The 72,089-nt window shown below is 34.1% G+C and overlaps 5 protein-coding genes, 1 long non-coding RNA gene and 1 pseudogene across 7 annotated transcripts; 2 read left to right on the plus strand and 5 right to left on the minus strand.

The window, feature by feature from the left end:
- Positions 1 to 18,091: 18,091 nt before the first annotated feature.
- LOC145094988 (uncharacterized) lies at positions 18,092 to 18,853 on the minus strand. Its single transcript, XM_079032936.1, has one exon. It carries the CDS (start codon positions 18,851 to 18,853, stop codon positions 18,092 to 18,094), a length of 762 nt encoding a protein of 253 aa, XP_078889062.1.
- A 5,106-nt stretch (positions 18,854 to 23,959) lies between these two features.
- LOC145094246 (uncharacterized) lies at positions 23,960 to 24,915 on the minus strand. Its single transcript, XR_013703239.1, has 3 exons — positions 24,748 to 24,915; positions 24,572 to 24,630; positions 23,960 to 24,498 (listed from the first exon to the last, which is right to left on the minus strand). It is a non-coding gene; the product is annotated as an uncharacterized LOC145094246 (long non-coding RNA).
- A 7,583-nt stretch (positions 24,916 to 32,498) lies between these two features.
- Positions 32,499 to 34,626, plus strand: LOC145094247 (uncharacterized). The gene is made up of 3 exons (XM_079032536.1): positions 32,499 to 32,964; positions 34,025 to 34,232; positions 34,338 to 34,626. Exons 1-3 carry the CDS (start codon positions 32,638 to 32,640, stop codon positions 34,583 to 34,585), a joined length of 783 nt encoding a protein of 260 aa, XP_078888662.1. The 5' UTR covers positions 32,499 to 32,637; the 3' UTR covers positions 34,586 to 34,626.
- Positions 34,627 to 36,988: 2,362 nt separating this feature from the next.
- On the minus strand, positions 36,989 to 38,001 carry LOC145091372 (Ribosomal L18p/L5e family protein). 2 transcript variants are annotated; one of them, XM_079029070.1, is made up of 3 exons: positions 37,940 to 38,001; positions 37,636 to 37,853; positions 36,989 to 37,562 (listed from the first exon to the last, which is right to left on the minus strand). In XM_079029070.1, the coding sequence occupies exons 2-3, from the start codon at positions 37,729 to 37,731 to the stop codon at positions 37,110 to 37,112; spliced, it is 549 nt and encodes a 182-aa protein (XP_078885196.1). In that variant the 5' UTR covers positions 37,732 to 37,853; positions 37,940 to 38,001; the 3' UTR covers positions 36,989 to 37,109. The 2 variants fall into 2 exon arrangements, with proteins under 2 accessions (XP_078885196.1, XP_078885197.1); XM_079029071.1 differs by having other exon boundaries at positions 37,636 to 37,767; positions 37,940 to 37,997.
- Positions 38,002 to 38,091: 90 nt separating this feature from the next.
- CLP2 (CLP protease proteolytic subunit 2) lies at positions 38,092 to 40,065 on the plus strand. Its single transcript, XM_079029068.1, has 8 exons — positions 38,092 to 38,242; positions 38,331 to 38,374; positions 38,471 to 38,543; positions 38,829 to 38,946; positions 39,038 to 39,175; positions 39,262 to 39,378; positions 39,482 to 39,646; positions 39,724 to 40,065. The coding sequence occupies exons 1-8, from the start codon at positions 38,178 to 38,180 to the stop codon at positions 39,859 to 39,861; spliced, it is 858 nt and encodes a 285-aa protein (XP_078885194.1). The 5' UTR covers positions 38,092 to 38,177; the 3' UTR covers positions 39,862 to 40,065.
- On the minus strand, positions 40,042 to 40,841 carry LOC145091371 (miraculin pseudogene; annotated as a pseudogene).
- A 17,760-nt stretch (positions 40,842 to 58,601) lies between these two features.
- LOC145091373 (AT-hook motif nuclear-localized protein 1-like) lies at positions 58,602 to 61,297 on the minus strand. Its single transcript, XM_079029072.1, has 5 exons — positions 60,443 to 61,297; positions 59,819 to 59,886; positions 59,516 to 59,647; positions 59,277 to 59,438; positions 58,602 to 59,188 (listed from the first exon to the last, which is right to left on the minus strand). The coding sequence occupies exons 1-5, from the start codon at positions 60,840 to 60,842 to the stop codon at positions 58,916 to 58,918; spliced, it is 1,035 nt and encodes a 344-aa protein (XP_078885198.1). The 5' UTR covers positions 60,843 to 61,297; the 3' UTR covers positions 58,602 to 58,915.
- Between the last annotated feature and the right edge of the window lie 10,792 nt (positions 61,298 to 72,089).

The raw sequence follows: 72,089 nt of genomic DNA on the forward strand, positions 1-72,089 counted from the left end.
TGACTCACACATCCATGTGAACAAGTAATTAGTCTTAATTTTCCAAAACTTGAAAGTTCTCATTCATCATGATATACAACTTGCATGATTCCAAGTTTCTATCCAACTGAAACTTGGGTGATGAGAACCTTTCCTTATTTGGTAAATTTAGACATTACCACAAATGAAAGAATCAATTTCATATTTCCACCCATGCTATTAATGGAATCATATAAGCAACAACTTTTCCTCAAATGCCATTGTAAGGATATTTTAAAATAAATAAAATCAAAACCTTTTTCTTTTATTTTAAAACTTTGCGTAAAAAATTATCCTTACAATCCATATGAAAACTTGTTGTTATCCATTCCTAAGCAATATCTCATAACTCCTAAGAAGTAGCTCAAGAATCCGATCTTAAAACTATGCGATAGAAATCCATCTATGCGATCAGATTCATCATATTCTTTCTTTAAGTTTCTTCACTTTTCTTTGATTCTCAAAACATCACCATGTGACCTAGTCACATCATGTATCAAGAATCTCAGAATAGAAACTTAACAGAGTTAGATAGTGGACTTTACCTGAAGTAGAGTCAAACTTATTGACTTTAACATCCTTAGGTAAATTTGGCAGCTTCGCAACCAATGCCCCTTCCTTTGGCAATATAAACATATGAAACCTTTGATAATTGTACACGGTACTATCACAAACCTAGCTTTTCTCTTTACCATTTGGTCAACTGAGTTGACTATGGCCGATCCCTTTCCACTGGGAAGAGAGAGCTTTACTAGATATCATTGTCAATGTCCATGAAGTTTAGGAAGTTGATCTTAGCAAATAGATAAGATCATTAAGGGTCTTGTCATAGTCTGTTTCATAGGTGTCCCAAAGGAACTCACTATGTGACTTAGAAAGTGATTGAACCACCAACTTTCTCAAGACTTGGACACCCAATTCTCCCGGCTTGTCAATATGTGACTACATCTCCAAGATGTGATCACACCTAGACCTTGCCTTGCCAATAGGGCTTGAGTGACCTTAAACTTTTCAAGAACTTGTGGGTTAGGGAGAATAGTTGGAGGAGGAGAAAGAAGTATGATATCCATGGGACATCATCTTCATTAGGAAACCTTGTTTCAAGAGATTTGGGAAGATCATAGGTGTCTAAACCAGACATCTTTTGGGAGATATTCAAGATAGTTGATTTTAAGTCCTTAATATGACACCCAATATGAAATATTAAGGCTAGGACCCAACAAACTATTTTATAACTTAGAAGAGGTATGCCGTAATCCAAGCTATAAAATATTTGAAGGTAGGTGAATGACGATTCACCAATTTCCACCAAGATAAACGAAATGTATTATTAGGTTTTAATTGGTTTTGAAACTCCTAGATCTTTGAGATTCATTGAACTGTTCAAAAGCATGTTTCAATCTCGAGTGTGCCCTTCAGGTTTTGTGACTGGGATGCCGAGGATCACAAAACAAGGTGTGAAGTAACCATGCAAATTACTTGGTACCCTTAAGTGTTTACCCCTTAATCGATGTGCCGGTTAACCACACACGCTCCATCGATACTATGATAAACATTAAGTTACCCTTTGCCTACCTTGTTAAATACGCGTTAGTGTGCCGGTTAACCACACACGCTCCACTAACCGACTTAAACAAAGTGCAAAGTGTAATTTCATGGATTAGCACCTTATTCACATTTTTCCTAAGTAACTAAGATTGGGTATTATTGAGAGTTTAATTACTTAGTATTATCATTAATACTTTTAATGAAGGGAGAATTAGAGTCCTGTCAAACCCGTTCGGCTAACGACCCTCCACTGGTCAAGCAAGCGGTGGGTGAGAGTGGACACCCATTAAGTTGCCATTTTATAGGCAACAACCTTATACCCACCTTATAGAACGACTTCGTGAATGAGGCGTACTAGCGGTAAGACTGACTTTACTCTTATACATACATATATATATATATATATATATATATATATATATATTATTAACTTATAATATTATAAAGTATAAGGGTTGAATTTTAACTTTTAAAATTCTAAGGGCTAACTTGGAATTAAAGTATTCATAAGTGAAAACTTTTCAAATTCCAAAACTTGAGGGCAAGTTTTGAAACTATTCAAAACTAATTAATTCCATAACTTATGTGTTTAAAGTAGTTTTAATCCAAAAACTCTTCAAGTTCCATAACTTGAGGACAAGTTATGGAAGACTTTAAACTAATAAAAGAACTAACTTTTCTTTATTTTATAACTTATGGATTTAATTATGGTTACATATTTTTCTTTAATGAAGTGACTCTTGAACTTCCATAACTTGAGGACAAGTTATGGAGTCATAAAAAAAATTATTCAATAACACAAGACTCTTCATTTTGTAACCATTGCCAAATTTTATGAATTTTATGAGTCTTTAATGTGACTCTTCATGTAACTTGAGGACAAGTTACACAAACACATTTTATACTCAACTCTTAGATTAAAATGGATTGAAAACAACTATTTCAATTAACTTTTCTATTAATCTAAGCAACTCATAAGTACAAGATAATTCAAATCAAACTTTTTCATGTAATTAGTCTAAACCTTAAACTAATACAAAACATGAATCTATTGACAATTATCTTTGAAAATGGATTAGCATGAACATTACCACATCAAAAACAAGTTTATAAGTTCAAAAACAACTTAGGGTAATGTTCCTAGTCCATTTCTAGCCAAAAAACTCGAAAATATGCTGTCTGAGGGTCCAACTCGTCTAGTGCATGAACCAACTCGGCGAGTTGGATCGAATTGATCACAATTTAGGCATGGACTCGCCGAGTATGATGATCAGACAGCAACAAATTCATTTTTTCCAGCTTCTAATGCAGGTATAACAAGAAAACAAGCCTAGGCTCTGATACCACTGTTGGGTTTTGAGCATTCTAACACTCCTAAGTGTACATGAAACCCTAAATACCTTGGATCTATGTTTTCTCTATTATACATGCAAATAAGAACATCCAAGGTATTATCCTAATCTAGCATACAAAACAATGACTATAGCAAGATAGAATACATACCTCTTTGGTGTAGAAAGTCTTCATGAAGCTTGAGTGCCTAGCCCCAATAGTGTGGAAGCCTCAAATGGAATCACAATCACCAAAACACTTAGAATAACTTGAGAGAATTCTACAACTCATGAAATCGGCTAGCCCTTTTTTCTTCACACACTAGTGGCCGATTTTGGTCAAGAATAAGATGCTTATATAGTTAGGGTTACACCATGTAAACCCTAATTGACATGGCCTTTCATTTCCATGATCCATGGGTACAAATACACCATGGAGCATCCATGGACCATCCTATGGGTTTTGGCCCAACTTGATTATCCATGGAGCATTAGCCCACTATACAAGTATGGATGATTTACACAATCAACCCATATATTTAATTAGTCTTCTTTTGATCACTTAATTAATCCTAGATTAATTCTTGATCAATACTAATTAAATAATCTTATTATTCTTATTATTAATATACTAGAACTTATAATATATTAATAACCATAAGTGTCTTATTTCTCTCATTATAGTCTATCCAAGTGCATGATGGTATGCAACCCAAATGGACCATGCCGGGTCGGGTCAAGTCTTACCAATTATAGTTATGGACTTAGACATTAATCCAACATGTCTAACTCTGACCTAGTCAATGACGTGTCCTTTAGATAAGGGATCATATAAACTAGTAACAATTTCATGATTTGAAAATTTATCTTTTAATTGGATGGGGTAATCATTACCATATTAGAGAAAACGAATTTTAACAGTCCAAAACACTTTGTGGTAATGATTCTAATCTAAAACATGGCCAAAAAACTGAAAAAATCGTCCACTGAACAGTCACCACGTCGTGGTAACTTTGACCATGTCGTGGTGATCATGCAGATTCCAAACAAATGATTTTTCTTGCTTTGAACAATTAACCAAGCATCCACATAACAAAAAACTACACATGGCTCTGATACCATTATTGGGTTTTATGTACTACAACATCCTATGATGCATATACAACCCTAAATGCTTTGGATCTAAGTTTTTTCTAGTTATAAATGCAATAAAATTTTCCAAAGCATGAAGCCTACAACTAGCATATAATTTGGCATATGAATCATAAAGTAAGTTAGAAGATTACCTCTTGTTGTATCTTGTTGAATTTTAGCCTTTAAGAACTTAGCACCTCAAGTGTGATGCCTCTAATAAGTCACAAACACCACCAACAATTGGAGGATGATGAGAAAGAGCTTCTAGGCACTAAAATCCGGCTATAGTATCTCCAAGATTACTAGTGTCACCAATTTAGGCTAAGGGGTGTCATATATATAGTGTAGGAATCCAAGAGTCATGGGTAAACCCTATTCCATACACTTAGGTTATGATATATATCTCATGTGAGCTAACTCTTCATGAATACTTACATAAACTTAGCCTATCATGGATCAATAGCCCAAACTATATATATATATATATATATATATATATATATATATATATATATATATATATATATATATATATATATATATATGATTTACATAATCAGTCCCCGTTAATTTAATTAGTCTCTTTTGACCACTAAATTAATTCTTGATCAATACTAATTAAATATGATTTCATATTAGTATATTATACTTATAATATATTAACAAATCACAAGTAACCTTTTTCTCAAATATCCATTCTATCAGATTGTTCTGGTGAAGGCAACCCAAAAGGACCATGCTACTCTCGGGTCAAGTACATACCGATTATAGTTATGGGCTTAGACACCTTATCCAACAACAACTTAGTATCAGAGCTTGGGTTTGAGAGAATTAGATGAGCATTTGTGTGAATCCAGACTCAAACTAAGGATCTGTAAAGTTTTCAAAAAAAAAATTCAAATTTTTTTTTCAAAATTGTTTTCAAAAATGGTTTTCAAGGGTAACCAAAGAAATATGAGATGTTTATGATCAGCCGAAGCAAGAAAGGATACCCCACGTTACCCACACTATTATTTTCTTATGATGATTATGAAAGAACTGCATGCTAGTTGTAGGCTAGGGATCTTCAGTAATTTCATGATAGAATTGTCTGATGTATGATGTATGGTATCCTAAGAGAATTTCATGTATGCTAGATGGAATTGACATCATTACTGTAGTTGTTTAGTGTGTGCATCACAGTTGTACATAACTAAGATTTTATAGTCTGGGATTGTTTGATTTAGCCTTATTTCTTGTTCCTCGTCTACTTGTGAGCTTATGGTAGAATCAAGTATTCAATTGTCTACGGAATCCAGTGTGAGGAATAATTAGCCACTCTTGAAAGAGTAGATATTGTAACAACCCATTTGTTTCATTTTTAAATAACCAAAACATTTCCGTAAGATATAAAATTCTAAACACATTTTTTTTCAAAATCCATAACATCAGATAAACTATTCTTAAAATCAGAGTGTCCCAAATAAAAAGCCAGAGAGTGCATGCCACACCATCACATCGGGCTCTTGCCCTTAGATCCTGAAGAACCTGAAACAACCAACAAACTGTAAGCTAATGCTTAGTGATTTCCCCCAGAGCATACCTCGCATAATCCACATAATCATATAATCCATATTAATCACATAAGCCATGCATATAACACATAAGGAGGTCGTAGGCTCCCCCAGGGTCTTACACCTATGTGTCATGGGCTCCCCCGATGGTCTTTACCTGGAAAGCCATGGGATCCCCCACATGGTTTGATATCCAAGTGACATGGGCTCCCCCATGGTGTTTACCTAGAATGCCATGGGATCCCCCACATGGTCTGATATCCAAGTGTCATGGGCTCCCCAATGGCCGTTCATGCAAATATCATAGAGACAACTAGCATACCACATAACACACAACCAACTAGTATACTACATATCACTAAATCAACTAGTGTACCACATATCACAAAATGGGCCGACCTTGGTGCCTTCGACCCATTGGTATGGCGAGGAGACTCACCTCTCAAGAAATGCTGAATTGGTAAGATCCAATCCCAACTCATAACTCCAAACTTAACCGCCTACAACCACCCTAATGTTTGATTAGATGTCTAAACCCATACCTATTATCAGTATGTACTCGACCCGAGAGTAGCATGGTCTATTTGGGTTGCACTTCACTATAACAATTTGTATGGATAGTCTTTTGAGAATAGTATGTCTATGGTTTATCAATATATTATAAGTTGTAATATATTAATATGAAATCATATTATTTAATTAGTATTATCAAGAATTAATTTATAATTAATTTAGTGATCAAAAAGAACTAATTAAATATGGACTCTTATATATACGATGGGCCAAGTTCATTTAGGTTGGGCTAAGCTTGCATGGATAGTCCATGGAGTTTTTAACCCATGGATCCTATGGAAATGAAAGGTCATGGGTATTAGGGTTTACATGAATGTAACCCTAATCCTCCATATGATATAAAGAGGTCTTTGGCACATGAAATGGACTAGTGTATGAGTAAACAAGAGTGGGTTGATTTCTAGTGTGCATTCTATTCTCTCAAGTTTTCCAAGGTGTTTTGGTGATTTGTGATTCCACTTGAGGCATCCACATTATTGGTGCTAGGCTCTTGAAGCTCCAAGGAATCAACCACGAGGAAAAAAAAGGTATGTCATTATATTAGATTCTTGTGTTGTATATACTTCATATTATGCTAGTTAGGATGAAACCTTGGAATATTGAATATTTGCATGTATAATAGAGAAAACATAGATCCAAGGTTTATAGGGTTGCATATACACCATAGGAGTGTTAGAATGCTCAAAACCCTTTAGTGGTATCAGAGTCTAGGCTTGGTTTTCAAATATACTTGATGCAGTGGCTTAAAAAATCGAATTTTATGTTGTCTGTACTGGGAACTCGACAAGTCCAAGCACAAATTCATCCAACTCGTCGAGTTGGTTCATGCACTCGACTAGTTGGACCCCCTGACAGCATATCTTCGAGTTTTAAGGCTAGAATTGGACAAGAATCATTACACTAAGCTGTTATTGAACTTATAAATTTGTTTTTGATGTGGTAATGATCATTCTAATCCAATTCCAAAGATAATTGTCAATAGATTCATGTTTTGTATTTGTTTAATGATTAGGCTAATTACATGAAAATTATTTGATTTGAATTGTCTTGTTCATATGAGTTTAATCTAGATCATAGTTTTTCTTGACATATTTGTTTGTTTATTAGATTATCTAAATGGCCTTTAATGGATTCCATAACTAGTCCACAAGTTATGGAAAACCAAAAATACTTAAGAATGTTCTTTACTGCAGTCCAATGTTCTCTTCCAGGATTACCATGAAATCGACTAACCATGATCAAAGAATAAGACACATCAGGGTGAGTACATGTCATAGCATACATGATTGAGCCTATAGCCGAAGCATGTGGGACTCGCCTCTCGTCAACTATCTCTTCATCTGTTTTGTGGCTTTAGTTCTTACTCAACTTAACAATACTATGAATGGGTAGTTGCTCTTTCTTAGAATTTTCCATGCTAAACCGTTTTAGTACCATGTCCAATTATGTACTCTAAATAGGATCAATAAGTCTTTTCTTTGTATCCCTCAAAATCCTTATCCCAAGAATATAGGTCGCTTCCCCTAGATCCTTCATGGCGGAACACATTCCAAACCAAGATTTTACTTCTTGCAAGGTCGGAATGTCGTTTCCCATAAGGAGTATGTCATCAACATACAATACTAGGAAAGTCACTACACTCCTAATACTTTTAACATAAACACATTACTAATTCTCACTCCTAGAGAAACCAAACTCTTTAACTTTCTCTTAGAAGAAAAAATTCAAGCTGCAAGATGCTTGTTTCCATCCATAAATGGATTTCTTAAGCTTACACAATTTATTAGGAAACTTTGTATGTACAAAAGCCTCTAGCTGTCTCATGTAAACATCCTCAGCCAACTTCCCATTTAGGAAAGCAGTTTTGACATCCATATTCCATATTTCATAATCATAAAACGTAGCTATACCAAGTATTATCCTAATAGACTTTATCTTAGCCATCGGTGAGAAGGTCTCATCATAGTTAATCCTTTGGGTTTAAGTAAAGCCCTTCAAGACCAGTCGTGCCTTGAAAGTGTGTACCTTTCCATCCATGTTGGTCTTCTTCTTGAAGATCCATTTGCACCTAACTATCTTTGACGTGGTACATGATCAACCAAATTCCAAACTTGGTTATCATACATGGACTTGATCTCGATTTCCATTGCATATTTCCACTTGGCACCTTAGGGCTTTCCATCGTTTCCTTGTAGTTAACTGGCTCATCCAAATCTACCAGTGTACCATCACTGATAAGCATGTCACCATCCGACGTTATATGGAAACCAAAGAACAAAGGTGGCATGCTAACCTTACTGGGTCGATGAAGAGGTAATGAATTTTCAATGGGCTCAACAGGAGTCTCATCCTTTGGCTGAGAAATAGTGTCTTTTAAGGTTCTTTCACTATTTGACTCCTAAATCTCTTCAAAGTCAATTTCACTCCCACTGTCCTCTTTGAATATGAGTTCTCTCTTGCGAATGACTCCCCTTCGAGCTACAAACACCATGTTCCCACTAGGTCTGTAGAACAAGTATCCAAAAGACTTCTGTAGGTAACCAATGAAAATACACCTCTCACTTCTAGGTTCTAGCTTGTCATGAATCTATCGTCTAATGAAAGCTTCACAACCCAGACCTTGATATAGGCAAGCGATGGAACTTTCCCTATCAACATATCATGAGGTGTTTTGGCAACCTTCTTGGTAAGGACAAGATTAATGATATGTTTGGTTGTCTATAAGGCATACCACCAGAAAGAAATAGGAAGAGAAGCTTGACTCATCATGGAACGAACAATGTCTAAAAAGGTCTGATTACGCCTCTCAGCCACACCATTAAGTTGTGGTGTCCTAGGAGGAGTCAATTATGAAACTATTCAACATTCCTTAAGATAGTCATGGAACTCGATACTAAGATACTCTCCGCCTCTATTTGATCGGAGCATCTATATCTTCCTGCCTAGTTGATTCTCGACCTCATGTTTAAACTCTTTGAACTTTTCAAAGGTTTTTGATTTATGTTTAATTAAGTAGATATACACATATCTGCTATAATCATCCGTAAACGTCATGTAGAATCGATTAGCATTCCTTGTGGTAGATATGAAGGGTCCACACACATCGGTGTGTATGAGATCAAACAAACCTTCACCTCTTTCACAAGACCTAGTGAAAGGTGATTTTGTCATCTTACCCAAAATACAAGACTCACATTCATCATCCGGCCTTAAGTCAAATAATTCCAATACTCCGTCTTTTTGGAGTTTGGCGATGCGTTTCTTGTTAATGTGTCAAAGACGAAAATGCCACAAGCATGCCTTGTCTACAACATTAGACGAATCAATATGAAATACACTATCGCCCAAGTTATCAACACAAATCACTGTTTCATACACACCATTACAAGGTAAAGCTTTAAACATAAAAACACCATTTATATAAGCCAAAATCAATCCATTCAAATCATCAAAAGAATATCGACAACCTTATCTGAACAACGCATGAAAAGAAATAATGTTTCGCATCATTTATAACGAATAACAACAATTTAACAAATCAATTCTAACATCACTACTAAGCAGTAGACTATAAGTTCCAATCTTGGTAGCGGGTGAAGATCGCCTATTCCCCATGATCATACTTATTCTTCCATGCTTCACTTCCTCACTTTCTATTAGTCCCTACAAATTAGTGATGGGTTTTAGGTAAAACAAACAAACTAGAAAACAATTCCTAAGTTCACATGCAACCTACTTTGGATCTATGTTTTATCTATTGAACATACAACTTTGAATTGCAAAACAAGAACCCTAGAGGAGAGAGGCTATAATTGAAATTTACAAACTAGGGTTTAGTAATTACATACCTTTCAATTGTTATAGTAAACAATTGATGATTCCCTTGATCTTGATCTTGATCTTCTTGGAAGCTTAGCACCACAAGTGTAATGCCTCTAATGGAATCACACCCAAACTAGCAAGAAGGAAAGTAGAGGAGAGAGGGAAGAGGGAGTATGCAAAATTTCGGCCCTTAGGGTTTCTTCCAAAGAAAAGAGTGACCAAAACATGAACCAGGAGGCTCCTTATATAGCTGAGGGATCTAGGGTTTAGGGGAAACCCTAGTTATCCTTTGCTTAGGGCCTAAGCAAACCCAAGGGCCTTATCCAAGCCCCTATGGACGAAATTATTAGGGTTTCCCCTAAATATTTCGTCCACCCTTATCCAAGGGGGTTCTAGAGCCTTCCACTCAACTATTAGATAATTGCAAACTAGTCCCTGCACCTTATAATTAATTCTTTTAACCCCAAAATTAATTCTAATTAATTTCTGGCTAACAACTAATTAAATAAAATGATTTCTTATTAATATATTAATCTTTTAACATATTAATAAATTCATTTATATTAATTTATTAATCTTATAATAAATTAATATCTCTCCTTTCATAATTTCCTTGTCCGATTGCTAGGTTTGAGGGCAACCCAAAAGGACTGTGCTGCTATCAATTCAAGTACATACCAATTATAGTTATGGGCTTAGACACCTAATACAACAGTCTCCCACTTGGATAAGTCTGTAACTATAATTGCTAGTATGCCTTCTAAATTTGACCAGCAAATTGTAGCTTCCAAAAAGCTGTTGCCGAACTCTGACCCAGTCAGTTACGTGTCCTAAGATAAGTGATCATATAATACTTCGTTCTGCTAGATATCCCTAGACGAAAGACATGGAATGCAATCAACCTCTTTGTCTAGAATCTATGTTTCCCGATTCCTGATTAGTGATGATGTAGGACTTCTAATTGAACACATCAATTAATCCTGGCTGGGCCCAGCACATAAGTCAACACCAAGTCATCGAGGGGCCCACAGATATCGCTTTTTCCATTAAGGAAAAAGGAATGAACAAACATTGACTCATATGCTTGTATCTTTTACTCATCAAACCATACATGATAATACGTTTTATAACACCAAGTTACTGATGCGTTTTCGTATTACCAATGCATAGCTGACTTGCAAATTATAACTCATATATCTCTGTTTCAAGATTATAAGATATTATCGTCTCAGTATTACTCGTGATGAATTCCATGAAGTAATACTCTGAGCGAGGGTTTATCCAATACTCAAATCTCAATTTCTGAGTACTCATGAACGTTGCAGCAAAATCTATTGCCATGTCTATCCTTAGACAATCTATAATCCAGTTCATGACAGTCTTGATTCACTACTTACTTCCAAAAGTACGAGCGACTGTGGAGTTTGAATAATCTTATTATTCGGGAAGTAAAACATGCAAAAATGAAACACAATAATAAACAATTGACAAAAGGTAGAACCCAAACTTATAAATAATACTTTATTATTTAATCACCAAAAGTCAATTACATTTACTTTGTTACAAGTTTCAGAACAAAACTAATCTAACTACTAAAACTAATGTCATCTTTCAGTCCTATGCTCCGAGCATGCTGAATATGCTTAGCCCTACTCAGACCCTTTGTGAGGGGATCTGCTGGGTTATCTTCAGATGACACCCTCTTCACTATAAGATGGCCTTCTTCTACTCTATGTCTAATGAAATGGTACTTTCTGTCGATATGTCTGGTTTTACCATGATCTCTCGGTTCCTTTGTCAAGGCAACCGCTCCTTCATTATCGCAGAACAGTTCCATAGGCTCCTGGATGGTTGGAACAACTCCGAGATCCCCGATGAAGTTCCTCAACCAAGCTGCTTCTTTCGACGCTTCACTTGCTACTATGTACTCTGATTCACAAGTAGAATCAACCACCGTATCTTGCTTGGAACTCTTCCAAGTAACTGCTCCTCCATTTAATAAGAATACCTAGCCTGATTGAGAACGGAAGTTATCTCTATCCGTCTGAAAGCTGGCATCACTGTAACCATCTACTCTCAAGGTATCATTGCCACCAAGTACAAGGACCCAGTCCTTCGTTCTTTGCAAATACTTGAGTATATTCTTCACGGCTATCCAATGAGCTCTACCTGGGATTCCCTGATAGCGACTGACCATGCTCAAAGCAAATGCCACATCAGGGCGAGTACATGTCATAGCGTACATGATCGATCCGACAGCGGAAGCATAAGGTACACGACTCATGTCATCTATTTCCTCATCTGTACTCGGGCATTGAGTCTTACTCAATTTGGTATTGCTCTGCATAGGTAGCTCTCCCTTCTTGGAATTTTCCATACTAAACCTCTTTAGTACCTTATCCAAGTATGTGCTCTGACTAAGTCCAATTAGTCTCTTCTTTCTATCTCTCAATATTCTAATCCCAAGAATATAGGCGGCTTCTCCTAGGTCTTTCATGGCAAAACACTTTCCAAGCCAAGACTTAACCTCATTCAAGGTTGGAACGTCGTTACCAATGATTAATATGTCATCGACATATAACACTAGAAAAGTTACTATACTCCCACTAGCCTTGATATACACACAAAACTCATCTTCACTTCTAGAGAAACCAAACTCTTTGACTTTCTCATGGAAGCAAAGATTCCAGCTGCGAGATGCTTGTTTCAATCCATAGATGGATTTCACAAGCTTGCACACTCTATTGGGAAACTTTGCATCAACAAAACCCTCTGGCTGACACATGTAAACATCTTCAGCCAACTTCCCATTAAGGAAGGCAGTCTTGACATCCATCTGCCAGATTTCATAGTCATGAAAGGCAGCTATGGCGAGCAATATCCTAATAGATTTAATCTTAGCTACTGGTGAAAAGGTCTCATCATAGTCAACCCCTGGGGTTTGAGTGAAACCTTTTGCAACCAATCGAGCCTTGAATGTATGCACATTCCCATCCATGTCTGTCTTTTTCTTAAAGATCCATTTGCACCCAACTGTCTTACGACCTGGTGCACTATCAACCAAATTCCAAACTTGGTTGTCATACATGGACTTAATCTCGCTGTCCATTGCCTCTTTCCACTTGGAAGCCTCTGGGCCTGCCATTGCTTCCTTATAAGTGACTGGTTCATCTAAGTTTACCAATGTTCTGTCACTTATGAATGTGTCACCATCTGAAGTAATATGAAAACCATACAACTCAGGTGGCACACTCACCCTAGTGGATCTTCGAAGAGGTAATGATTTATCAACTGGTTCAACAGGAACTGTTTCCTCTGGTTGAGTGCTAGTGTCATCTAAGGTTCCTTCATTTGTTGACTCTTGAATCTCTTCAAGGTCAATGGTACTCCCACTGTCCTCTTTGAATATGAGCTCTCTTTCCAAAAAGACTCCTCTTCGAGCTACAAACACCACGTTTTCACTAGGTCTGTAGAACAAATATCCAAGAGACTGCTTTGGGTAACCAATGAAAACACATTTCTCACTTCTAGCTGCTAGCTTTTCGTGAGTCTCTCGTCTTACGAAAGCTTCACAACCCCAGACTTTAATATGTGCTAACGAGGGAACTTTCCCTGTCCATATTTCGTGAGGTGTTTTGGCAACCTTCTTTGTAGGGACAAGATTAAGGATGTGGGCGACTGTCTCTAAGGCATACCCCCAAAAGTGAATAGGAAACGAGGCACGACTCATCATGGAACGAACCATGTCTAACAAGGTTCGATTACGCCTCTCAGCTACACCATTTAACTGTGGTGTCCTAGGAGGAGTCAATTGTGAGACTATCCCATATTCTTTCAGATAGTCGTTGAACTCGGTACTAAGATACTCCCCGCCTCTATCGGATCTAAGTATCTTGATCTTTCTGCCCAATTGATTTTCGACTTCATGCTTAAACTCTTTGAACTTTTCAAAGGTTTCTGACTTATGTTTGATCAAGTAGATGTAACCATATCTGCTATAATCGTCAGTGAAAGTCACATAGAATCGATTAGCATCCCTTGTGGTTGATCTGAAGGGCCCACACACATCTGTGTGTATGAGATCCAACAGACCTTCACCTCTTTCACAAGACCCTGTGAATGGTGATTTTGTCATCTTTCCCAAAAGACAAGATTCACACATATCATCTGATTTTAGGTCAAATGATTCCAACACTCCATCCTTTTGGAGTTGGGCTATGCGTTTCTTGTTAATGTGTCCAAGACGAAAATGCCACAAGCATGCCTTGTCTACACTATTAGACAAGTCAATATTAAGTACACTATTTCCTAAGCTATCAACACAAGTCACTGTTTCATACACACCATCACAAGGTAAAGCTTCAAACACAAAAACACCATTCTTATAAACAGAAATTGAACCATTCAAATCATTAAAAGAATATTTAAAACCTTGTCTGAACAATGCATGAAATGAAATAATGTTTCTCGTCATCTCAGACGAATAGCAACAATTTATTAAGTCTAATCTAACATCATTACTAAGCAATAGTTGATAAACTCCGATCTTGGTCACTGGTGAAGACTTTCTGTTCCCCATGATCAAGTTTATCCTCCCATGCTCTATCTCCTCACTTTCCTTTAGCCCCTGCAAATCAGAACAGATATGAAAACCACATCCTGTATCAAGGACCCATGAACGAGAAGATAATGAGTTATTAACAGAAATAGTGTAAATACCTGCCGAGGATGGCTTCACTTTGCCATCCTTGATATCTTGCAGATATTGTGGGCAAGATCTCTTCCAATGCCCCTTTTGATTGCAGTAAAAACAAATGGCCTCTTTTGGATCAGAAACATGGGGAGTGGAACCATTGGGCTTAGCCTTCGAGCCATTACTAGATGACACAGCTTGAACCTTGCTCTTCCAGTTTTGCTTGGGAGGACCTTTCTTCTTCTTCCCCTTTCCCTGTCCAATGGCCAAGACAAGGGCACTTGCAGGTATGGAGGGTATACTTTTACCCTTCATCCCTGCCTCAACTGTTGCAACAAGTTGTGCAATTGGGCCAAAGTCTGCTCTGTGTTGTTCAAATGGTAAGTTAAGATAAACTGACCATAACAATCAGACAACGAGTTCAAGACCATGTCAATGGCCAATTCCTCATCGAAGTGAATGTTGAGCTTGACCAAACGCTCTATGTAACGTTGCATTCTTTGCACATGAGATACAACCGATTCCCCCTCTTTCATCTTGCAAGCCATGAGTGACTTGACTACCTCAAACTTTTCTTGACGAGCTCGCTTATGGTACTTTTCCATAAGGTCCTTATTCATCTCAAAAGGCCAGTAGTCCTCATAGTACCTCTGCAATTCTGGGGACATGGTTGCAACCATGATGCATGCCACTTTGGTAGCATCATCATAGTGTTTCTTGTAGGCAGCATACTCTTCGGGAGTGGTTTTTGACTCATCAAGTTCTTTAAGTTCCTTTTCAAGGACATACTCTTTGTCCTCGAATCTAAGCGCCATCTTGATGTTACGCATCCAATCGTTATAGTTGGAGCCATCCATAACGACTTTGGAGCAGATGTTTAGTAGAGAGAAGTTGTGGCTGGAGGATGATGAAGCAGAAGTGTTTCTAGGAGTAGACTTCTGAAAAGAAAGATAGTTTTAGTTAGATTCCAAGACACCTCAATATAATAACCCAAAGATATCATATCAAGGTTAGGACCCAACTATGACGATTTACAACTTAGAAATGGGATGCCGAGATCCAAGTTCAAATCTCATAAAGGTAGGTGAATGACGATTCACCAATTCCACCATTAGACAAAATAAACGAAGTGAAATTCCTAATTCTTTTGAGATACATTAAAACTATTTAATGGCATGTTTTAATCTCGGATTATGCTCTACTATTTGTGACTGGGATACCGAGGATCACAAACTAGATGTGAATAACCATGCAAATGTGCTTGGTAACCTTATTGTCTTTATCATTAACTATTGATGTGCCGGTAAACCACACACGCTCCATCAAAATGATAATTATAAGATACCCATTACTACTCTTTATTAGTGCCTTTTAGTGTGCCGGTTAACCACACACGCTCCACTAATGACCAATAAAGCATAATGTGCAATTTCATGGATTAGCATACTTTTCACATTTTTCCTAAAGTAACTAGAGTTGGGATTTTGAAAAATAGTGTTCTAGTACTTTCTTTAATAGCATTATACTTTTAATGGGAAGTAGTTGTCCTATCAAATCCGTTCTGCTAACGATCCTCCACTAATCAAGGAAGCGGTGGGTGAGAGTGGACACCCATTCAACTACCATTTTATAGGCAGTTTCCTTATACCCCCCCTTATAGACTAGCTTTGTGAATGAGGCATACTAGCGATTTGACTGACCATATTCTTATACATATATAATATTTAACTTTTAATTATAATATATATATATATATATATATATATATATATATATATATATATATATATATAAGGTGTGTTTTAAAACATTTTAAAACTCCAAGGGTTTATATAAATTTTTTCGAAATTTAAACTATTAAATTTTAAATTTAAATAAACCAATTAATTAGATTTAATATTTATCTATTAATTAACTTTTAATTAATTTATTAAATCTTGTAAGGATTATCTAATTAAATTAAACAATTAATTTAATCCTAATCCATATCTCTTCTAGATTTCGAAAATATGGGGATAGGATAATTTCCTTATTTTTCTCAATTATCCAATAAGGCAACTATTATCCAAAACAAAGAAACCCTAATCTTTATAGCATATTTCGAAATTTCCAAGGGAGGAGGCTAGGGTTTTCAAAACCCTAACCCTAATTTCGATTAGGGTTCTTTGGAGGCTAGGGTTTTCAAAAACCCTTTGATCCACAACCCTAAAAATCGAAAAAATGGCCTTTAGGGTTTAATAGCTATAAACCCTAATTTGTAATTCAACAATTATAACAAATTCAATTTAAAACAAACAAATGCTCTGATACCACTGATGGGTTTTAGGTAAAACAAACAAACTAGAAAACAATTCCTAAGTTCACATGCAACCTACTTTGGATCTATGTTTTATCTATTGAACATACAACTTTGAATTGCAAAACAAGAACCCTAGAGGAGAGAGGCTATAATTGAAATTTACAAACTAGGGTTTAGTAATTACATACCTTTCAATTGTTATAGTAAACAATTGATGATTCCCTTGATCTTGATCTTGATCTTCTTGGAAGCTTAGCACCACAAGTGTAATGCCTCTAATGGAATCACACCCAAACTAGCAAGAAGGAAAGTAGAGGAGAGAGGGAAGAGGGAGTATGCAAAATTTCAGCCCTTAGGGTTTCTTCCAAAGAAAAGAGTGACCAAAACATGAACCAGGAGGCTCCTTATATAGCTGAGGGATCTAGGATTTAGGGAAAACCCTAGTTATCCTTTGCTTAGGGCCTAAGCAAACCCAAGGGCCTTATCCAAGCCCCTATGGACGAAATTATTAGGGTTTCCCCTAAATATTTCGTCCACCCTTATCCAAGGGGGTTCTAGAGCCTTCCACTCAACTATTAGATAATTGCAAACTAGTCCCTGCACCTTATAATTAATTCTTTTAACCCCGAAATTAATTCTAATTAATTTCTGGCTAACAACTAATTAAATAAAATGATTTCTTATTAATATATTAATCTTTTAACATATTAATAAATTCATTTATATTAATTTATTAATCTTACAATAAATTAATATCCCTCCTTTCATAATTTCCTTGTCCGGTTGCTAGGTTTGAGGGCAACCCAAAAGGACTGTGCTGCTATCAATTCAAGTACATACCAATTATAGTTATGGGCTTAGACACCTAATCCAACAATTAGAACAAATGTGAAAACCACATACTGTATCAAGGACCCAAGAACGAGTAAGTTGTGAGTTATTGAATTGAATAGTGTATATACCTGTTGAAGATGGATTGACTTTTCTATCCTTTATGTCCTACAAGTACTTGGAAATACTTCGTTTCTAGTGGCCTTTATCGTTGCAGAAATAGCAAACAACCTCTTTGGGATCACTCACAACTAAAATATCAGAACTTGTCTTGGGCTTGGACCCACTGCTAGATGATCCAACATCGCCCTTTCCCTTCTAGTTTGGTTGATGATCTATCTTCCTTTTTATTTCCACTACTTTGTACAATGGCTAGGACTGTAGCACTTGTTACAGAAGGTACATGATTCTTTTTCATCCCTGATTCAGTTATCAGCAACAAGTTATGGAGTTGGGTTAACATAGTCTCTGTGTTGTCCAAATGATAAGTTAAGACAAACTGATCATAACGTGGAGGCAAAGAGTTAAGGACCATATCTATGGACAACTCTTTTTCAAAAGACACGTTGAGTTTTTCCAATCTCTCCACATATCTCTGCATTCTTTGCACATGATTGCAAACATATTCTCCATCATGCAGTTTGCAAGCCATTAATGCCTTGACGACATCATACCTCTCTTGATGTAGTTTCTTGTGAAACTTTTCCACAAGATCCAAGCACATCTCATAAGGATAATAGTCCTCATAGAACTTTTGCAACTCAGGTACCATGGTTGTAACCATTATGCAAATGACATTTGTTGCGTCATCATAGTGTTGTTTATAGGCAGGTTGTTCCCCTGGAGTAGCAGTTGACTTATCGATTTTGAGTAGAGATTTATCGAGAACATATTCTTTTCCCTCATATTGAAGAATTATTTTGAGATTTCGCATCCAGTCCATGTAGTTTGGACCAATTAATTTCTCTTTAGTGAGGATCGATAGTAAAGTGAAGTTCGAGTTGTTGTTGGTGGAGGTTTGATCAGCAACATCACCAGTAGAGGTAGACATATATAAAAGAAGAAAAGTTTTAGTTAGTTGATATGAATTCCTTAATATTTTAACCCATAATAAATATTCAAGGCTAGGATCCAATATAACAATTCATAACTAAGAAGAGGGATGTCGTAATCTTCTTGCGAATTTATTAAAATAGGTAAAACAATTTACCAATTTCAATCTATGAAATTCCTAGATCTTTTGAGATTCATTAAATCTATCAATGACATGTTTAATCTCATATTATGATCTTCTATTTGTGACTGGGATGCCAAGGATCACAAACAAGATGTGCATAACCATGCAAACACGCTTGACAACCTCGATGTCATTTATCATCTCTAAATAATGTGTCGGTTAACCACACATGCTACATTAACAATTATAATTTTCAAGATGCCCATCATTTCTCTTTAAAGTCCCTAATAGTGTGTCGGTTACCCACACACGATCCATATCAACATATAAAGCATGATGTGCATTTTCATGGATTAGCATACTTTTCACATTTTTCCTAAAATAACTAGAGTGAGATTTTTAAAGAAGGTTCTAGTACTTTTGTATCATTATGCTTTTAATGAGGTTATGTCCTATCGAACCCGTTCTGCTAACAACCCTCCACCAAACAAGGGAGCGGTGGGTGGGAGTGGACGCTCATTCAATGACCATTTTATAGGCTGCTTCCTTATACCCCCTTATAGTATGGCTTCATGAATGAGGTATACTAGCAATTCGACTAACTTATTCTGATACATATAGTAATTAACTTTTAATATATATATATATATATATATATATATATATATATATATATATATATATATATATATATATATATATAAGGTGTATTTTAAAACATTTCAAAATACAAGGTTTAAAGTTTTAATTATCTAAATTAAACTTTTTAATTAAGTTAAATTTAAACCAATTATGATTAATTTTCATCTTTTAATGAACTATTGAATAAATTAATTTAAATCATTTACGGATTAAATAATTATTTACTATTAAACAATTAATAAAATAATTCAAATTTAATCATAATCCAATACCCTGTCAAATTGTCGAAAATTAGGGTATAGTTTATCCAATTTTAATTAGGGTAAATGTCATTGTAGCCCTACAATGTTTTGGGTTTTTGTTGATTTGGTCCCTTAACTTAATTTCTTGCCTTTTAAGGGATTAAAGTTCATAACAACCTGTCTATTTTGCCACCCTAACCGATTGTAGCCGGTTTCACATGCCACATCAACTAAAATTGCCAAATCATCACTAACATGGACTCACTTAGTAAAATCAACGTCACTTAGAACAGCTGAAGATGGAGATGAATTTTGGTGTTTATGGAACTTACTTTGAAAATCAAAATCACCGAAAGCACTTGACATGTCGAGTATGGAAATAGTCAAATTGGTTCTGATGCATCATTGAGTTGGTTATCGAACAATTGAAGAACAGTCAATGTAAAATTCAAAATTGGTATTTATTGATGTTTCGGTAGTAATATGGATTGAAATCGTTTCGATAATCACATTCAAGATCGAAATTTTATGTGTGGTGATATCGAAGTTCAGATGAATGGTTAGTGAGTTACCAAATAATGGTCAAATCATAGAATTGAAAAGTCAAACTTGGAGTTCTTTTGGTTAAATAGAATCGAAGTGAACTCGGTGAATCAATTGTAGATTGAAGTGTGAATCGGAAGTAAAAGAAAAAAATGTTAGTCGAAGTGGTAATATTCAATCGATTGGTTAAGGCTTCAAGATTTCAAAGGTTTCCAACTTCAGAACTTAAACCACCGGTGAGATTGTTATTGCTTAGATCGAGAATACGAAGAGATTCAAGTTTGAAAAGCGATTGAACAATCATACCCTGGAAACGATTCACACTCACCTTTAATGTTCTCAAGTCCGAAGAGAAACCTGTTCAGGACCTAGTCCACCTTCAAGCGAATTCGTGCTTATATCCAAATAACGGAACTTTGTTAATCGGAAAAGTTGGTCGGGAATGGAGTCATTGAAGCTGTTCTGCATTATATCAAGATGAACAAGTCCGGTGAGGTTACCAAACACATCTTCAGGGATCTTACCTGCCAACGAATTCATGGAGATATTGAGGAATTTCAAGGATTGGGTTTTGAAAAGGGGATTCAAGATACTTGAATACACCGTAACCTGGTCAACAAACACAGGAGCGACGATGTCAAGGCGGAGCTGGGTGACGACTTTTGTTTTGTTTCTGGATTTGATTATTGAAATGAGTTGAAGATCGAAAACTTCATTTTTGGTTATGAGTTGATTCAAGCATGCTGCTTACATTCTATTCACAAGGAAATTTGGGGAAGATAAAAACACATGTTATATATTTAGCCCTAAAATTTTAGCATTTTGGCAATTTTAGTTGACATGGCATGTGAAACCGGCTACAATAGGTTAGGATGGCTAAATAGACAGGTTGCTATAGACTTTAATCCCTTAAAAATCAAGAAATTAAATTAAGGGACTGAATCGACTAAAACCCAAAACATTGTAGGGCTACAGTGACATATACCCTTTTAATTATTCTATTTTAAGAATTTTAAAACAATAATTAAGAAAACTAGATAAACCTTAACAAACCTAGCTATTTTCGATATTTAAGGGGTGGAGGATAGGGTTTCAGAACCGTAGCTATTTTCAAAATGTCAAGCCCTTAGGGTATAATTTCTATAAAGCCTAATTTAAATCTATTGAACATTATGCATAATCAATTGAAAGCTATGACTATGATACCACTGATAGGTTTATAGGTTATAATTAAGACATGTGACGAAATCAACTTAACCCTTAAGTTCGCATGCAACATACTCTAGGTCTAAGTTTTCTCTATTGAAAGCAATAAACAATTGAACATCGTAAAACCTAATGCAAGCCTAATATAATCGAAATTACAAGGATTAGGGTTTACACAACTCTTTGATTATTGTTGTAAATACTAAAGAATTCCTTTCTTCAATTTGCTTGGAAGCCAACACCAAAAGATTGATGTCGCTAATGGTTTGTACCCAAACCGTAGCAATGGAAGACTTGAGACGAGAGAGGAGAGAGGAATAGAAATTTGGCTCTTATGAGTGTTGGCTTAGACGAAAATGAGGAACCCAAGAGGTCTTATTTATAGTTGATAGGAAAACCCTATAAACCCTAATTTGAAATAAAATAATATTATTTCAAATTTGACTTATCTAGTTTTCTTATTATCTATATGGGACATTCTAGAAACTCTAGGTGGCTCCAAAATTTCATCCCCCCTAGGAAGGATCTAGAATCCTTCTATTGTTCTACTATTGAACAATTATAACTTTAGTCCTTGCACTTTTAATTAATCTCAAAATTAATTTAAATTAATTTCTGATTAATTATTAATTAAATAATATTATTTCTAATTAATATATTAATCTCATAATATATTAATAAATTATTTATTTCTATTTATTAATCATATAATAAATCAATAAATCAATCTATCTCCAAAAGTCATTCCGTCAATTACTAGTTTCGATGGGAACTTAAAAAGGATTTTGTTTTTAATTTAAGTATATATTAATTTAGTTATTGGCTTAGACACCTAATCCAACAACATCATCAAGACAATGACATGAAAAAAAATCCAAATTCATAGTGTAACGAACATATTCTACACCATATATAAGTGTTCGATCTTTTCAACGACAACACTAAAGCCACTGCCGTAATAAATGGAAGTGAAGTAGAGAAGATAAAAAGGTTCTTTGGTATAGGTTTTGTATCAGTAAAGCTCTAAATAAGTTATGTTCCTATAAAGTGTTGCTACTACAAAAATGTTGGCAACAATTAATTCCCATCATCCCAAACATTTTTTCACTTGACTTCAAACAAAACCCTACATTGAAAAGATAAATCCAAAAACTGAATTTTAAGAAAAACAACTTGATTGATAATTAAAGTATAAGCAGGAAATAGCTTGTGATTAAGCTTAAAGGCTATAAATGGCCAAACTTTCAATAGAAAGCCCACTTTATTCTAATCACCCCAAATTGGAACTTAGAAATCGTGAAAATAAAGTCTTTGAAATGAAGTCAAATTATCATATGTTTGGCTTCGGTTTCAATATAAACTAGTATTATACCCGCTCGGTGCACGGTGGACCGATGTAATAAAAAAATATTAATTTTACTTTCTTTTATATCATTATTCTATAAAATCGGTGGACCGGTGTAGTAAAAAAATATAGATTTTACTTTCTTTTGTATCATTATTCTGTAAAAGTATTTGAAGCTAAGCTATGTCATAATATATAGGAAATCTATGAATTTTCGCTAGAGTCGGCAAGGAGCATGAGAAGGAGCGTGTATCAATTTAGTTGTATTCATGATTCTTTGACTGATTTAGTTTCTTGCATTGCAAACTGTGTCATAAGGGTATGTACATAAGGCTATGTATTTTTATGTTGATGTATTTTAATTGCTTTAATTTTTTTTTTGAACGATGTCTTAATTGTTTTTATGTTTTGCTTTCAGGTCTAAAGGTGTTAAATAATATTTCTTTCGGGTGTAATAACCTCAAAGGCAATTGAGGCAAACATGTACAGATGTACCAAATCTTCATCAAGGATAAACTGGGAAAAAAACCCAAACTTTTATGTATTGAGATCTTGAGCATGAAACCAGATACAAAGAAATGGAGAATACATGGGCAATATTGTTATTTAGTGGTGGGTCTTAAGTTTAATACGTGGCTGGACAAAATTGAAAAACATTGGTTCTTACATATTTTCAAACAATATGTTAAATATTGTGAATTCTCTTGAAGTGCTTAAATATTTTCGACACAAACAAAAGAAAAAATGACTCCAAATTACTAAATAACATTTTCAAAAACAACTAAAATCTTATGTATATCTTTAGAAAACCAATGGAGAGGTTAATTATCTAATTAAGAAGTTAAAGAAACACATCTTAACAGAATCATATATATTTTCGGGGTGTATTAAACTATTATAAGAAAAGATATATAAGTACAATATTACAATAAGCAAAAAAAAGTAGAATGTTGCAATAAGCAAAAAGTGAACCAACAGATTATTTATTAGGAGGTAACTGGTTACCACTCTATTCCTTCAAAACTTACATGATTACAATTATCCACTTTACATCCCGATGAAATTACTTTCCTAATATATCTTCTCACATTTGTGATTACATGATACATTAAACCAAATTTCTTTTGTTGTCTTGGACTACCTATTTTTTCTAATTGAAATTTAAAAAAAAAAAATACTTGGTATATAAAAGTACCTGGGTAGCTATTTTTCCATCTTCTCGATTGTTTTTAAAACTTTACCATAGTTGCACTGGGCAATCAATAAACCAAATGGATTTAAAAGCCATAAGGAATATGCATTTAACATGGTGGTAGACTCATAAGCTCCAACTGAGGCATTTTCTTCAAATCAAGGTCTGTTAGTAATTTTATCTAGAGGAGATTCTACTGGATTAAATATATGATTATATCCACGACCTGAAAAGCATCATTATCTGGTCAAATGGTAGAGATCGAGCACTATATTGTGAAATTTGTAAACATTTGTGGAGGAGCATAAGCAACTTGTTCAACTTGTACTCCAAGATTAGGCTTCATAAACTGAAAAATAGGAAAAAATTCACAAATGCGGTATACTTACCAAATTACTGATGAAGAAAAAACATTCAAATACCTTAATGTAATCTTCAACAACTTTTTTTGTTGTTTAATAGGACTAATAAGATGGGCAAACTGCAAAAGAATATTGTGAATAAAAACGTTTACTGCAGAGCCAAAAGAAGATCAAGTGAAATATAGATTTATCAAAATGTATGTGCTCATATAAAGAGTGTAGGAGAAAGGTCAAACCTATTTCCTCAATAACATAGGGCCAACAATAATACCAAATATAGTCAGGTCCCATGCCAAAATTTGTAGCTACCTATAATGAGCATTTAAAGTCTTTAAATAACAGAGAAATATAACAAAAACGCACCCATATATGCAGTAATCTTTATATAAATATAAATAGTATAGAATAAAGAGAAAATGACAAAAATAGCCATTTACACTGCATTACAAAAATAGCCAAAAAAAAATCGAAATTACAAAATTGGCCACCCATTTCGCAGATGAGAAGGTCCCATCTGCGAAATGGGCTTCTCATCTGCGAAAGTACAAGTACCTAAAGCACAACTGTGCTTTAGGTACTTGTACTTTCGCAGATGAGATTTTTTTTTTTTTTAATTTTTTTCTGTATAAATAGGGTTAATTTCGCAGATGGAATAGGGCCATCTGCGAAATCCTCTGAGCCTATCTGCGAAATGGTGTATTTTTTTCTATTTTTTTTTTTTTAAGTTTGACTATGAAATGAATTGGTTTGACTACGAAATCACGTTGCTATATAAAAACTTTTGTAGAAAAAAAATATCATTTTGGTTGTTATTTGTTTAGGAAATACTCTCTACAATTTGCTCAAAAAATGATTGAATATTTGGTTTGTCTTGTAACCGGTGGGAGATGACAAGTTAATGGAACTAATCTGGAATACATATGTCCACACGGAGGTATTTCTGAACTCGCTTTGATATTTTCTGAGTATATTAGTTATAGTGATTTTGTATCTTTGGTAAGAAGCAAAATTGGTTTGTTAGACAAATATAGAATTAGTCTTCGTTTCCACCATCCTGAATTAAATTATTATATAGCTATAGTTGAAGACGTGGATGTTAGAATGTTGATAAACGTAATCAAATGTAGTGGAGGAAGGGCTGTGAAAGTGTTTGTGGTGGTTGATGAAGTTGAGGAGGTTAATGGGGGTGGTGAAATTGGAAACCAACTTGTTGGTAATTTATGCAGTTATAAAGGGAGCAACGATCCGATAGGTACTTTCAATACTCCTAGTGTACCTCAGTTTCACAGTGTTGCTAAAAATGTTAATGTTAGTTATTCACCTATTCACTATGTAGATCCCGAGAATTACAAGTCTGTTGGTGATGATGATGTTGGTACATATCTTAATCATGTGGGTGGTTGTTGTGATGATGTTGTTGAACAAGAAGTTAAACTTATGAATAGGCGTGTGGTAGATAAAACTAAAAAGAAAAAAAAATTCAACTCAAAAATATGAAAAAAATCATATTTACGGGCATTATGTTGATGTTGGTGATGTATGTTTAGATATAACCGAGCTACAAAGTAATTCCGATAGAGATGAGTTGGGTGATGAAGTTAAAGCTAAGTATCCCGATAACCTTTTTCACGGTATGCCCCCTGTACCAGCATGGCCAGTTGATCTTAATGAAGATATCCCAACACAGATGGTAGACATTAATCTTCAAAAGATTCAATGTGAGAGTATATTTAAAAACAAAGAACTTTTAAAGCGGTGTATTGGTAAAAAATGTCTTCGAGAAGGTTTCCAGACGAGGACAAGTAGATCCACCAAATCAAGGTATGAAGCTGTGTGTGTTTCGAAAAATTGTTCTTGGTTACTAAGAGCAAAAGCAATTAAAAATTCTGATGGACTTTTCCAAGTGAATAAATTTGTTGATGTACACACATGTTCTTCAACATTGTTGCAACCTAATCATCGACAAGCAAACAAATATGTTTTGGGTGAATATGTTGCTGATGTTTTGGCTGAAGACTATAGTAGAGTTTATCGGGGAAAAGAAATTGTTAATGATATGAATGCTCAATTGAATATCAATATCTCATACCATCAGGCATGGCGTGCGAAGCAATATACATTGTTGTCGTTAAGGGGTACGAAAGAGGATTCTTTTACCAAACTTCCGGCGTATTGTCACAACTTGGCCAAACATAATCCGGGTACTGTCACACATATTAAAACAGATGCTGATGATCGCTTTGAGTTTTTGTACGTCGCACTCGGTTGCTCGGTTAGTATTATCATGTCCTAATTTTTTTTAATATTTATTTTGGTGTCTTTGAATTGATATACAATGTATTGTAGGTACAAGCTTTTGTCAAGTTTTGTAAGCCGACCCTAGTAGTAGATGGAGCTCACCTAAAGGGCGAGTTCAAAGGTACCATGCTACTTGCAGTTACTAAGGACGGACAAAATCAAATATTACCGGTTGCATATGGTATATGCAAAAATGAGTGTACTGATTCTTGGACATGGTTTTTTCAAAAACTACGTGATTGCATAGGAAATATGCAGGAGCTTACAATTATATCTGATAGGTCTCCATCTATAGCAACATCCGTTGCCAACATTTTTCCTCACGCTCATCATGTTTTGTCTTGGTGGTAGCCCCTCCTAAAAAAATTAAACATATTAAAAATGCATATAAAAGTATAATAATCAACTTTATTAATAATAAACGAAATATTTTTAAACCTGCATCTTTGACCAAATCTTGTTCACGTCAACCCATTTCAATTTTTTTGTTCCACTCCATCTTTACATCCGAGGCAAGTCTTTATTTTTTCTCGATGCAAATCCACATGCACGAACAGCCGGAATCATCTCATATATCCATATCTATAATTTTTTACAATTACAGTAATAAAAGTTAAAATTAAAATAAAAAACATAACAATAAAACAATTTAAATATAAGAAAATTTTTATATCCTTATTGGAGCTGTAAATCCTGAGACGGAATACTTTAAAGTTTGACCACGCTCAGGAAGTGATAAATAATTATGTATCTTATTCCATGTATCCTCAAGGTCAACATAAGTAAAATCCCAGAGATAGCTACCCCAAGCGAAGCTAACAAAACAAAAAAAAATTTGATTATTATATAAATTATAACTTTAATAAAATAGAACTTTTAACGTAAAGAAAATATACCTATTCTAGAAATCCAAATTCTCAGTCAAATAAAACCAATCTTGTGGCACCCGATCGTTAACTTCTTTGCCCAAAAAACCTTCACACAAAATGTATATCAAACATACTCTAACTGCATCAAAGTCGTCAAGTGCTAGGAATGTTTGATTTAAAATTAAACTTTTCAGGTCGCCGATTTTCACCGAACTATTAGTATGGTCCGGAAATAGTCGTTCACGCAGTAAACATCTTTTTTTACTGCTTATTAATTTTTCCGACCCTTTTCTCCCAATGTTTTTTGGATACTCCCCAAAATTGAAGCCGGTAATCAAACAAAACTCTTCCGGCCCATAAACCATTTTGGTATTGCCTACTCGAAAATATAAACGTTTTATTCCATCTGGAGATAAAACAGGGTCCGGCCGGATCTGATGAAAGAACATTTTATGAAACAATAAAGCGTCCCCTTGTAAACGAGGGACATCAATAAAATAGCCAAAGACAGTATCTCTGAAAATAGCACGTCGGGCATCATCTAAAACTTCAAATACTTCCCATATGTTACCGTCAGAGCCTTTTAGGTTCGCAAAGGCTTTCGTATTCATTAAACTAAAATGATGCTGCAAAAAAAACACAAAAACAAATTAGATAACTAAATTTTTTTTTTAAATATATGATTACGAACTGCAAATACAATTTCTTAATTACTAATATATATATTTCCGATAAAAAACAATAACATACACATATATAAACAATTTTCCAAGTTATACAACAAATATATTTACGATAGAAAACAATATCATACATAATTATATAAATATTTTATTAAACATATTTTCAACTTAAACGACAAATATATCAACGACAAATTTTCAACTTAAACAAATTTTCAACTTAAACGACAAATATATAAACAATTTTTATCTTTCTAACATTTTATAACCATATAAACAAAAAAATTTAAAAATAAAACGACAACCAAACTAACAATTTTGCAAGTTATACGACAACTTTATACAAATTTTCAACTTACACGACAAATACAAACAATTTCTAACAATATATATACGACAAATTTTCAATTTATACAAATGTTATACTTATACGACAAACACAAACAATTTCTAACAATATATATACGACAAATTTTCAACTAATACAAATGTTATACTTATACGACAAATATATATACAAACGACTATTTTGCACTTTATATAAACAATTATACGATAAGAATATACAAAATTTCAGGTTATACAAGAACTAAAAAAACAACAAAAATAACACAACAAATAATACAACAAATGATAAAATAAAGAGATTGTTGACATTAAAAGAGTTAAAATCTAATCATATTTGCGGGATTGTTGACATAATCCTCCATTTTCTTCAAAAACTAGCAAAAATTCCGAGAGAAGCCCAAAGTTAGAGAGAGTTTTTGTGTAGAGAATGGTGAAAAATGAAAAAAAAAAAAAAAAAAAAAAACGTTTTTATAGTCAAAACGAGGGCATTTCGCATATGAGGAGGTAATTTCGCAGATGGGGCTTCTCATCTGCGAAAGTACAAGTACCTAAAGCACAACTGTGCTTTAGGTACTTGTACTTTCGCAGATGAGAAGCCCATTTCGCAGATGGGACCTTCTCATCTGCGAAATGGGTGGCCAATTTTGTAATTTCGATTTTTTTTGGCTATTTTTGTAATGCAATTAGTGTAAATGACTATTTTTGTCATTTTCTCTAAGAATAAAACAGACGCTAGTTAAGTAATTGCATCAACTTCAAAATATATTTCATCATCAATATTATAGGATTTTAATCATTTAATAAAGAAATAGAAACAAAAATTAATCAAATATTCATACATAATAATATAGTAGTTGAAATTAGTAATTATATGTTTAAACAAACTCATAAAGGTGTACCAATGGAGGCCACATTTCATAACCTAAAGTTTGCAAGAGTCCGCCTGTATCCAAAACCTGAAGAAAAACAATATTCTTTTTTGCAGTTTAAAACTTAAAGAAACATAAATATACACGTGAGGGTACCTTATTATTAGTGGATATGGTCTTCAATACATAAAGGCTCATCATGCAGAAGTAGAACTGGACTTGAACTGCATTTGCATCGTATGGGTATGGTTCCCAACTTGATCCAGACCACTCATACATCTCTACCAAATATTCCTGAAAATTAAATTAATTAAGGTTTTGTTACAAAACTTAGTGGAACTTTTCATGCATTTGGTTGTCAGGAAATGTAACAAAAATTAACTACATTCTTTGTAGTAACTAATTTAAAAGTAACAATATATATATATATATATATATATATATATATATATATATATATATATATATATATATATATATATATATGACATTATAAATATTTATCTAAAATGTTATTTGTCAAGAGGCCTACCATCACAGACAACTCCAGCAGCCCTATTTAAGGTTTACGTGTTTGGCATGTCTTCCTCATTAGAGTTTCATGTAAGTCCCTCTAATTGCAGCATAATTTTTGAGGAGTTACAATGAAATGAAACATGGAATCAGTTCTATATCCAAACCTCATACATGTCTCTTGATAGCTTCTTGTAGTGTCCCAATGAAAAAAGAACCCTTAGTAAAGATATAAGGAAATTAAACTTCAAAAAAAAAAAACCTAAATTTCTATAATAGAATAAGGATTCCCTTAAATTTTGATCCCTCTTAGGTGTTTTATCATACACATGTAAGACATAGTCAAACATCCGACTTGAAAACATCATCAAAGCATCAAAAACCCCAAAGACTAAATTTATCGAGAAGAAATTGAACCAAAATTAAACAATCGAGTAAGGAATTTAAAACAGATGCAAATTCAAATTCATTACCTTGACCAACAACTTGTAAAGACATTGAAAGTTGAAACAACTCCTTTGGCAATGATTCAAACGATGTTACTATCACCCTTCTCCATAATCTACCACTTGAATTTATATTCATCGAGAAAAAATATTGTGCCGGTGCGTGTTTTTGTTACCATATTTTTTTTATAAGAGGGAAGCATTAGAAGCGAGTAAGGGTTGACGTTGGTGGGAAAGCATATTTGTTAATCTTCAATTTGATCCTCTTGTCGTCTGGTAGTGGTCACCTGAGTATAAGTGCGTGCGAGAGAATGGAATACAATGAAATCGAACTCTTATATAATACTAACCTGACACCACCAAGCAAAACCCACAATAAGAATTTGGGGAAGAAGGCAACGTCAATAGAAACCTGCAACAATTAATGAAATCAAATTAGGAGTAGATTTCGAAGGGAAAGAAAAAAAAGGTATGCTTGGGATCTAGATGGTCACTCTTATATTCCTTATCAAATAATCCTTGACACACAATTGAGTCGTGACGTATGCAGTTAATCACCGGTTGTGGAGGTTGAACACGTACCGGGGACGTTGAAGACGTACTAGGGAGGGGAAGCTGTCGGTTCCAATGCGAGAAGAACCACCCTATAGTAACTGTAAATTATGGAGTTTAAGCGGCTGAGATTGAAAGTTAAGAGAGTTTGAACAGCTTAGATATGTTGGGCGGTTACAGACTCACCGTCAACAATAGTATAAAAAATGATAAAAAATCCAACTCAAAATTTAGATGGGTTTTCCAAATCCATCAATTCCTAGTAACTGCTTTTTTGAACAATTTCTTAAATACACAACGATTCACAGATAGTTACGTGTTCCTTAAAAAGTTACAAGCTTTTATAGCTAAAACGTTGTCACATATTGTGAAGCTTTACGCCTTATTCTCGAGTTTTTTTTTTATAAATTCAATAAAGGAAAATGAATGAAATATTGATAGAAAGAAAGTGAGGGGAAATTTTTTTTCCTTATCCCGTGCTTCTAAGTTCAAAGGAAATGAAAGAAAAATTTTAAACTTCTGTCGTCCTAATTTAGGAGGGAAAAAAAAGACTTCACTTTCTTCCAAAATTCGTCCAATTTGGGAGGAAAATTTTGAAAGGAAAAATATATGGCTCCAAAATCATTTCATTCCCGTCACTTTCCTTACATTAATTAAACTCGGGAACACGATTTTCCTTCGACATCCCTCACATTCCCTCTATATTCATCAATTAAGTAGAACTCAGGAACAAGGCGTTAGAGAACCTTGCCCTATTTCATAAATCCAACAAAAAAAATCTAATAATACACAAAATAATGAAACATCTTACCGTTGGTGAGAGACAAATAGAGGATAACTTTTGATTTGAACGATAACAATGGTCGTGGTAGGGGTCGATCATTCATGGTGGTCGCTTCTGGTTATCTATGCCCTAGTATACAAAAGCGGATAAGCAAACGACAAACCGAGGCTTCAATAAGACGGGAGCGACCTAATTCCATCTTCTTTCAACACTTGGAGGCAAACGATGGTGGCAACTGCTATGTATATGTACGTAGACAAAGAGAGGGGATGCGTTGATGTGTAGATTGATAGCGGAGAAGAAAAGGCGGATTGTGGAAGGCGGAAGAACAAAGAGATGGTAGAAAGAGAGGCAGACGGAAAATCAAGGCTTGCATAAACATAAAGGAATTCGAAAGGAGACACGTGTCAGGACGAAAAAGATGAGTCATCTTCTATAAGATGGCATCCGGCTAAAACAATGAAGTCTACCTAAAACCAATGGAAAATAAACACTATTCACCAGCCTTGTCCAAAATTAATATATTAATTAATAATATATATAATAATGGAACAAGGAGATAGAAATGTAAATGAAGAAAAAGGGAAATCAATAATTTAAATTTAAATGCAGACATGCTTTACGAGACCACCAAGGACCATTTACCTCTTCCTTAAGCAAACATATTCCTATCTCCCACTCTTAAAACTATACATTGATACATTCCACTCCACCACCCAATTTACACATCTTTCCACACGTTCGAAACAGCGTTCATCGAATACATGTCACAGATGCCTCTCCGCCGAAGAATTCCGGTCAGCCGGAGAATCAGACCACCTCATCCGTCACCTTCTACTCACCGGAAAGTAGCAATTCATCGATCGTCAAATTGGAAGAAGCAATATTCGAAATCAATCAACAGATGCAACTCCGAGCCTACTCTGTCGGTCACTGGTATCTCTCTCGCCGATGCTGCTGTTGATGTCGGAGATGATCATCGGTATATGACTCCGCCAGGTGACAGTTGCTCGATTTTTCGAACTCGGATCTCTACAGATGTATTCTCGTCGTCTCCTGAGTTATTGCCTAATTCGCCTGAAAAAAGTAAGGTAAACCAAATCAATTTCTTAATTTCTAATTGTTAGATGTCATGCATGTTGGTTTAGATTTATAAAAGACGCTCGCAATGATTTAATTCAGTATAATTTGATCCGAATTTGTTCTAAGCCTTAGGCTGTTGAATTAGTCGCAGATACAAATTTAACATGATGATCAACAGCGACTACTGTTTTTGATCGAGAAATTTAGACATGAAATCAGATACTGCCGATCATAATAATTATGTAGTTTGTCAAAATTGAAGAGAATTCAAAATATTAGACTCCATTAATTATCGAATATTTTCCTTAATTATATATCTAAACAAATATAGATAATTTTATTGGACAATGTAACATCATAATAACAATAACATATTATCTTAAACTACGTGTTTAAACAAATATTATAGTATATACTTTGTGAGACCGATTAATCCGGGAACATGTTAAACTAGTTACCCTTTTCCATACAAAGAATATATTAAATTCTTATTTTGGATTTACTTGATGATCTTAACCTAAATATGATATCATCAAATTCATTAGATGTTTCTGATTCAGCCTTATATATAATAATTTTCTACTAGACTAGTTGTGCTGATTCAGCTTTATGGTTGTAATTCTTAATAATAAGAATTATAATTAGAGGTCTTATATTCAGATTTATAAAAATAATTTGATTATTTCTTAAATATATTGATATAGACATGCATGATGTCAAGCATCATGATGATGAACGGTTAATACAAAATTTGTTAATTTCTTTTTACCGACCAAAAATGCGACTACATATCCGTCGATTCGGACATTCATGGCCGATTAAATAAATGAGATATTTAGTCAACGTCCATGAAAATGACATACCAAGAACCAATACTTTATTAAAGTTTCTGTTTCTAGCTTTAAATGTGCATTACATATCGCGCATATATATATTTTTTCTTTTTAAATCAACACTTTTTATAATGTAATGTTGAAAACTAGGAAGACAAAATATTAAATTTAATACTTTTGAATGATTTAAAATAGTTTCAATTTAGCTAAAAGAAAAAATCTTAGCGTAATGCAGAGTTACAACAAAGATGCAAAAGTTGTGGTTAAGGTAATGGTTGAGGGAAGCCCGGGACCCATTCGAGCTTTGGTGAAATTGGGTTCGAGTGTTGACGAGACAATAAGACTTGTTATGAACAAATATAATGCCGAAGGAAGGAGTCCTCGAATTCATCAAGATGTCACCTCTTCCTATGAGTTGCATCACTCGTATTTTAGTCTTAAACGTAAGTGTCTTTTTTTCTTTTTTTAATGGACTTAATAGGAAGATTACTCTTTTTAAATATAGTATAATAGTTATATTCTAATTAAAACTTATACTGTGAACATAGGTTTGGATAAATCAAACCTGATAGGAGAAATTGGGAGCAGAAGTTTCTATATGCGTAAGAGTGTGAATGACAAAGAAGATATGTCTTCTAACGGCTCTGTTGATTCAAAGATTGTTGAGTCTACTATAAACGATTCTCCAACTTCGAGTTTGAATATTTTCTTGAGAGAACTTGTATGTCAAGAATTCAAGAAAATAATAACAATGACGAATAAGATTTGTAGATTCTTGGGTTGTTTTGATGGTTGATTTTTGATCAAATAAATATATGTACATATTGTTACTAAAAATTTAGAAGACAAAAATTGTTTCTAGAGATGGTAATCTATGTAAACTAACAAGTGAAAGACATATAATGTCTAAGGTTTCGTATTATTATCAAAAAGAAAAAGAGAAGTACAAATACAATGAAAGGAAAAGACATAATATATAGACTAGCTAATTAGGGTTTCCAAGCTAAAAGACTCAATCATAAAACTCAATACAAAATAAAGCTCAAAATCTTCTTAGGCTAACATCCACTCTCAAACTCACAATGCAACAACAATAAGCATTGCGAGTTTGTCAGACAAAAAATGGAATCGTGGAGCAGTCAACGGCTTCATAAGAATATCAGCAATCTGCAAAGAGGAAGGAACATAAGGAAGGGAGATAGTGCCCTTCTGGAGATGATGACGGGTGAAATAACAGTCAATCTCAATTTGCTTTGTGCACTCATGAACCACTGAATTCTTGACAATCATTATCACACTATCGTTGTCACAATACAAAGGGGTAGGTTGAGAGATGTGAACGCCCATATCTGCAAGAAGTCATCTCAACCAAACAATCTCACAAAGTGGCGATAGCCATGACTCAGTGGCGATAACCATGACTCGATACTCAAATTATGTAGAAGATCGAGAAACAACATCTTGTTTCTTGTTTTTCCATGATATCAATTAATCTCCAAGAAAAACACAATACCCAGTAGTGGACTTACGATCATAAATATCACGATTTCAATTTGCATGACTTACGATCATAAATTTATATTTATTAGGGTATAAATTTATAACATTTATATCCTAATAAATATAACATTATTAGATTATTAATTCTTTTAGTTAACTTTTAACTCTTTTTTTGGATTAATTCTTTTTTATCGGAATATTATTTTTAATTTATTATTTTTTATATAATAAATATTATTTTATTGGATTATTAGTTTATTAGTTTGTTTTTTAGATTCTATTAATTTTTTTTTAATTTTATTAGTTCCACCGCAAAATCGCCAGAATACGCAAAAACATCGCCTCTCATCATCGAAAATCATCGGGATAACCACAAAACATCGTCATCAGATATTGGATAGAAACTCACCAACTTTTTCCAACCAATGATGACGGTAGTCACCTGTGATAACACCACTACAATCACCTGATCACCACCACCACTTTTAATGTTTGTAGGAGTTTATTAAGCATTGTATGAGATATGGAGGATTCTAGCAGATTGTGAAGAGGTTGTCGTAGGTGGCTATATGGGATGTTGGGTGGAAAAAGTTAGTACGGTTTACGTCAAACCTTCGATAAAGGTTTTTGGCATTGAATGCAACGATTTTCGTTGATGAGCAGGTAGTACTTTTGCGTATTCCGACAACTTTGTGGTGGAACTAATAAAAGTAAAAAGAATTAATAGTATACATTAAAAATAAACTAATAAACTAATAATCCAAAAAATAATATTTATTATATAAAAAATAATAAATTAAAAATCATATTTCAAGAAAAAAGAAATAATAATAAAAAAGAGTTTAAAAAATTAACTAAAAGAAATTAATAATCTGATAATATTAGATTTGTTAGAATATAAATATTATAAATTAAAAATAATATTTATTAATATATAATAATCCAATTAGAAGAATTACTCAAATAAACAAAATTAACTAAAATAAATTAATAATCCAATATGATAATATTTATTAATATATCAATATTATATATTAAAAATAATATTTATTAATATATAATGATCCAATTAAAATATCCGATAACAAATAAATAAAAAGTTTAATTAAAAGAAATTGATAATATAATTAAACAATATTTTTTTAATATATAAATGAGTATATAATAAAAATAACATTTATTAATATATAATAATTCAATAAAAAAAAACATGTGTAGAAATGGTCCTTATAGTTTGGCTTCTGAGGATAAAATAGCTATTTTAAAAAAGTTAACAGTTATGTTGTTAAAGTTAATGGAAAAGGGACCAAAACCACAACAAAACTTGTTGAAAATGACCAAATTTACAATTTTTTTATAGGTTTCGCCCTTAACCACATGTAAAATGAGAAACCTATTTGGATCATTTTTGCAGTTTTGTCTGTTTAGAAATATACCTAAATGATATAATACAATTCAACTGCCTTAATATGCAACAGTTGATGGTAAATAGCTTAACTGTTTTCAGAGATGAGATTTTATATTAGGGCGTGAGATGAGATGAGATTGCGTTCTGAGTAGTACACTAAGCTTTTAATCAATATCTCAATTACATGATGATTAATAACAAGTTAATGACTGCAACTTTGTAAAACATTTTTTTTGTAAACTTTTACACCACATACATGGATGGATGGATGGATGGATGGATGGATGATCATTAAATAATAATAATATCTAAATATTTACCAAAGAAACAATATTTTACATTACAGAGCTTAGTTCAGCATAAGCATAATAGTAATGGGAAATGAGGTGGATCATTGTTTGTTTTATTAATATCAATCAAGATAAATTTTAACATCAATACCATTATCAATAAGGGATTGAACAACAGCTCTAATTTTACCTTCAAACTTATCCCTTTCTCTGGGTGTATAAGAAGCTGTGTACACATCAGCTTCTCTAGCCCTTTCAGACAAAATCCTCCCAATCGCCAAACAAGCAGGAATATCTGATCGAGATTGAAGTGCTGCTTTTATGTCCTTTGAGTTTGTCCCTGCAACTGCCACTTGTCTGCTTGTTACCCTGTGTGTCAACGAGGCTGAAACAAATCGCTTTGAGATGAACACATCTAGAGTGAAGGGCTCCATGTAAGCTATTGTACGCTGTTTGAATGATATGTGCTTGTTTGGATTCTTGGATTTCTTTTCCTTCTGGTATGTGTATGGACGACTGTTGTCATCGTCTACAAAGTCCTCTACTCCAAAAAAGCTTCTTGCTGAACAACGAGCCTGCAACATCAAACCCAAATGTTTCAAGATTTCGATAACAATAACATTTTGATCTTGCAAATTCACCACGTACCTCACCACTGTGAATATGCCTCGTAATAGCCTGCAACAAGAATTTCGACTTCTCGCCTCCATTTGTATATGGCATACAACATATCCTTTTCAACATGATTCGCAGACAAATATAAGACAATTGATCGAACACCTGGTGTGCAACAAAACAATCCACAATCCTCAACAAATTCCAAGTAATGTTACACCATTCACAGATATATGTTTACGATTTGTACTCTGTCAATTAATCATGTAATAAAATAAATTTCAAATCAAGAAAACTTTTAAGTGAATTTGAAATTTCTGAAAACAAATGAACTTACGAAGCGACAACAAACCAAGAGCAAGCTAGGGTTTTGTTTTTTATGTCCGACAGATATAACGCTTTCCTTGATTAAAAGAAAAATGCAACTGGGCCTATGTTTTAATGGATTCGGGTTAGTGCTCCATTCCTATTCGGTTATAACAATAAGATCCGACCCGTATTTATCTTCCAAGTTCCTAACACAAAATGCGCCCCTTTTACATAATCTGTTTGGTTGCTGTGTGTAACTTGCAACAATGGCGGTCTCTCTCAATTCCATCACCTGTTCCTCGTATTTACACCCGCCTCAGCCTTCTCTCAGGTCAGTTCTCGCATCAACACTCGGTTTCCTTTCGCTAATCGAAACAACGACTTTCCATTAACTATATATTATGTTGTTTATTCGACAGCTTCGGAGACAAGGTTTTCGTGGGATTACGGCTTCAATCTCCAAGTTAGATTTTTTTTTTCGTCAATTACTTCCTCTTATCTTCAATTTTCTTATCGACTCATTCTCTAAATGTTTATATTCCTTTTCTGCGCTAAACAGATTCTTATGGAATTTCGAGACCTAATCTGAGTGCTGAACTGCACAAGAAAATTCATAAAAGTATTGAACCCAGGTATATACCAAATCCTATACTCTATTCTTAAGTTTGAATCAATGTTCTATCTTAATGTGTTCCGATTGTATAACATCATTGTAAGCCACATTCCTAACGAATTTGGTCCCAAAAGGTGCGCTGACACTTGGAATTCAACATCAAAATTTGTAGAAAAGGGCTAGATCTGCTAACTCTAGTATCAGTATTATGTATGAACAATTTCAAGCAAGTGTTATGACTTATGACCTACACATATAATACAATACACCTTCAATTTCCATAACAGTTTACCTCCATTTTCAGGATTGGCATAAAGCCAGCAAGGGGACGCATCACCATGATGCCAATTGGGACTCCAAGAGTGCCCTACAGGGTTCCTGGTGAAGGAACCTGGCAGTGGGTTGATTTGTGGAATGCTCTTGTAACTCCTTTAGCTTTTTTTTTTCTAAATTTTATTTTGTAAAAATCCCCAAAACTTAGCTGATAGATATTTTTATTCAATTTCTTTGCAGTATCGTGAACGAGTCATCTTTATAGGTCAAAACATAGATGAAGAGTTCAGTAACCAAATTCTTGCAACAATGTTGTACCTTGACAGTGTTGACAATTCCAAAAGAATGTATATGTACATCAATGGCCCTGGTGGAGACGTGAGTTTTTTTTCTGCATCATAAATGAGATTTATAAAATGTATACTTGTAATGTGCTTTGACCTTGACTTTCCATGTTTTTTCAGCTTACTCCAAGCATGGCCATTTATGACACAATGCAAAGCTTGCAAAGCCCAATTGGAACCCACTGTGTCGGATATGCCTATAATCTTGCTGGCTTTCTTCTTGCAGCTGGCGAAAAGGTGATTTTACATTTTTTAAAATTTTTTTTTTTGGTAAACGAATGCAAAAAAGCAATGAAGTAGTATGATATTTATCTTTTCCATTATTGTGATAACTGTAAAGGGTCAACGGTTTGCAATGCCCCTTTCGAGAATTGCTTTAGAGTCGCCAGCTGGCGCTGCTCGTGGTCAGGCTGATGATATTCAAAATGAGGCAAACGAGCTTCTAAGGATCAGAGATTATCTTTTCAAGGAGTTAGCTCAAAAGACAGGCCAACCTGTGGAACAGGTATAGTATCACATTCTTACTAGGGCAAAATGGTCATTTCACTGATAAACCATAATAATAAGTAATAACATGCACAGGTTCACAAGGACTTAAGTAGGATTAAGAGGTTCAATGCTCAAGAAGCTTTGGATTATGGGCTGATTGACCGAATCGTTAGGCCTCCACGTATAAAAGCAGATGCACCAAGGCAAGAAGCTGGTACAGGTCTCGGTTAGTCTAGTTAGTTGTCATTCAAATGAAAAAAACTCTATTATAGTCCTTTTTCCTTTTCCTTTTCCTTGTATTTTATTTATGTTTTATGATTAGGAGTGGATATAAAGCAAACTGATTGTTTCATACATCTTAGAATATGCTGTGATTACACATGATGACAAATGTGTTGGGTGTATAATATATGTTGGGTATACGTATGTCATTAATTTTATTTGAGTAAATAGTAATAATAAGATAGAACACAAAGTTAAATACAATGGAATCATACATGATTTTTTAATGCATGAAAATCACTGAAAAAGGAACATCACTGAGTGCCAATCGTCTCATTCCATTACCATCTAAAAATATTCCCACATCTCTGCAAATCACCTTACAGAAGTTACACACAGTGGGACAGAAAACAAACTTATAACCATCATCAGTTTTCTCAATCTTAAACCAGTTATCGAGTGTTTCGCGTCCCGGGTTTCCTTCTACACCTCCCACCATCACAAAATACTGCTTTATAGATTCATCGTATTTCAGCCTCCATACATTTGACTCATTGCAACGGGTGGGAGTGGGACCCATGAACTTGATGTTGACGTCTGTGGAAAGGCGGATTATGCCTTTCTTGGGGTTGACTGGAGAGAAAGTCAATGGCAATTCGTAGTTGTGGGTGTGGAATTGGGTAATGCCGGAAGGGCAGGTGTTGTTGGTAAGTGTGATTCCGCCGCCCTTTCCGTCTCTAGCTGCCGGCATGACATGGTAGTTGATTCCTGGTCGGAGGTTTTTTCCGGTGGTGTCGAGGACGGAATCGGGAGCGGAATTGGCTGATAAGAGAAACAGGATCAGGATGAATGGAAGTGGAATCAAGATGTTTGACTTCATTTCCAAGTGGATTATGGAATTGAGAATGTGAGTGTTATTATTGGTATTTATAGATGGAAAGTTTGCGACGTGGGTTTGGACTTTTGGAACCCAATTTGGATTTGGGTTTCTACATATAGCCTATCCTATAGAAAGAAGCAGATGCATTTATGTAAGATATATATAAATATGGTCAACGGTCAACAGCTCTCTCAACGAGATCTGAAGGAGTTGGGTGAGAAACGATTGGCTCTCCTTGCGCCCACATTATATTATTGCTCACAGAACAATTTATTAATTTATTAAATGATAAATAGTCTTCTTTTTATTATCTAAAAAAATGCATTTAACATATATTTTAAACAAAATGAAATATGCTAATATGCTATTTAGTATTTGCTTTACATATACCTTTACTTAGAGAAGTTCATTTCTATAGAATAATATCAGTTATTTTGATAAATTCCTTTCTTTTTGTAATATCATTAAACAAATGGGTATAAATAGTTTACAAGAGAAGAGGCCATAACTAATTGGGCCGTACGCCGTACCCTAGCCAACTATCAAATACAAGAATACAAATACATAATAAATATCGCTAACAGCCCCCCGTAGTGAGAACGGGAGGGGACTCCCGGACATTTAAGTTGGACCGAAAATCAAGAAATAACGATGAAGGTAGACTATTTGTGAATATGTCGGCATATTGAGAGGAAGAGGGTACATGAAGCACACGAACATGACCTGTAGCGACCTTGTCTTGAACAAAATGAAGATTAATTTCAACGTGTTTTGTCCGTTGATGTTGAACCGGATTCGCAGGCATGTATACGACGCTGACATTATCACAATAAACAATGGTGGCCTTGGGAGGAGAGTAACGAAGCTCAAGCAAAAGGTTACGTATCCAACATGTCTCAGCAACTGCATTAGCGACACCACGATATTCAGCTTCGGCACTTAAAGTGACGTCGTGTTCTGTCATTTAGAAGACCAAGACAGAAGATTGTGACCCAAGAAAACACAATAGCCAGACGTGGACCACCTGGTGACTGGACACCCTGCCCAGTCAGCATCAGAGTAGGCAATGAGATCATGATTTGGAGATGAGAACATTTGAAGACCATGATCAATAGTACCCCTGAGATAGCGCAAAATCCGCTTAAGAACGTAAAATGAGGCTCACAAGTCACGAGGATCATGCATGTATAAGCAAATTTGTTGAACAACATAAGTGATGTCAGGTTTGGTAAACGTGAGATACTGCAGAGCACCAGCTAAACTGCGATATAAAGTAGGATCCGCAACAAGAGGGCCCGACCCATCAAATTTGGTGGACAGATATGCCGGTGTGCTAGCTGGTTTACAATTAATCATAGAGGCACGATCAAGAATCTCGGTTGCATACTTTTGTTGAGAAAGAAACAGACCTGTAGTAGATCGAGTAGCCGAAATACCAAGAAAGTAGTGAAGGTCTCCAAGGTCTTTCATGGCAAACTCAGCACTTAATAATGAGGTGATATGAGACAACAGTGGAGTAGAAGTACCAATGAGAGTAATGTCATCCACGTATAAAAGAATATATGCCATATGAGAGACCTGACTGTAGATAAAAAGAGATGAGTCACACCTGCTATGAACAAAACCAATACGTGAGATAAATAAGGCAAATCACTAAAACCAGACACGAGGAGCTTGCTTGAGACCATAGAGAGATCTCTGAAGTAAGCAAACATGAGTAGGCCTGGATGAATCACGGAAACCAGGGGGTTGTTGGATATATATTGTCTCATGAAGATGCCCATGAAGAAAAGCATTCTTGACATCCAGTTGTCGAATAGGTCATTGATGAGTAATGGCAATACTAAGAACAATGCGAATAGTGGTTGGCTTAACAACAAGACTAAACGTCTCATCACAGTCTATAACGGGTCTCTGACTACGCCCATTAGCAACCAAACAGGCTTTGTATCTGGAAAGAGTGTCATCTGCATTAAGCTTTTTCTTAAAAAGCCAAATACAATTAATTATATTAACATGAGGTGGTCGTGGCACAAGTACCCAAGTTTTGTTTTTGATAAGACCAGTATATTCGTCTGTCATTGTGTTAAGCCAGTTAGGATCTTTAAATGCCTGTAAATAAGATTTAAGGACAGGAGAAGAGGAATCAACAAGAAGGTTAAGTTTTCGATTTGGTTTGAAAATACCAAGTTTCGAACGAGTAAGTATAGGGTGTTGCGACTAACTGTAAGTGACACTAGGAGAAATAGTGGAAGATTCGGGGGAAACATTCAGATGAATGTTGTTGAAGCTGTTTGGACTGATAGGAGATGATGAGGTAGGGGTCAAGGAGGATGTCTTGGATTGATTAGGAGTAGATGGAGTCGGGGAAGAGGTAGCGGGCGAAAGTTGTGAGGGAAAGATGATCTCGAGAGGAGATGAAATAGATAAAGGGTTGGCCGTCTCCATATTTTCTAGAAAAGAATAGGATGGAGCAATATTTGGTGTCATTGATCCAAAAAGAAAAACAGTTTCATCAAAGACCACATGGTGAGAGATAATGACTTGATTTGTGTCAAGATTGAGACAACGGTACCCTTTATGATTGGTGGGGTATCCTAGAAAAATGCAAGGTGTAGAACGGGGGGATAGTTTGTGAGGAGTAAGAAGGTTGGGAAAGCAAAGGTGTCGCCACTAGCATTTTTGGCTAGGAAATTCCATCCTCAGGTAAGCAAGGACTATTGTGAGACTTATGCTAACACATTTAAGTGTACAATATGAGCTCCTAATGAGCCATGTAGTGTTAGAATGAAATCTCTCCAAGTATATCGAATCTCTCCCAAATCTCTCCAAGTATATGAAATTTCTCCCAAATCTCCCCAAGTATGTGAAATCTCTCCCAAATCTCTCCAAGTATGTGAAATCTCTCCCAAATCTCTCCAAGTATGTGAAGTCTCTCCCAAATCTCTCCAAGTATATGAAATCTCTCCCAAATCTCTCCAAGTTTGTAAAATCTCTCCGAAATCTCCCCAAGTATGTGAAATCTCTCCCAAATCTCTAAAAGTATATGAAATCTCTCCAAGTATATCGAATCTCTCCCAAATCTCTCCAAGTATGTGAAATCTCTCCCAAATCTCTCCAAGTATGTGAAATCTCTCCTAAATCTCTCCAAGTATGTGAAATCTCTCCCAAATCACTCCAAGTATATGAAATCTCTCCAAGTATATCGAATCTCTCCCAAATCTCTCCAAGTATATGAAATCTCTCCCAAATCTCTCTAAGTATATCGAATCTCTCCCAAATCTCTCCAAGTATGTGAAATCTCTCCAAGAATGTGAAATCTCTCCCAAATCTCTCTAAGTACCTTCCTCAGTCGAACACAACTCAAAACCGAAAGAGAAAACCCAATAGGACCCTCTTGGTCCGAAACCCCCTTGGCCCGGACTCTTCTTGGTCCGAAACCCTCTTGGTCCTGAACCTCTTAGCCAGAACCCTCTTGGTTCGGAACCTTAAGTGATGATCTGTATGTCATAAAACAGAAAATGCGTGTCATAACCCGCAGTCATAAATTTACGCAAATTACAACTTGACCCTTTTTCTTTTAACTAATATGGGCCTGAGCCGATAAATTTATAGAAGGGAGGGACCATTTTTACCAACTCCGATAATTTTGGGTCATTTTGATAAATGTTCAAAATGGGTTATTTTTCAATAAACGATATGAAACAAAAACGATAAGGATGAACCAAAAGAACTATTCTCGAACACAGCTCGCCTTTACAAACTACACTACTTTTCAAAATCACTCCTTATAAGGATGAACCAAAGTAACGACATGCACACATATACCCATGATTTTCAAAACAAGACTTCAAATGATTTCATAGAAGATATCGAATCTTTTTAAAGTACAATGAGAACGATTCTAAACAAGTGTAAAACGATTTTATACAAAAACACTTATGAACTCACCAACTTTTTAGTTGACACTTTTCAAAATGATTTTATACAAGGGACGCGAATGCAAGACTATTTAGCTATAGTTTGGAATTTTTCTGCTTATGTCTCTTTTGTGTAACTCGAAGAAAAAAATACAATATGTAAACGATGTAAGTTTGTTATCTCAATGTATGATGTTTGGATTGCTCTTTTTCATTTATACTCAATTGTTATGATACTGCACAATGAAGTCACCCGCCTTTGGACGTTTCCGCCGTCTGGTCTGGGGGTGTAACAAAAGGCATCCAAAAACACGCAAATGATCATAGGTAGGATGTTTCGTATAAAGTTTATGAAAGGGTGTGTCATTTTCGATGGTGGTAGATGGGAGAATGTTCAAGAGGTGAGTAGCCATGTGGAAAGCTTCTACCCAATAAGTGGGTGGAATTCTTGCTTGAAAAAGAAGAGTGTGAATGATGTTATTAAGAGTGTGAAGCATACGTTTGGCTTTACCGTTTTGTAGAGAGGTATAAGGATAGGTAAACCTCATCAGAATACCATTTTGATTAAAGAGTTGATGAAATTTTTGGTTATTTCATTCACCCCCGTTGTCACAACAGAAGGTTTTGATGTCCGTTTGGAATTGATTTTTAACAAGAGCACGAAAAAGCACAAATTTTGCAAAGACATCAGATTTGGCACGTAAAGGATACACCCAAACATAATGAGTAAAATCATCAAGAAAAATGGCATAATACTTAATACCACTGATGCTTTCAATAGGTGCAGTCCAAACATCGGAATGCACAAGTTCAAAAGGAAACTTTGTAATAGAATTAGACAAACTAAAGGGTAACTTAACATGTTTACCCTTTTGACAAGCATGAGATAAAGTAGTCTCTTTATTAGAAGAGCTAGAAATAAAAAATTTATTGACCAAATGTGTGAACACATGTTGACCGGGATGACCAAGACGTTGATGCCAAATAGACGGAGCAATGGAAACAAGAGCTTGAGGAGTTGGAGTGGTGTCTGGATAGAGATCTCCGGTGCTGTCACATCGCATGAGAATTTGTTTGGTGTGGAAATCCTTCATAGAAAATCCAAAAGGGTCAAATTCAATAGTGCAAGTATTTTCACGAACAAATTGACGAACGAAAATAAGATTTTTAATAATGGAAGGAGTAATTAGGATGTTTTTAAGGATGAGAGTGTGATATGGATTAGGAAGCGGGAGAGTAGTGTGTCCCATTTTAGTTACAGGTATAGAAGTTTCGTCCCCAACTAAAACAGATGAATAACTATTATTATCAAAACAGTTTTGAGTATACCTACGTTTGAGTGGATATGTGAGGATGTGTCGGTATCCATATACCATTCCGATTTCCCCGGGTCATTCAATGTCATCGTATTAAACATTTGCGGGAGCGTAGTGGATTCGTTATTTTGATGTTGGGCCGGAATATAAGCATGAAAAGCTTGCTAATTCGTGAAAGGACTAGTGGGCTGTTGAAAAGCAAAATATTGATGTTGATGGGCAGCACCAGATTGGGTTGATTGTTGTCTGGGCCCAGTAATATTAGGTTGAAAGAGAAGGGCAGCATATGGGGGGCTTGGAATAAGTCCGACTAGTGGGCTTGGGAGAAGGTCGGCATGTTGATTAGGCTGATGGACTTGAAACCACCCATAAGCCCAAGTTGTAGAAGAGTGACAAGCGTCGTTTGCATGTTGTTGCTGTTGAAGATGCCCACCATTGAAATTCCCATTGTTGTTGCTATTAAAATTATGTCGACCACCATAACGACCACCATACCGACCCCCACCTCGTCCTCCTCGATTATTCCGGCCACCACGGCCTCCCCGGTATCATCCACGAAAATTAATGTTGGTGTTTGGAGCTTCTATAGTGAGGGCATTTTGGGAAGATGGATTATCTGAGTGAGTAAAGGAAGCTTTACGTTGGTCATCTTGCAACATTTGTTTCTCTTCACATATAAGAATCGATTTGGCATCCCAAAAAGAAGGAAGAGGGTCACGATGTCGTATGTTTATTGCGACATACCTGAATTTAGAGGATACACCATTCAACATATACACCACCAGTTTTGTTTCAGGTATTTTTGCATCCATATGTTCCAGCGATCAGCAAGTGACTTGATTTTGTTGCAATAATCAGTGATGTTGGAGTTTCCCAAAGTAATGTTACGAAGTTCACGATCAAGCTGAATGACTTTGGTTGATATGTTGTTCCGGAAGATTTTTTTAAGATTGGTCCAAATCTCATATGCAATAGTTTGCTTTTTGAATATCGTGTGAAGGAGAGAAGTGGAAAGAGTACCGTATATCCAATATTGGACAATAGAATCCATATGAGTCCAATTGACTTTCGCAGCAACCGACTTTGCTGTGGTTTTTTCTTTTTCTTTTTCTGTCTGAGGTTGAGTAGGAGGTTGTAGATGATGATCAACTCCATAGCCAATACAATGCAACTCAAATAACTGGCGCCAAACGTCATAGTTCATCTGGTCAAGATCAAGCACAAAGGGTATTGCATGTTTGATGTTGATAGTAGAAGATGGTTTGTCATTGAAGATAGTTCCAGACATGATGAGAATGAGAGAATAAGAAGGAGAGAATAAGAATCAGAGGGGAGAAGGCGATAGGAGGAGAAGAATAAGAATCAATCGGCTAGGGTTCTTAGAAATAAGAATATAGGAGGAAGGTTCGCAGCTCTGATACCAAGTTATTTTGATAAATTCCTTTCTTTTTGTAATATCATTAAACAAATAGGTATAAATAGTTTACAAGAGAAGAGGCCATAACTAATTGGGTCGTACGTCGTACCCTAGCCAACTATCAAATACAAGAATACAAATACATAATAAATATCGCTAACAATATCTTCTCTTTATTGATCAATCTATTTTATTTAGTTTCTATTCGTGCGTAAGAAAACAATATCACCAATTATATTATTTTGTTAATGTCATAATGTTATTAATTCTGTTTACTTATGTTTTCATTCCATTATATAAAAGAGACATGGGTGAACTGATGGAGTTTACACATAATTGGGGAAACTGTATGAAGCGGAAAAAATCACTGCTCGGCATCCTCTATGGCACGGTATAATGGATCTGGAAGGCGAGGTGCGACCGACTATTTAAGAGTTTACGTATTACTACAACTAAGGTGGCAGACAACATAAAATCCCTTGTTTTCTCATGGATCAAGTATAGGCGAGTTGGGTGCTCTCTTAAATGGATTGATTTGTGTGTTGACCCATTTTATGATTGTAAAACCTGAATGTTGTACTAAAAATCTATACGTTCTTCCTACTCCTCGGCTAGGTACTTGCTGGTCGGAGGTTTGCAGTATTTTAATAAAATCATTTGCCGGTTTAAAAAAAAAAACGTTAATCATTTACCTCTAGTTTTTAATTATTTCATTATTTTATATATTTTATTTATTTATGTATATACAACTACGTGGGTTTCCATTCATTCTCGAATCTACCACTTTTAGTTAAATTTAATAAGTTTAGTGTTAGAAATTAGGGATGAAAAGATTTCTTGGATTCTTTGAAAGCCATGGATTCACTATCAAATTGAAGTATTTCGATGGTACAGATCGAATACTCAATTGGATAAAATTCAAAGATTTTGAATTAAGAGATGGTGGAAAATGCTCTTAAAATATGTACCGAAAAATGACCAAAAACCGATATATAGTTTTATGTTTGAAAACTATCACCAAACCACCAAAAACGGGTGTATAGTTTTTTGTCTAAAAACCCAGCCAGGGGCTCTACCCTTTGGACCCCGCTCCCAGGGGCGCTGCCTTCGTACCTCTGGTCGTTTAGGGGCGAAATTGTGTATTTTGAATCTTGAAAACATAAACAAGTGTGCACTCCGCACCATCCTAACTTTTTCAATATTTATCAAGATTACTTTTTGTCAACAAATTTAATCATATTACACTTAAATAATATCGATGATCACCAACAATTAGAAATTAGAAATGATCATTGAAATCATCAAAGATTGAAGGTTTAAACGCGAAATAATCATTTTTCATAACTATGACAAAACAAATTTTAATTTTAGAAAATGAATTTTGTAAAAATTTGAAATTGCTTTTTGAATGATTTCATCACAAAATATACTAATTATTTTGCAAGAAAAAAAAACTATATATGTATTGTTGTGGGGCTTAAAATTTTTTTTCCAAAACTTGAATACATATTTTGCATCATATCAAAAATCTCGTAAAAGATAAATTTGTGAAATTCATGACAAAAATTTAATAATTTCGCAAGATTTATTGGTTTACATGACGTAATATAAATTTGAGTGATTATTTAGATTATTTTAGGTAAAAATAAGCTAGTTTATTCGTATAGTTTATTATTTGGTCAACCACATGATAATTTATTTTAGTTTATGAACTAGTTTATAAAAAAGGTATTTTGAGATAGCTTATGATAAGTTTATGAATTTTTTTTTTAATATTTCAAATATGTTTTTACTTATATCTATTCTTTTTTAGATATATATATCTAAATTTCCATTTATAGTATTATTTTACAATGCAATTTAGATCATAATTTTTTTTATCAAATAGTGTTAATTAAGAAACGAACTTATCAGTTAACAGTTAAATTTACAGCAACCAATTATATTTTCTGCTAAAAACTAATTTTCTAGTTAATAAGTCACACCAGACCTACTATGGCAAAAGTTGGCCATTTGGTATGCTAACATCTCCAATTTTGAGCGTTTTGGAGATTATCCAATAAATAAATACAAAATATAGCAAACAAAGTTGTATACTCATTTAAGGTTTAGTTTGAGTTATTCTTGCGATGGATTAATATTGAAAAAAGCTATTATATCTTTATAAAACATATTTAATCCGTAACCTTTTAATTGATAAATAATTTGTAGCAAACTAATAATATATTTAAATCTACGTGTAACATTAAAATTAGACTCTTAGAGTTTTAGACAAAAACAGAGAAGAAAAAAGGTCTAATCACTTTTCAATATAAATATAGATACGTTTAAAACACTAGAATCATAATTTAATTCCTAAATCTTATTGTTTCACTAAAAAAATCAGGAATCGTTACATTTCCAACGTTGAGAATTAGATAATAAAAAACAATATATCTTTATCCTTTTCACCTTTTGTCAAAATAATATTACATATTAAATTATGTTGCCGGAAGTAAACAAATATAGTTGGGGTATCTGATTGTTTTGTCACTTTGTGGGATTTTGAATACGTCAAGAAATTGGATTTTGATAAATTTGGATTTATATTTTTTTGAAACATCAATTCTAATCTACTTGTAACTACTTTTTAAATTCATCTATGTTTATGATAAGACTTGAACCCTCAATTTTAAAGAAGGAGGAAAACACCAGATACCGTTAGGCTATAAATGTTAAATCTTTTTTTTCGTTTGGCCGGTCAAATTCGAAAGAAATTTAATTGTCTAGTGTTAAATAACAAAAATCCCTTTTTTTCAAAGGGCTATCGAGGTTGGAATTTGAAAACTTTGTCTTCTTCGATGAGAGTTTGATTGATCGGAGTTGGTTTTCTGTTGGATTAATCTTCGGCACAATTAGTCTCTAAGAGTTGGTAATTCAATGTAGTTTTCCTAGATATGTTTTTATTTTTCCCCTTCTCCTAAATAATATATATTTTAAGCAATGTTATAATTTTTTTTTTGAGAAAGTAGATAGTCAATCAACTTGGGTGAATGGATTAATCATTACCCCATATATATATATATATATATATATATATATATATATATATATATATATATATATATATATATATATATATATATATATATATATATATATATATATATATATGCTCAGATACAACATCAAAGATTATACACTCATGTGAAAGTTAAATCAAATAACAATGTATGATTCATTTTATGCTCGGATACATAGAAACCGTGTCAAAATGAAAGTCAGTGTTTAACACGATGTGAGACAGAGAATCTTAGGTATATGCGTGATGAGAAACATGTGAAACTGAAATTATGACATTTCTATACCATTTCCATTTTTTTTTATTCTTTAATTTTGACTTTTTTTTCCAATTTGTTGATTTTTTTATTTTGATAATTTGACGTTTTGACTAATTTTGACCACTTATCCCGATTATGATTTTTATTGAGTCTGCCTAATATAACCAATTAGTATTATCCGCATGCAGATGGAGGCTGCCAACTAGGTTGATTTTTGCATCATTGATTTTATGTAATCGAGTTTCATTGAATCAATGCAACAAATTCAAATTACCAAAGAAATAATTCACAAATGAGTTAGATTAGGTTTATCTTAAATCATGTATCCACTTTTGACCATGCATCTTTTGGAAACAAAATTTGAATATGCCCACAAACGTTTCTATTCCATTTAGAACTCAAGAAGTAACTCTCTTACTGATTGCTTTGTTGATGTCCGTATATGTTTGTCTTCCATTTCATCTTTTACTTATATATTGAAAACAAACATCAAAATGTGTTTCGAGATACTTATGATTGAAGTGATGTCATGTTCTTGATCTATCTGCAACCTATCAAATCTCAGCTCAGGCCATTCTAGTTTACGCTGATCAAAACAATGTCTTTTGAACATTTAAGGATTCATATTGGTGTATAGTTATTCAATTTTGTTGGTTTTATTCGGTTGTTGGTGTTACCGTAAGTTTAGAAAGTTTTCACTTTATTATTGTTGTTGTAAATTATAGAAAAGATTGTAAACCATGACTTAAATACAAATTTTAGACAAAACTGCATAACTGGTCCTTGTGGTTATCCAAAAAGTGTGGATAAGGTCCAAAATGTTTTCAAGTTGTATGGTTGGTAAAAAACATGAAACTTCTTGTGGTTTTGGTCCTTGGACTTACTTAACTCTCGTCTATTTCTTTTCGTTTAGTGCAGCACGTGCCCTCCAAGTGAGGGTAATTTTGTCTTTTCACCTACTGGCTCTATGGTTTGAAAGCTCCTTTAAGACCCAACCCACAACGTCTCTCTTCTCATTCATCTTCATTCAGACAACATCTCTTTATCTCTTACTCTTTCTCGTTTAATCGATTTCTTGTTCACTCACAATGGTACAACAACTGTATTTTGTGGAAGAGATGTTGTGCAAACCTCCTGGACAGATTTAAACCCTGGTCGTCGTTTCTTTGCATGCCCTAGGGTTTAAATTAGGTCAATGGTTTTTATTTAATAATCCATCTACTTTTTTGTATAAATGTAGGATTTAAAATATGGTTTTATTGGTTGGGTTGAACCCCCCCCCCCCCCCCCCCTCTCTCCCATGCGTCCAAGATTGACAACTATTATACCAGGATTGTTGAGAACAATCAACAGGCATGAGTTGGATTTAGGGAATATGCAACGTGGATCAACAAAATTGAAGATGTATTTGAGTGTAAGTTGAGTTCTGCTTCTTTTGTTTATCTTCTTTAGGAATTAGGGATTACATGTTAGGGTGTAGTGTTTGGAAGATTGTTGTAATGTTGTGTTTTGGTGTTGGTTTTTGTAAGCTGATCTGGAAGGATTAATTTAAGAATGTATTAATGTTGTGGTTTAAGTTTATGATGTTGTTAATGGTAACTTGTCTTAATGAAAGTGTTAGTTTTTGTTATAAATTGTCTCAGTTGAAATGGTTATGTTAATGGTGTATGGTGTAATGGTAAAAATGTTAGCTGTTAACATTTGGTGTAATTGAAAACTATGATGTTAACCATAACACAATTCCAGAAAGTACACTACCAAAAGCCACTTTAACAAAAAGAAAAAACCCAACATTACCATTAAACATTACCAAAAGCACATAGCTATTGCATAACCAAGTTCAAAAGTGCATAAATATTACGTAACCAAGTTCAAAAGGGCATAAATATTACTTAATAATTAGAGTTTTAAAACATTACCGACTATTACAACCACAAATAAAACACAAAATCCAATAGTCTACCCCTGCAACACTTCAACACTTCAAACATCATTTGCTTGACTAGTACCTCCATTTCCCCCGGGCCCTTGCATGTCCTGGCATTATGGCCCTTGTTCTTACACTTACTACATGTCACACTCACAAATTTCCTAGTTAGCTTCGCACTTTCACATTGACCTTGTTGTAGGTTACCTTTTGACTTTGGCTAAAACTCTTCTCATTAGCACTATGTCTCCTTTTCTTTTTTAGTGTTCCTGGATGCTTGTGGTGTGGTGGAGGGGTAAGGGTTGTTAGACTATCACTCTTTGGCCACATGTTCCTTCTTTTTATAGGGTCGACTGTGAAAGAGTACATGGTTTTCCGTATTTCTAGCTAATATACCTTATGCACATAGGTGTACAACTCTCTTACTCTCTCACCATTGTTTGTCATTTCATTGATTGTCGTAATTGCATGCTTGCAAGGCATGCCTGTTAACTCCCATTTCTTGTAGCAGTAAGTCATATGCCCCATGTCCATAACATGTTGATCATGTCATGGCCCTTTGACCTGGTACTTAATCACTACATTCCATTTTGCAGTGTATTGTGAAACACTTGATATGTTTGCCTGTAATATCCTTTCACCAGTCAGTGTCACTCGACCTGTGCACTTGTTTATCACCTTCATCACATTACATAATCTTTTCATAAGATATTCCCGTATGAACTCCAAACAGGTTATTATTGGTCTTTCCCTCCCATTTACGAGCTTGCTATTGAAAACTTCACACAGATTATTCAACAACATATCTGATATTGCCCTACCTGTTATTATATAGTACCTATTGGTAAGTTAAAGCAATGGGAAATCATGTAAATATATAAAATTATAGAAATAAGTAATTACCTGAGAAATGGCTTGTAGCTAGCCTAGTGATGGGGATGGATTTTCATAAGCCATTCATATGCTTCCCTATCACAGGATCTGAACTCTCTCATCAGTATTTCAAACTTTGGGATGGTTGTGGCTTTAGCACAATTCCACATGTGTTCCTTGTACTCTTTAGTCCTCCATTTTTTTCATATTATCATAGATATGCCTTAGACAATATCTATGTTCAATACAAGGAAATAAGTGTGCAATAGCAGGTATGAGACCCTGTTTACATGAAGTAAATATCTAAATTAGTATGTAAGTATAAGTTATTTGTCTAATAAAATATGTTAAGCACAAAAGTATTTTTTTGTCTGTCACCGATAAATGTGAAGTTTGAGTTAGCATGCAAGTCCAAGTCATCTCCATTCTCCAAGACATTCCAAAAACCATTTCCAGCTATTAGTGTTCTTAGTCTCCATAATTGCATATGCCAGGGGATAGATTCCATTGTTGGAATCTACCCCAACAGTTGTAAGAATCTGACCTGGGAATGGTCCTTTCATGAAGGCACCATCCAAACCCAAAAAATCCCTCATCCTAATATTAAACCCTTTCTTTAAAGCTCCTAAGAACACATACATCCTTTTGAATTGCTTGGTTGAGTTGTTACAGTTAGGCTCAGACTCCACTTGAATTTTCACAGTTGTATCCACATTTGTTGCTTGTAACTCTAACACATAATCTCTTAAAACTACATATTGTTTAGTATAGTATCCAACCATAATTTTTGTTGCATGGGATTTAGCCCTACAAACCTTGTCATCCGAAATACTAACTTCATACTTCCTCTGTAGCTCCTCTTGTATTGCACAAATTGGCATTCCAGGATTTCATTCAATCTGATCCATAATCTGTTTCAAAATGAATGTAGCAGTGCAAGATTTGATTTTCGGGACTAGAGGCAGATGTGATTGCGATTATATGTCTTTACAAACCAGTACGCATTAACATTTTTCCTAGATGTGTGGAGTCTCCAAGGACACTTGGCATTTTCTTCTATTACTTCTTTACCCTTTACCTTTTTTATGGTGGTAGGTCCACCAACCCCACTTGCATTGACTACCACAGTTCCCTTACGTATAGTTGTCAATCTATGTTTGTCATTTTTTTGTAAAAGTAATATTCCTTCTAGTCTCCAATGCATGCATATCAACTTTTTTCTTTAGTTGTTTTCTTGAGTTATATTTTTTTCCTACATGGAAGGCCACCTTGTGCACTTCACCATAAGAACACACTCTCTCCTTGCCTAACTATTTGATGATTTCCCTTCTTTTCCTGTCATTGTCTGAATCTTCACCAACAGAATCGCATTCATCATTATCAATAACCTCTACATCCTCGACTTCCTCTTCAATATCGTTACACTCATGAAACTTGTGATCACCCCCTAAGAACTCTACTTTTGTGTATATACTCAATATCGTTACACTCATGAAACTTGTGATCACCCCCTGAGGTGGTCCTGCTTTGTGCTGAAGGCCAACATACCCTGGGCGATCTGGATAAACTGAAGGCCATGCAAAGGGGTTCAGTTAGGCTGAAGGCCCAGCGAGCGGTCCGGATAGGCTGCAAGCCCTGCGAGGCGGTCCAGACATGCCGAAGGCTCGGGAGCAGTCCAGATAAGTTGTAGGCCCTACGATGCAGTCCAGTCAGGCTGAAGGCTCATTATGCATGCTATTTGTATTTCTTGATATGATATGATTATGGTTATATGAGATTGGTATTTTGGGGGTAGCTCACTAAGCTTTTGGGCTTACAGTTTCAGTTTATTGTTTCAGGTTCAGCGGATGGCCGCGGGAAGGCGAAGGCGTGATCGTACACTTCCTCGATTGATGATTATGATTTCTAGGAACTCTGATGTTTAAACTATTTTGAAAACAAATTGTAATGACTGAATGGTTTTAAATGATTTAAAAAGTTTTAAATTAGCTTGAATTTTATGGATGTTACAAGTAGTCACAGAGTCAACTTGATCACCTTCAACAACACCCATTCCTCCTTTGTCTACCCAATCTAAGCAAAGCTTTTTACTACATGATGAGCTACCTTGGGTAGGTTTCCAACATATGTACCTACTCAACTTAGGTGTAAAAGACCTATACCTTGCCAATTCACCCTTAAAAACTTCAGATTCCACCAATTGAGGACCAAGAGTAAGGGATACAGGTTGAGGTTGTTCCTCATCTTCTATATCTTCTATTATAACCTTTCTAGGACCATTTGGTGACATGAAATTGGTAAATAACTTTGTTTATCCATGCTATGTGTACACTTTTATCAGTTTGTTCTCACTCACATATTTTGATAGGTTATGCACATCATTAGCATTACCTAGAGCTCTTAGTCCAAAATGCAAACCCTCATTGGTCAAACGAAAATGGTAGTAGATGACAAGTGGAACAATATACCCTAAATCTAACATGATGGAGTCCAGTTCGTGTACTGAGAATTCTTCTATATCGACCACGTCAATGTATTCTACAAGCCCTTCAATATACCTGATGCCTGGAAACTTTGTGAACTTCCCACCATGATGAAGTTCAATACTGAACATGGTGGGATGTCCAGCTTCAAAAAAAATAGATTTCAAAAGTTTAAGAACGTGATTAAATACAAAGCATCTTACCATAAATTTGGTTGGGATCAATTTTTTTCACTGTGTGCTCTGATAGACCACATTATGAGAACCATTTGTGTAATCTCAACAACAGATTGAAGCTCGATCAGAAAAAGGGTTTGTGATTAGGGTTTTTTGATTTTTACGTCATCCAAAGTGGGTGAAGGAATACGAGTAGCCAACTGATAATTATGGATGATATACACAAATAGCTTGTACTACTCTCAAATGGCGGTAATGTGGAATACAGGTGAAAAGACAAAATTACCCTCACATGGAGGGCACGTGTTGAACTAAACGAAAAAAACAAATAGACATGAGTTAAGTCTAGGGACCAAAACCATAAGAAGTTTCACGTTTTGGACCAACCATGCAACTTGAAAATATTTTGGACCTTATGCACACTTTTTGGATAACCATAGGGATCAATTTTGCAATTTTGTCCAAATTTTTAGAACTTCGAAAGGTTATAAAGAACACAACATAATTGCTTGTATGTTTGATTGGATATTCCTAAAAGACAAAACTGTAAATTTGGTCCCTGTGGTATTCAAAAAACTTTGAATAGGATCCAAAAAAATTTCAACTTGCATGGACCATCCAAAATCAAGAATTTACTGTGATTTTGGTCCAAAAAACTTGAAAAGACGGTTTTGCCCTTTTATTTTCTTTTTTGTATTTTTTATAATCATTCTAATACTTTTTTATTTAAAAAAAAAGAAAAAAAAAAAGAATTATCCCCAACCCCCACCGTTCTCTCTCTCTCTCTCTCTCTCTCTCTCTCTCTCTCTTCCCCATCTTCCTCACCTCACCTCACTTCACCTGCAATTTAAACTACATACACACATTGTTTACGAAACATTGAAGCTTCCATGGCACCATGAATCATCAGATTATAATTAGAATCAAAAATATCGACACCTCCTTGGTTTACCTGCATATGAGTTTCATAAACACCACCTGTCATCTTGATTTGAGATAAGTGACACGAACAAGTAGACTTTGGGGGCATCGGACTTGTTCATACCTGCTGCTTATCATCACTAGTGGTGGTGAAAATGAAATCCAACATTTTATTAATATTCTCTTCATTCACCTGTCTAGTCTTCCCAGGAACATCATCTTCAGAACCAGAAAAGTAGTTAGAGGAGGATGTCGTACATGAGCAATCAACCAAGAATAAGAAGAGAAGGGAGATTCAGGAAAGGATAATATTACCTTCCACGTTTAGTAATGACGGGCACGACATCAAATGTGAGGAATTAAGGTCCAATTGAGGGTTTCCAAGCCCTAATCACACCTTAAGCATCATCGGAACAATCTCGTCATCACAATCAAAGCTTCTAGTCATCCTCCCTTCTCTCTCTCACACATACTACCGTATACCTGAACACACTCATGAAGTAGTCATCGACGACCATATGCTATGGGTTTCTTCTCTCACCTCTTTCTAAAGAAGAACTGTCTCTGGATACAGAGCCTTCTTCACCCCTGTTGATGTAATAATCGTTCATGGGTTGCTGTAATAATCACTTCATCTTCTTTAACACATTCATACACATACAACACAATAAACACACACACACACACAATGATGCAAAACCCAGAAATTTATGATGAAAAACTCACACCCCTGCAAATCTTGATCCAAATGCAGATTCAAATTGAAAGAAAAGCTTGTAGATATGGGTTTCTGAAAAATGGTGGGGGGAAAGAAATAGGAGATGATGGGATGCTTCATCTTGGGGTAGGCTTCACTTTTGAACTTCTTGTTCTTCAATTTTTTTGCCCACGGACTCTAGTCCGACCCACACCTTTTTCCAGAAATATCACCCTTTTCACATACAACAATCAAAATCGAACACAAACATACAATTGGGTTTGATTTTCTTACTTCTTCCAGATTTTAATAATCATTTCAGAACTGGTTTTTGTTTGAAAGCTCATATTGACGAGAATCAGAACAAATTGAGAAAAAGGACGACCAAGAGAGAGAGAGAGAGAGAGAGAGAGAGAGGTGGGGGTAGGGGATAATTCTTTTTTTTAAATAAAAAAGTATTAGAATGATTATAAAAAATACAAAAAAGAAAATAAAATGGCAAAACCGTATTTTCAAGTTTTTTTGAACCAAAATCACAGTAAATGACGGTCCATGCAAGTTGAAAACTTTTTGAACCCTATCCAAAGTTTTTTAAATACCACAGGGACCAAATTTGTAGTTTTGTCTTCCTAAAATTACAAGGGTTTTATAAGATATAACAATTTTAAGAGCTTTTAGCTTTTAATTTATATGTAATTTTACCATTTTAAAAATTAACTATAACTTTTGCGGAATTAATATATAAATAAAAGTTATAGCTGCAAAGCTAGTTTTATCAAACTGACATTTCAACTGATTTCTATGTAAAGGAGGATTCGATTGGAGCATTGCAACCATTTCTTCTCTATCTTATATCACTTCAATTCTCCAAAATAAAATACATTGAGTAGTTGAAACCAATCTTATACAATAATTCAAGTTAGAAATATGAATGAACTCCAAATCACCTAAACACGACACAGAAGAAGCTGATGAACTACTCGACTGATCTAAATAACTACAGCTGTGAAAGTAAAGTAACATATCCTCCTTTCACCTTGACTCATTCTTTTACATGCAAACAAACGAGACAAAACACAAAGACCTTAATGGCCTCTGCAATTACCAAACTACCCACCCTCGTAACACCCTAACTATCCATGGAGACTCACGTTGATGTCAGTTGTATTTCTCTTCACCTCAGTCTCAGGGGCATTATAGGCAGACCAACTATCCCCTCGAAACGTAGTCGGTGGTGATGACAAGTTGTTCTGCTTCACTGTCTCCTCTGTTTGAGCGGCTGGTGCCGGAATCACGGCGGCAGGTGGTGGTGCCGATGGTGCAGGTGTGGCCGTCTCTGGTTTTGACTTCTTGGTTGTCTTCTGTTCCATCGGCTGATTTCCCGCCAAAAAACTTGCCACCACAATCTAAGAGAGGAGAGAGAAAGGATTTATTGGAATGAAAGAATGTGATTTAATTTATATTTATAAAACTAAAACATAAAAATGAAGTGACCTGAACAGGAGTGGCGGCTACGAGTAGGCCTGCAACACCACCACCAACAACCCGGCCATCTGGGCTTGCTAAAGAAACGCTCATCCCACCGGATCGGTTTCTTATTCCTCCGTTTTCAGATGGCATAAAAGAACCAGCTAACGAAAGTATCTCAAAACGACCCTATGATTTTCCACATAAAATATCAAAACTTGTAATATTGTAAATATGTAATTAAGATACTGATTCATGGCACCTACCTCGTAAGTCAAAGTACCACCAGAAGAGTCAGGTTGCCGAAGGGTAACACTCGAAATAACACCATTTGCTGACAGAATGCATATTGCCCGAGGCCCTTGTTGAGAGAATGATATAACCTTCATCGTCACATCCTAATCAACCAATTCCAATTCCAAAATTTATGAAACCAACCAATACCATGTCCAAAATATAAATGGGTCCCATTTACAATTAGTAAGTAAGTACACCATATTTAATTTTTAAAATGGGACCAAAATTAGTGAACAAATAAGACCTATGTTCACTTTGACTTTGACTTTTACCTCTCCGGCATTGACATTGATGATATGAGGTGTAAAATTAGCTCCAACCGAAGAAGGAAACCAGTCGCCTGTGGGAAATTAACAAACTGGATCATTATTTTGGATCTGGCGTATAAGAGAATTAGTAAGAAGAATAGTGAGTTTTTTTCTTTTCTTTTTTTTTTTTTTTTTTTTTTTTAAAATCAAACAGTAGAAACATGAAAGATGACCACTTCCAGTTTCAGCCAACAACCAAACCCCACAAGATAATAAAAGCAAAGTCTTGATCTTTACACGTCTAGCTAAATATAGATTCATCAATTCTCGGTTTGACCCTCTTCACTGTTGTTTCTACTTTCTACTTATATATATGGGTTTCAAACATATAAGCAACAATACTAGAAACGTGAGATCAAGATTCTTAAAAGACACAACTTGCAGACAAGAAACTTAAAAGAGCTATCCATATCCTATGTCCATGGTGGATGGGTATCTTGGTCCCACATCTCTGATCAAACTACTTAAAAAGTTGAAATTTATCCTATTAGATATGCAAGTATGACAGCAAAAATTAAATCTTGAAAACTTTTTTTTTAAAAAAAAGTTTCGATTTTTATCAAGAAATAGATGAATCTGTTGCGTTACCTAAGCTTTCCATCCTAATCTTGGATGAATGTTTCTCGGCGGAGGGTAGCCGGATTTTGCCTTTTTTCCCGGATGAGAAGTCGATCACCGGTGAAGAACCAGCAGATGAGATGGGTTTTGGAGATAAAGTTTGATTCACGGACCCATCTGGTGCGTACTTTCTTGGTCTGCCTCGTTTCTTCTTCATAGACAAGGGCATCACACCTAACGGCGGAGGCACCGCCGTCGACTGGGGAGAGATAGCCACCAGTGTTGTGACAGCTGTTGATACAGTGGTGGTGATTTGGCCCGGAGGTTCGGTTCTTGGAGATATATGATACTCCGACGGAGCATCTGATCCAACCACGGTAACACCAGTACTGTTTATCCCTACTTCCCTCCCTTCCATTTCCAAATTCATCAAAAAATTATATGTATATACTTTTTTTTTTTTTGCCAAATTTGGATTGTACTCAAGACAAATCCCGTTGATTTCTTAAAAATGAGAACAAGAAAGAAACACAGAAAATCCAAATCAGAAGAACATAAAACCAAAAACCCAGATAATTCAATCAGATATAAAACATAAAATGCATGAAAAAAATTAAAGCAAAGAAAATCCTGGAAATCTTTATATTAAAGAAAGATCAAACATGAAGAAACAGTGACTATTCATTTAATTTTTTTGCCACAAAACGAGAAGCTTTGAGTAGATTTAAGCAGAGGGAAAGTTGTTTAAATGAGGATGATGATCAAAAAAATAAAAATAAAAAGTTTGAGTAATAATGGGTTGATCATAAAAAGAGATTGAAATTGTATTTTTCTTTTCTGTAATAAGAAAATGAGGAAATTGAGGTGTTTTTAGGCGTGAAGCTATATTGGGTTGTTAACTTTTTTGAGGATTGTATGTATTACAAATATAAAAGAAAATTTAGTAAAAACGGAAAAAAGAAATTATTTAATGTTGGGCTCTTTAATTATCAATATTAAAGTAGAAGAAATTATGTATTTTGGTTAAGAAATGGTTCAAGTCCGGTGAAAATAAAAACTAAAATTATAATATTATAGTTGGGAAAAGTGAAATTAGGTTGCCAAGCTTTTTTCTTTTATATATATATATATATATATATATATATATATATATATATATATATATATATATATATATATTCAGGTTCATTTGAGACCATTCTAATTTTGTGAAACCGTGATACCAAATCTAAAAATAATTTTAAAATGCAAAATAAATGGAAAAATCCAAAAATTCTTTTTTTAAATATTATTTTCGGAACTTGAATTAACTAAAAAAATAAAAAAAAATCCCGTTTTTTTTTTGAAAAATACGTGAAATATTCTAAATAGAATATTACACTGACATATTCTAAAAAATAATTTTAAAATGCAAAATAAATGGAAAAATCTAAAAATTCTTTTTTTAAATATTATTTTCGGAATTTAAATTAACTAAAATAAATAAAAATAAATTCTATTTTTTTTTTTAAAAATACGTGAAATATTCTAAATAGAATATTACACTCTACATATTTTAAAAATAATTTTAAAATGCAAAATAAATTGAAAAATCAAAAAATTCTTTTTTTAAATATTATTTTCGGAACTTGAATTAACTAAAAAAAATAAAATAAATAAAATAATGTGTCTCACGGTCTCACAAAATTAGGCCGTCTCACATGAACCTAACCCTATATATATATATATATATATATATATATATATATATATATATATATATATATATATAATACTTTTTATTTTTATTTTTTTTAACATCTGAAATATATGGTTAGAAACGTATTTATTTCTTTTTTAAAATCTTCCTGCTCTCATATATATATATATATATATATATATATATATATATATATATATATATATATATATATATATATATAATAGGTTATAACCTGTGGAAACCACGGATGATATATTTATAATTATTATAGACAAAAAAGAATATTGTTAATAAAATTTAGAACATTGAAGCATAACCAATAGTCATCATTCTTCATAGGTCATATAGTTCATGAAATTGTTATAATTGCATAACTTTTTTAGAATACAATGTTGCATGAAATAAGACAAAATAAAAGTAGGATGCTAAATATTAGAAAGTGCATTGATATTATGAGCTTGAAGTTATAACATGTAACATTAGAATTCTATATATGTCAGTTACAATCAAATCAAAAATCATAAACATCAGAGAAAAAAAAAACTCATTTGAAGTTCCACCAATAAAGGCCATCACATAAAAACTTATTTGTTATTTTGGTTTAATAATCAGTCTAACATGTTATTGATGACTTAAAAATGAAAGTAACAACTATTGTTGGTTTAAAATAAATATAACATGTTATCTTTTCTTTAAAAAAGTGTCATGCTACTTTTCGCTTAAAAATCAGATTAGCATGCTATTTTTGCACCATAATGAAAGTAGCATGCTATTTTTGGTTAAAAAAAATAAAAGTGGAATGTTACTTTTGCCTAACAAATGAAAGAAACATGTTATTTTTAACTTAGAAATGAAAGTACCATGCCCTTTTTTACATTAGAAATAAAAGTAAAATGTAATTTCTTCCATTTGGACCAAATAAGTTTTCATCAATGGACTTCAATGTTTAAAATAGAAAATTGGATCATATCTATAAATTAAATTGACCACATGGATGGAATATGTTATTTAACCAACAACCAGATTAGCATTAGTACATTACCTTTATTATAGTTAATAGCTTCTTCGTAAACAATAAACCATCTCTTCTCATAAAATAAAATAAAAAAATTAGAAAAATATTCCAAGAGGAAATAAAGTACTCCATTTTCTAGTGTACAAATCAAATAAATGCATTAAAAGAGCACAAAAGTAAATTGAAAGAAACTTGGGTTTTCAAAACTCGGTCTTTCACTCAACAGTTACTCGATTAAATCTCGAATCCCATCTCAGAACTACAAAACACATTTCGTTGAATCCTACAAAAATTGCAATCTCACACAATAAGGGTAAAGAAAATTAGAGAAAGCAATTAATATTTCAGAGCATAAAACTTTTTGTTTTAGGGAACTATAAGAAAGTTTCTCTAAGACGTCAAAAAATAAAAACTTATTCCTAATTCTATCAATTAGAGAACTATAAAAAGTTGCTTTAAGCGTATGAAATTTATTTCCAAGCTGAATTCACTGAATGTAAATGTTTGACAAACTATAATCAACAAGTTTAAAATATCCATGGTTTTATTTCTATTAATAAACTCAATAAAAAAACCAAACTCACATCCAAACTACAATGTGAAATGATCTGATAAAGCATATGTAATTTTATAAAATAAAAAAAATACAAAAGAAATTGGTTAAAGGGTATCAAAATACAGATAAAGAGACAAAACTGGTCATTCATTCCATTACCTGGAAGAAATCGCCTTTTGCAAGAAGGAAGTAATCTTTGATGGCCTTCAAATGCCCATTTAGATCATCACGTACAACCACAAGTTGCACATGTTTATTAAAGTAGCATGATATTAATCAGACTATACTGAATAAGGAGTAAAAAAAAATTAGCAACATTTCTACCTGCCAAAAATGACTTGTTGCAATAGCCCTGATCGAATCAACAACACCCTCAAATGATCTTTAGTGAAACTCGGATGATTCCTGCCAAAAAAAAACTTAAGGTGGAAAAAAGACACCACCATCCGCATTGAAATTGACAGTATAATGTTTATAACATTATATGGACCTTCAGATTTTAAAGCATGGATTCGATCTTATCAGCTTCAAACTGTGGCAGAAATTCATCGCCCATCAATTTCACATGTGTTGCATCTACAGAACGGAATGCAGAACTTGGATTATGAAGAACCCTAACTGTTTTTCCAGAAAATAAAATGGATTCTTCCATATGTAATGGAATATATTCTGGCAACATATCCTGGAACAACACATTAGTAGTTGCTAAGATGGGTAGATGATTTGATAGTAACTTCTGCTCCATATGCAAAATGACAAATTTGTAAACCGAAAGAATTTATGTAATGCCATTTGCAATGTCCCTCCTATAAACACACTGATTCTCCATCTTCTCTTTTGGAAAGACAGAAGTGTATGGCATAGGAGACTCATTCTCAGGCCTTATCTAGCTTAAATTTTGTGACTTGGTGGCAAATCGATCAAGTTCACGATAGTAATATCCCAAATCAATCGTCTTCTCAATAATATACGTGTGATTCATAACCATAACCACATGTTAAGAAGTTAAGGGGATAAAAGAAAGCAGACCAAGCAATCTGACAGATTCTTACTGTTGGGAAGACTGAAAGAGTTGTCAGACAATCCCAAAAATGTTAGGATCTGAGATCAGCCATTGCACAGTTATTATTATAAATACTAAGTTTATACATATATTTACACAAATATAGCAAGGACTTCAAGTTTTGTGCCTAAACTCGAAGTTAATTGATTTGTATGGATTATCCTAAAACAATTTCGTGCAACTCAAGCATATAGTGTGAAAATCTAGTTTAAGGGAAGTGTCTGTCAAATCCTCTCAGTAACCAAGTTATTTGATTATCACAATCCAAGACTCTAACATATTCGACCAACCAAGTGATCACTGTAAAACCTCGCAAACGGAAATCGCTCTGAAAACCGTTGTGAACTGTGCAATCAGAAGATATATATATATATATATATATATATATATATATATATATATATATATATATATATATATATAGAGAGAGAGAGAGAGAGAGAGAAATGAGGGGTTTGCTAGTTACCTTTCGCAACTATTTTCACACATTTATAATCTTAATAAGAGAATCATAACCATCTTTATAATTCATTGTTCATCTACTTTGATTTTGCCCATCAAGATTTAAATGTATTGTGATTTTTCTTTCCGATCTTTTCCGATTTTGTATGAATCTTCCTTGATCTTATGATATGAAGCTTCCCATTCGAAATAGAACTGCACACCATTCCTCCTCTGATTTCATAATAGAACCCATTTAAATCTAATTCAGAACCGCGAAACCCTAGTTTTAGTGATATTTGGGGACATCAGTGAAGAAAGAGCAATAACTAAAAAGAGTAAAAACCACAATTTTTTAGTAGAGAAAGAGAAAGAGGGAAAGTCTGATTAATCTTACGTAGCTGTGTCCGATTGTTGCATATGAAACGGTGAAATCTTGAAATGGTTTAAAATCTTGTCAGCATTCATATTATACGTTATCTTTGATTTCGGGACAAAAATTGATGGAGGAATATAAGGTTTATTTTAAATTTGAATAGGAATCTGGTTTCCAAAATGAAGAAAACGAATTTGGAGCCGATGGAGGCGTGATTAAGGGAGACGTCATTTGACTAACGTATTTGCTGAGAATAAAGAGTGGACGGGAAATATAGGGAATTCAGTTAGATGATATGAGTGGGAAAAATCAATTGGGGGGTCTAAGAGATTGCCACGTGGCATAAATGTTCTTATTTATTAGATTAAGGAATATATATATATATATATATATATATATATATATATATATATATATATATATATATATATATATATGAGAGCATGAAGATTTTAAGAAAGAAATAAATACGTTTCTAACCATATATTTCGGATGTTAAAAAAAAGATAAAAATAAAAAATAAAATTATATTATTAAAAACTTTTTATTTTAAAATAAAATTAAAGATAATAAACAAAATAAATCACAATCCATTTATAATATTCTATATATCCTAATATTATGTGTACATATATGTGATATTACATACAATAATCCATATGCGCAATATTCTATGAGAATATTACACATGATATATTTTTATAAGTAATATTCTATATTTTATATGCATATGATGTTACCAAAGAGATTTTAACCAAGCAATATTTGGTGTTGTCTTCCTTCCTTCAAGTGTTGTCTGGGGCATAGATAGATTCAGAAGTACTTTATGACTAAAAGGTTTTAAAACACTAACAAATAATCTATGAAAGTAGAATCATATTATAATTCCAGTCATATGTCCAAACTAAAACCTATAAGGATTTTATGTTCATACAATTATTGCAACTACAAGAAATATAAGTATTACATACCTCTATGTTAGCCAAATATCTCTTTGTTTGCAATCTTCTTCTTGCCACTTTGATTAGATGGTAAGGATCCAAACCAAAATCTCTTTAATTGAATTGCACCAAAGATCACCAACCAATCCATAAAACAACACATTGGAAAAAGGAGGAAATCGCCAAACACAAACCTTAATTGTTTGTGTTTGCATCCCCAATTAGGGAAGCAATAGGGAGATGGATGATTTTAAGGAAAAATGAATAAGCATTAAAGGTTTGATCCCTAATTGGACTGATCCAATTAATTTAACATTTTAATTAGCTAACATCCAGTCCCTATAATTAATTAATTCCAAATTATCTTTTATTTAATTTATTATAAGATGAAAAATTAATAAACTAATTTCTCTCAATTTCCTTTTGTCATTTAATTGCTCAATTGGGTAATAAGTGTAACGCAAAGTGACCCTAGTATTTTTAAGAATATTACTATTAATTATGACATTGGACACTATTTCCAACAGTCTCCACTTCGGCAAGTCATCAACTATATGAGGTTTAATACTTTCAAATAGTCAGTAGAGAGTGTGTCATCCAATACAAATGTCAAACTTTGATTAAAAATAAGAGACAACCCTTAAATAATATATCAAATATTTCTTCGTTCCACAAGATATATGTATGAACCTGAGACATGGAAAATGGTCAATCTTAGTATTCAAGATTATGTTTCCCGATAAAGATTTACGACGAACACATCAGACTACTCAATTGATCATATCAATTTAGTGAGGGCTCAGTCAACCACTTAGATGTCGACACCAAATCATAGAGGGGCTCATAGATATTGATCATATCACTTTTATCTTTTTTTAACATCTGAAATATATGGTTAGAAACGTATTTATTTCTTTCTTAAAATCTTCCTGCTGTCATATATATATATATATATATATATATATATATATATATATATATATATATATATATGAGAGCATGAAGATTTTAAGAAAGAAATAAATACATTTCTAACCATATATTTTGGATGTTAAATATATCTATAAGAGCCAGGATCCAATAATAAGGGGGGCTTGTATCTAGTATGGATCTAAAATATAATACTATGATATGAAAACCAAATATAACAAGGTTATAAATAATCATATCACAAATTAATTTTCTACCCTTAATAATCATATAAACCAAAAAAAAGTCTCTCTTTCATTCGAATGGAAAGCAACAATTATTGAGTATATATACTCTAGAATAATTAAGACTAAAAGATAAACACACAAAATTGATCGATGAATAATAGGTTAAATATAACAGACTAAAATAATTAAAGAATTATGTATTCAATTAAAAAAGAAAAGAAAAAAGAAAAGATGGGATACACTCATATGCAGGTTAGGTTCAATTACATATACTTTTTTTTTTGAAATGGTTTACTTTTATTTTATCTACACTTTCATTGTATCTTTCCCCAATTCCCAACTATACACACAACCACATATAGTTAAAAAGACTTAAAAGAAAAATATTTGTAGATTGAGAGTTAGATGTTACATAGCAATGGTGTCTGTATTTTTTCTTGGAGATGAGAACGAAGCAACAACAAGCAGAATCTTGATGGAAACTCTACTAGATTTAGGATATAAGATCCGATTGATGTCGTTTCGGTTATAGAGCTCGCAATCGAAGCGCTCAGGTACGATGACCGTTTTGGTCAGATCTCCATCTTGAACGATGATCAAATGGTAAGGCAGGAAAATGATCCCCACTGTTACAAAAAATAAAGGTTTTGGAATGAGGATGACACACGACAGTAACCATTGATTTATTTGGAAGATTTTCAACTTGTTTAATATCTGGATGGAGGGATTTCAACTTTTTTTTTCTAACTTTTTAGAAAATTCAATTACCATAATTATCCCTCTAAAAGATTGGAGATATGTATTTTTCTTTTTTTTTTTTCTATAAAATATATGTTTTTTTTAATTAGAAAATAGAATCGAAGACTTGTATTGATGTATTTGCCTTCTTTTTTGTATTGCCTTCATTCTTTTCATTATGTGAGTATCTATGATGGTTTTATAAATGGAGGTATCTTAGCCGTAAATGTTGGATTAGGTGTCTAAGCCCATAACTATAATTGGTATGTACTTGAATTGATAGCAGCACAGTCCTTTTGGGTTGCCCTCAAACCTAGCAACCGAACAAGGAAATTATGAAAGGAGAGATATTGATTTATTATAAGATTAATAAATTAATATAAATGATTTATTAATATGTTAAAAGATTAATATATTAATTAGAAATCTTAATGTTTAATTAATAGTTAGCTAAAAATTAATTAGAATTAATTTTGGGGTTAACTGTATTAATTATAAAGTGTAGGGACTAGTTTGCAATTATCTAATAGTTGAGTGGAAGGTTCCAGAACCTCCTTGGAAGGGGGTGGACGAAATCTATAGGGGAAACCCTAATGATTTCGTCCAAGAGGCTTGGATAAGGCCTTTGGATAAGCTTAGGCCCCAAAGGAACATTAGGGTTTTCCCTAAACCCTAGATCCCTCGGCTATATAAGGAGCCTCCTGGCTCTCAAAATTGGTCACTCCTTCTTTGAAGAAACCCTAGGGCCGATTTTTGCATACCCTAACCTCTCTCCTTCAAGTTTCCTTCTTGCTAGTTTTTGGGTGTGACTCCATTAGAGGCATTATATTTGTGGTGCTAAGCTTCCAAGAAGATCAAGATCAAAAGGAATATCAACTGTTTGCTATAACAATTGAAAGGTATGTAACTCTTAAAACCTAATTGGTTAATTTCGAAAATAGCCTCTCTTTTTAGGGTTCTTGTTTTGCAATTCAAAGTTATATGTTCAATAGTTAAAACATAGATCCAAAGTAGGTTGCATGTGAACTTAGGAATTGTTTTTCTAGTTTATTTGTTTTACCTAAAACCCAACAGTGGTATCAGAGCGATTGGTTTTGTTTTAAATTGAATAGCTATAATAGTTGAATTGCAAATTAGGGTTTATAGTTGTTAAACCCTAAAAGGCAAATTTTTGTTTTTAGGGTTTTATGGTTCAAAGGGTTTTTCGAAAAACCCTAGCCTCCATGAACCCTAATCGAAATTAGGGTTAGGGTTTTGAAAACCCTAGCCTCCTCCCTTAAATTTTGAAATTTACTTGGTATTTTTAGGGTTTCTTATTTTTTGGATAATTGTTACCTAATTGGATAATTGAGAAAAACAAGGGAATTATCCTATACCCTATATTTTGAAATCTAGAGGGATATGGATTAGGATTAAATTAAATGTTTAATTTAATTAGATAATCCTTACAAGATTTAATAAATTAATTGAAGGTTAATGAATAGATAATTATTATATCTAGTTAGTTGGTTTATTTTAAATTTAAATTAAAAGTTTAATTTTCGAAAATTTTAAGATAAACCCCAAAGTTTTAAAAAGTTTAAAACACACCTTATATATGTATTATAATTAAAAGTTAAATATTATATAGGTATAAGAATGTGGTCAGTCAAATCGCTAATATGTCTCATTCACGAAGCTAATCTATAAGGGGGTATAAGGAAACTGCCTATAAAATGGTAGTTGAATGGGTGTCCACTCTCACCCACCGCTTCCTTGATTAGTGGAGGGTCGTTAGCAGAACGGATTTGATAGGACAACTAAATCGCTAATATGTCTCATTCACGAAGCTAATCTATAAGGGGGTATAAGGAAACTGCCTATAAAATGGTAGTTGAATGGGTGTCCACTCTCACCCACCGCTTCCTTGATTAGTGGAGGGTCGTTAGCAGAACGGATTTGATAGGACAACTAAATCTCATTAAAAGTATAATGTTATTAAATAAAGTACTAGAACATTATTTTACAAAAATCTCAACTCTAGTTACTTTAGGAAAAATGTGAAAGATATGTTAATCCATGAAATTGCACATTATGCTTTATTGGTCGTTAATGGAGCGTGTGTGATTTACCGGCACACTAATAGGCACTAATAAAGAGTAGTAATGGGTATCTCATAATTATCATTTTGATGGAGCGTGTGTGGTTTACCGACACATCAATAGTTAATAATAAAGCAAATGAGGTTACCAAGCACATTTGCATGGTTATTCACATCTTGTTTGTGATCCTTGGTATCCCGGTCAGAAATAGAAGAGCATAATCTGAGATTAAAACATGCCATTGAATAGTTTCAATGTATCTCAAAAGGAATTATGAATTTCACTTCGTTTATTTTGTCTAATGGTGGAATTGGTGAATCGTCATTCACCTACCTTTATGAAATTTACACTTGGATCTCGGCATCCCATTTCTAAGTTGTAAATTTTCATAGTTGGATCCTGACCTTGATATGATATCTTTGGGTTATTATATTGAGGTGTCTTGAAATCTAACTAAAACTATCTTTCTTTTCAGATGTCTACTCCTGGAAACACTTCTGCTTCATCATCCTCCAACCACAACTTCTCTTTACTCAATATTTGCTCCAAAGTCGTTATGGATGGCTCTAACTATAACGATTGGATGCATAACATCAAGATGGTGCTTCGATTTGAGGACAAAGAATATGTCCTTGAAAAGGAGCTCAAAGAGCTTGATGAATCCAAAGCCACTCTCGAAGAATATGCTCCTACAAGAAGCACTATGATGATGCTACCAAAGTGGCATGCATCATGGTCGCAACCATGTCCCCAGAACTATAGAGGTACTATGAGGACTACTGGCCTTTTGAGATGAACAAGGACCTTATGGAAAAGTACCATAAGCGATCTCGTCAAGAAAAGTTTGAAGTAGTCAAGTCACTCATGGCTTGCAAAGAATGCAAAGAATGGGAGTCGGTTGTATCTCATGTGCAAAGAATGCACGTTGAAAGAAGGGGAGTCGGTTGTATCTCATGTGCAAAGAATGCAACACTACATAGAGAGTTTGGTCAAGCTCAACATTCACTTTGATGAGGAATTGGCCATTGAAATGGTTTTGAACTCATTACCTGATTATTATGGTCAGTTTATCCTAACTTACCATTTGAACAACACTGAGCAGACACTGGCCCAATTGCACAACTTGTTTTAGACAACTGAAGCAGGGATGAAGGGTAAAAGTATAGCCTCCACTCCTGCAAGTGCTCCTGTCTTAGCTGTTGGACAGGGAAAGGGGAAAAGGAGGAAAGGTCCTCCTAAGCAAAACTGGAAAGGAAAGGTCCAAGTTGGGTCATCTAGCAGTGGCCTAAAGGCTTAGTCGAGTGCTACCTTTCCCCATGTTTCTGATCCAAAGGATGTTATTTGCTTTTATTGCAATGAAAAAGGGCATTGGAAGAGAACCTGCCCAAAATATCTGCAAGATATCAAACATGGAAAAGTGAAGCCATCTTCGGCAGGTATTTACACTATTTCTTCTAATAATTCATTATCTTCTCGTTCATGGGTCCTTGATACAGGATGTGGTTTTCATATCTATTCTGATTTGCAGGGGCTAAAGGAAAGTGAGGAGATAGATCGAGGAGGGATAAACTTGATCATGGGAAACAAGAAGTCTTCACCAGTGACCA

Source organism: Lactuca serriola, chromosome 3 (assembly GCF_051521515.1).
Source record: "Lactuca serriola cultivar US96UC23 chromosome 3, Lser_US96UC23_V15, whole genome shotgun sequence".
In the NCBI taxonomy this organism is placed as follows: Eukaryota; Viridiplantae; Streptophyta; class Magnoliopsida; order Asterales; family Asteraceae; genus Lactuca; species Lactuca serriola.

Bases quoted from the DNA above. Each gene is read 5' to 3' on its own strand.
- CLP2 (XM_079029068.1), top strand. From the start codon at position 38,178: ATGGCGGTCTCTCTCAATTCCATCACCTGTTCCTCGTATTTACACCCG. The intron at 39,176-39,261 runs GTGAGTTTTTTT...ATGTTTTTTCAG, and splicing joins TCAATGGCCCTGGTGGAGAC to CTTACTCCAAGCATGGCCAT. The intron at 39,379-39,481 runs GTGATTTTACAT...ATAACTGTAAAG, and splicing joins TTCTTGCAGCTGGCGAAAAG to GGTCAACGGTTTGCAATGCC.
- LOC145091373 (XM_079029072.1), bottom strand. From the start codon at position 60,842: ATGAATTTGGAAATGGAAGGGAGGGAAGTAGGGATAAACAGTACTGGT. The intron at 59,887-60,442 runs GTAACGCAACAG...AATTTCCCACAG, and splicing joins GATTAGGATGGAAAGCTTAG to GCGACTGGTTTCCTTCTTCG. The intron at 59,439-59,515 runs GTAGGTGCCATG...GGAAAATCATAG, and splicing joins GTGGTACTTTGACTTACGAG to GGTCGTTTTGAGATACTTTC.
- LOC145094247 (XM_079032536.1), top strand. From the start codon at position 32,638: ATGTCACAGATGCCTCTCCGCCGAAGAATTCCGGTCAGCCGGAGAATC. The intron at 32,965-34,024 runs GTAAACCAAATC...AGCGTAATGCAG, and splicing joins ATTCGCCTGAAAAAAGTAAG to AGTTACAACAAAGATGCAAA. The intron at 34,233-34,337 runs GTAAGTGTCTTT...CTGTGAACATAG, and splicing joins CTCGTATTTTAGTCTTAAAC to GTTTGGATAAATCAAACCTG.
- LOC145094988 (XM_079032936.1), bottom strand. From the start codon at position 18,853: ATGTCTACCTCTACTGGTGATGTTGCTGATCAAACCTCCACCAACAAC.
- LOC145091372 (XM_079029070.1), bottom strand. From the start codon at position 37,731: ATGTTGAAAAGGATATGTTGTATGCCATATACAAATGGAGGCGAGAAG. The intron at 37,563-37,635 runs GTACGTGGTGAA...TTGATGTTGCAG, and splicing joins GGCATATTCACAGTGGTGAG to GCTCGTTGTTCAGCAAGAAG.